At 37.7% G+C, this 71,896-nt stretch overlaps 2 protein-coding genes across 7 annotated transcripts; both read right to left on the bottom strand.

The window, feature by feature from the left end:
- Positions 1 to 1,797: 1,797 nt before the first annotated feature.
- On the bottom strand, positions 1,798 to 11,315 carry si:ch211-207e14.4 (interleukin-17 receptor D). 3 transcript variants are annotated; one of them, XM_034311723.2, is made up of 12 exons: positions 11,038 to 11,315; positions 10,535 to 10,619; positions 9,570 to 9,728; positions 9,258 to 9,376; positions 8,975 to 9,098; positions 8,729 to 8,767; positions 8,397 to 8,542; positions 8,128 to 8,202; positions 7,785 to 7,851; positions 6,883 to 7,026; positions 6,561 to 6,730; positions 1,798 to 6,325 (listed from the first exon to the last, which is right to left on the bottom strand). In XM_034311723.2, exons 1-12 carry the CDS (start codon positions 11,146 to 11,148, stop codon positions 5,948 to 5,950), a joined length of 1,617 nt encoding a protein of 538 aa, XP_034167614.1. In that variant the 5' UTR covers positions 11,149 to 11,315; the 3' UTR covers positions 1,798 to 5,947. The 3 variants fall into 3 exon arrangements, with proteins under 3 accessions (XP_034167614.1, XP_026776235.1, XP_026776237.1); XM_026920434.3 differs by having other exon boundaries at positions 1,798 to 6,433; XM_026920436.3 differs by lacking the exon at positions 10,535 to 10,619 and having other exon boundaries at positions 1,798 to 6,433; positions 11,038 to 11,175.
- A 148-nt stretch (positions 11,316 to 11,463) lies between these two features.
- Positions 11,464 to 59,616, bottom strand: fam50a (family with sequence similarity 50 member A). 4 transcript variants are annotated; one of them, XM_053240473.1, is made up of 14 exons: positions 59,302 to 59,614; positions 50,948 to 51,032; positions 49,695 to 49,794; positions 49,452 to 49,576; positions 41,557 to 41,613; positions 30,594 to 30,670; positions 29,861 to 29,927; positions 22,654 to 22,715; positions 20,608 to 20,684; positions 19,592 to 19,646; positions 15,268 to 15,316; positions 12,675 to 12,745; positions 12,423 to 12,533; positions 11,464 to 12,107 (listed from the first exon to the last, which is right to left on the bottom strand). In XM_053240473.1, exons 1-14 carry the CDS (start codon positions 59,410 to 59,412, stop codon positions 12,099 to 12,101), a joined length of 1,056 nt encoding a protein of 351 aa, XP_053096448.1. In that variant the 5' UTR covers positions 59,413 to 59,614; the 3' UTR covers positions 11,464 to 12,098. The 4 variants fall into 4 exon arrangements, 3 of the variants coding, with proteins under 3 accessions (XP_053096448.1, XP_026776238.1, XP_053096449.1); XR_008304097.1 differs by lacking the exon at positions 15,268 to 15,316 and having other exon boundaries at positions 59,302 to 59,616; XM_026920437.3 differs by lacking the exon at positions 41,557 to 41,613 and having other exon boundaries at positions 59,302 to 59,461.
- Between the last annotated feature and the right edge of the window lie 12,280 nt (positions 59,617 to 71,896).

The following is a 71,896-nucleotide window of genomic DNA, read 5'->3' on the forward strand; positions in this document are numbered from 1 at the left end:
TACAATAAGAGACAGAATGCACTGACTACAGGGGTTAGAGCAGCCAAAAATGCTTCTCCTAAAAGCTGAAGGAGAAATTCTCAGCCAGGGACCCTGTATCAGTGCATTCAGTAAATCAACAACTACAATAAGTCATACCCCTACCCTGCAGAAAACCTCCAACTGCACAATGACATACATCATCTTTTGCAGATTTGAAAAGAACCTCACACCCACACTAATTCACACTCTGCAGACTTAACAATGCCTACTCATCCCTGCACCCAGCCATCTGTGCACACCGTCTTTTCCACAGGTCACTAGAGATGTCTGGCTTCCTCCTGCTTTAAACTCAACACTAATCCTTGTGCTAAAAAACAAAGAAACAAACAAAAAAAAAACTGCACCCCAAGTTTCAATGATTAAAGGCCTGTCTCCTTGTACAATGACTCCTGTAGTTATAAAGACAGCGTTATATAAGGAGACGTTTGAAGAGCAGAAAAACTGTCCAGTTCAGATAAGTCAGTGCCTGATCATAATCTGAACAGATTCATGTTATTGGCCGACAGGAGTAGAACCAGTGGACCCCTATCTCAGAAGTTTCTGAAATACTCAAACCAACCTAACCAAACTAAGTGCCTTATACAATCATATTTTTCACCAATCTGATGTTTGATGTGAACATTAACTGAACCTCTTGACCTGTTTCTGAATGATTTAAGGCATTGCACTGCTAACACATGATTGGCTGATTGGATAGTAGTATAAATGAGCAGGTGTATGGGTGTTTCTAATAAAGTGAATAAAGTGAGTGTATTTCTAGTTAGCTGATTAGGATATTTTTTTAGGATGTTTAAACTGCCCATACTGTACATTTTCCTTAACATCAATTAAAATGCTATAATTAACTTTCACAATTATAACTGATTTTCACATGACCATTTTCCAGTTTCTCTTTATATCTTAGAAATCACAGGCTGTTATTTATGTATGTATGTATGTATGTATGTATGTATGTTTGTTTGTTTATTAATTAATTAATTGTTTTAAACTGTGTCTCTAAGACCGATATACAATATGTTAAATGACTTGTGTTCTGATTGGCATATTATTACATAAAAAATAGTCTAGGACGAAACATTCCTTATCAACATAAATGGGTGGGTCTTAACTGCTGTGGACTGATTAGCTGGGATATGTAAATGTGAGTCACAACTATGAAGGGATGTTTTTGCAGCTGAGCTTAGACTGTACGGATTGGGGATGAAAAAAACTTTGACAATGTTTACATGCTACATCAACCTTTAACTCAAAAAATGAAAATGTTATTGGTTTCCATGACATGGGCACCTTCTATCATCATAGATCATGCATTTATAATTATGTCTCAACATTGTACAGTTTTGTTTTAGCCATCAGAAAAGATAGTTTGTGCATCCACAAGTTACAGTGACAGGAAAAAATAGCTAAATTAACATTAGACGTTATTTATTCATTCATTCAAAATTTTTATGGAAATTTTAATGTTAATGGTTTTTTAAAAGTTTGTCTTTGATATTTAAGACTTGGTTTATTCTGTTTATGGAATTTACTGTGAACTGGCTTTTTTTAATCATGATTTTTTTTAATCAGGGTCTTCTTGTTATTTAGCGTGATAGATAGATACAACTTTATTGCACAGTGCAGGTTCTCAGCAACGAAATGCAACAAAATGTGATCATCCATTATGTGGTGTAACCAATAATGGCAATCACTGTATTAAAATTCAAAATAAGTTCTGTGACTGAAACAATCACTGATGCAATATGCTCAAGTGGATACTATTCTTGGACATTTTATTAATCACTTTTATGCATTTAAAAAAGTGGATGAACAGGGAGGTAGTGCAGTTAGAGGACATGCAGCACATACAAGTTCATGACTTAATAATAATGCTTTGTTTTTCTACAATTTTTTACTGTACCTGTACTTGTACATGTAGCATTTGTCACCATTTAAGCATAATAATGATGTATTATTTGAATAGTATTATTTGGAGGGAACACCATGGTCACACCACATGATCATTATTAAGCATTCGTCAATTTTTTTTGTTATTTAATATACTTAAAGTGCAGATATCCACTTCAAATTTACACACAATATACTTATACTTATTTATAAATATGACCAAAAATGTGTGTTTATAAGCATACACAAAGATATCTTTAAAAAAAAAAAAATTATTTAAAAAAATAAAAAAAATAACTCAATATGGGGGAAAGGCACCAAAAATTACCAACATTAGTACTTTGTTGTAAAGCTGTTGTTGATAAATATAGCTTTGAGATGTCTGTGGTAAGAATTAATTAGGTCTGTGTAGCGATGTGGTTTAAGGGTTGCTTTGATTGGACCATGCTTCCACGATAGAGGGCAGAAAACCTTGGCAGTGTGCAGGTTGTAAATACAGGCAAAAAAATTTTCATTTGTATCAAAAAGCTGCTTTTGGGCTGCTCTGCCCACATAAATATGAGGTAATTTGCAAACTAGTCTAAGGTTTTCATCATTGTTGTATCAACACAAATATGGTGTAAAATAGAATTTAAACCACAAGAAATATACATCGTGCACACAACATTACAAGGTGCAGGTTGGGTAACATAAAAAGCTGTGCAGCACCTGCCTCTGAGGAGGAACATACATTTTTTAAGAATTATTGTGAATTAAATTTTCTTTAAAATTTAAATGCAACCAAATGTAACCATGATTAGATTTAAATTATTATTTTATGGAACCACTTCTTCAATCAGTTGATATTTTGTATTCTGCATCTTTTTACTACTCTCCAAGGAGATTTCTGAAGACCACCTGATTACTTGAAAAACTTTTTTTTTTTTTTTTTACATTAAATAATAGTATGTTGTGTGATTTTTATGTGAAGGTATATATTCATACCAAGTGATTTACATTTTCATAATTAATTTAATAAAAACTTAAAACAGGACACTGAAAGGTATGTTGCGTTGCATTCTATCACCTCAGAAACATAGCCAAGGTCTTGGATGTTCTGCTAATAATGAGAATCTTATACATGCCTTTGTTTCAGCTTGTCTGGATTACTATAACACACTCTTATCTGGTTTACCAAAGAGCTCTATCACTACTTTACAGAAAGGACAAAATGCTGCTGCACCAATCTTGACATGCACTACACTGAGAGATCACCTGTTCTTAAACAGCTGCACTGGCTACCAGTGTTTTTTAGAATTGATTTTAAGATACATTTAGTGATTTACTTTTAGTAATGCATTCATGGCCTTGCTCCAATATAAATTCATTGTTGGGTATGTCCCAGCAAGAGCTCTCAGATTAACAAACAGAAATATGTTAGTCATACCTGCTAAATCACATTGCAATATCAGTTTCAATTGTAAACGTGGAACTCTCATTGGAAATTAAGATAGTATAATGTTTATCAATATAGAAAAATCATTTAAACCTCAATCTTAACTGTCAGATATAACCAAGGACTCAAATTTGTAAGACTGCAGTTCCATAATAGTGATATTTTCAAGCAATTCCTCCTTGATAAAGACAAGGAACCAGATCAAGAAAATGAAATTTACTGGTTGCTGAGTGGTGCAACAGAAAAAGTGTTCACCTTATTGTCTGGAGATCACAAATTCAAATCCTGACCATGCCATCCATGGCTGGGAGCAAAGATAGAAAATTGGCCATGCATTCAGGGTGGGAGGAATGCCACTCATTCTCACAGCAACACTAGGCATCTGAGAGATCATGCTCTGAATGCATGTTAGTGACAGATGGTACTATCTTAACGGGAACATAGATTTAACTATAGCAGAGAGTAAACAAAGTGTGTGGCATGCCAAACAATGTGTGTATACTCACTGAGCACTTTATTAGGAACACCTGTACACCTACTCATTCATGCAATTATCTAATTAGACAATCATGTGGCAGCAGTGCAATGAATAAAATCATGCAGCTATGGGCCAGCAGCTTTGAGTAATGTTCACATCAACCATCAGAATAGGGAAAAAACGTGATTTTGACCGCTGGCATGATTGTTGGTGCCAGATGGGCTGGTCTGAGTATTTCTATAACTGCTGATCTCCTGGGATTTTCATGCACAACAGTCTCTAGAGTTTCCTCTGAATAGTGCAATAAAGAAAAAACATCCAGTGAGCGGCAGTACTGCGGACAGAACCACCTTGTTGATGAGAAAGGTCAACGGAGAATGGCCAGAATGGTTCGAGCTGACAGAAAGGCTACTGTAACTCAGATAACCACTCTCTACAATTGTAGTGAGCAGAAAAGCATCTCAGAATGCACATGTTGAACAGTAGAAGACCACGTCAGATTTCAGTTCTGTCAGCCGAGAACAGAAAGCTGAGGCTGCAATGGGCACAAGCTCACCAAAACTGGACAGCTGAGACTGGAAAAACGAAGCCTGATCTGATCTGATGAATCTCGATTTCTGCTGAGGTACACAGATGTCCAGTCGAGGCTGGTGGAGGTGGTGTAATGGTGTGGGGAACGTTTTTTGCCACACCCAATGTGGCAAAAAAATCATCTCTTGAATCAATCATCTCTTGAATGCCACAGCCTATTTGAGTATTGTTTTTGACCATGTGCATCTCTTCATGACCACAATTTTACCCATCTTCCCACCCAATGGCTACTTCCAGCATGATAATGCACCACGTCACAAAGCAAAATTCGTTTAATACTGGTTTCATGAGCATGACATGATGAGTTCAGTGTTCCCAGTCACTCGATCTGAATTCAACAGAACTCCTTAGGGATGTGGTAGAACGGGAAATTCTCAGTATGAAAGTGCACCTGAGAAATTGGCAGGGATTGCGTTATGCAATCATTTCAACATGGACCAGAATCTCAAAGAAATGTTGGTGTGGAATGTGGAATCCATTCCACAAAGAATTGAGGCTGTTTTGAGAGCAAAGTGTGGCTCTATCCAGTATAGTGTTCCTTATAAAGTGCTCGGTGAGTGTATATATGCATTTGGCTGTATTGGTCGAATTATGCAAGGTTGCAACAGCTTTTGAACATGTATGTTAATATGAGCAGTGTGAATTTAAATCATATTCAGAACACACCAAGTCCTATGGAATGATTTACTGAAATACAATGTGAAATGTAAATTAACCATATAGATTTGAAACCCTACGAAAAGGAGAAAAAAAAGCAAGAAAAAGATCAAAGGAGCACCTGAACTTCTTGGTTTAATCAACTAATTGACTGAGTGAGTAAAGGCCATGACCATGGTAAAGTTCTCAGTCAAATGCTTTACTTACAGTTAGAATAAACTTGCAAGTGAAAAACATGTCCTGCATATAGTGGAATTTATCCTGCACTACACTGACGTTTCTGTGTGGCCTATCTTGAGATTAGATGAGACAATGAAAGGTCAGGGTTCCCTTTTTAAAGACCTGAATCAGATTACCGGATTAACAGTGTACTGTTCAGTGTCAGAATGGAGCCCCCAATCTGTGGATATCTGAGTTATTTACATGGGCCTCACATTTCGTTGTGTCCAACAAATTCACAAAATGACACAAACATGAAAATAACAATATGTTGTACATTTACATGTGAGATGTAGCAGCAGCCCTTGTGCTTGTGTGAAAACAGCACCCCCTAGATTGTCTGTGACAAGACAATCAATATTACTTTGATACAATGATGGGAGCAGCAGCTAACTTAAGAGAAGCCTCAGGTATTAATCTCTATAACCGTCTATAACCATCATCTGTCTGGCATACCCACAGTTTGTCAAACATGAAGTGTCTCTCTCAGCAGTACTGTCTTGGCAATATTTATTCCTTTTCTGGTTGATTTGAATGGAAAAACCTACAAGCTGAGCAGGGTAGATTTGGGTCTTGCTTCCCCTTATATCAAGTTATTTTGTTCTGCCCAGATCTTCTTTAACTCTCATGCCAGATGGTTACAAACCACCAATCAGTATCCTTGCATCTTGAATAGCTAGTAGTAATGCTGCACCAGCTGGGAGCTTAGAGTAGCCATTCTCTGAGATGTTTTCTATCAGTAGGTAAGCTCCAGGCTTCTGCAAAGCCACTCCATGGAGATGGGAGAAGAGCAGTGGCAAGTCCTTTGGAAGAGTATAATGAGAGGCCAAACTTAACATGGTGGGGATGTCTGACTTCCTTGAATACTCAAAAATGGCAGTCATGTATTTGGAGAGGTCCTGACCCAGAGATTTGGCACGGAATATCTCTTCTCCAATCATGGCTATAATGGCTAGTGAGGTATTTGCCCTTTGGTCCACTTCTTCTCTCTGGTTATGCAGTCTCTGGTTGAGACCCTTGGAGCAGATGACAAGCACAAAGTCGCTCTCCTTTATCTTTCTGCAATACCACCCCAAATCTCCCTCCTCTGTCATACTTAAGGCATCCCACAGATCCAAATGTACCTGATGGGTAATTTATCATCATCACACTATCATGAAAACATATACATAAACACTGATCACATATTCTGCTACTTATTAATGTTTCAAATGTTATAAGATACTTTAACTGCTTTAACACTGTTTTTACCTCAGTAGCCATATGCTTTTGCACAAACGTTGCCAATTGTAAGACAACCCTCACATGGGCAGAACCATCACTGCTTGAGTAGCAAATCAGGAGTCGAGGGGGATTGGTCCTGTTGGCTACTGGTACAAACTGATACTCTGTATATTCATCATAATATTCCTCAGTTATGTCTGAGAAAAAAAATAAATGCGTTAGAGAAAGACTGAAGGGGCATTAGGGAAAATAACCACCAGTAATTTTATAGACATAGTACTTCTATGTACCATATGTGTAACTATGTATTACTTGAAAATGTAATTTAAAAAAGACATTATTTGGTCACCTGATGGTATCTCAGTCTTTGCTGTTTTTTTCTTCTGTTTTTTCTGCCAGTGAATAGCAAAGATGACTGCTAAGGCTGCTAGTAGAATACCCACAGAGAAGAGTACTGCTAGAGAGACACCCTCCTTGTGTAAAGCTAAAGGCTCTGGGGAGTAAAAGACAGGAAACAATGGAATTCAGAATCTTTCTGCACTACAGTCTATATTTTCATTTACAGTGTGCTGGAGCAAAGGCAAATTGTAATGTTAACTGATGGATGGCAATTATAAAACAATGTTGAACCAATATAACAATTTCAGCAACAAAATACTCACCAGATACTTTATTAGGAACACTGGTACATATGCTCATTTATGCAATTACCCAAACAGCCAATCATGTGGCAGTAGCACAATGCATAAAATCATGCAGATTGTCAAGGCAAGAGCTTCAATTAATAGTCATATCAAATATCAAGCAGTTTCTGATGTCCTGGGATTTTTTTTTTTCCCAAAACATGGTGCAAATAACAAAAACATCCAGGGAGGTGGAAACACCTTTTTGATGAGAGAGGTCAGAGGAGAATGGCCAGGCTAGTTTGAGCTGACAAGAAGGCCATGCTAACACAAATAACTAGTGAGCTTTTGTGAGCTTCTGTGAGCTTTTGGAAAAGCATCTCGGGCACAAGGCACAATACCTTAAACCTTGATGCGGACTGGCTACAACAGCAGAAAACCACATCAGGGTCCACTCCTGTCAGCCAAAAACAGGAATCTGAGGCTATAGTGGGCACAGACTCACCGAAACCGGACAGGTGAAGATTGGAAAAAGACCAGGTGACATCTTTTCCCCCAACTGTCTGGTTTCGGTACAGGTGTACCTATTAAAGTGGCCAGTATGTGTATGAACAGAGAAAAAGTTTACCTTTCACATTGTGCTGTACTTGTACAAAGAAAGTTTTCCTAACAGCATCCTCAATATCTGCTGCAATCTAAACAAAAATGAATTTTAATGTATATCTACATTAAAGGCACAACACAGAACTATTATACAATTAGGGTAAAGAAGAAAAAGATTAGGCAAAGTTGGGCATGAAATATTCCTCTAGCAAAGCATTCCAAGAATTTTTCTTTCTGCATATTGTAATGCATACTACGATTACAGCAAGACCTGTATGTGACTAGTGAGAAAAACATGTAACAGTTCTTTAGGAGAGAAATATTCCAAGTCAGGTGTGTGACTTTTATTGACTTTGCTTATGACTCACCTCACAGGTATAGTTGGTTTCTATGTGGAGATTGAGCAAACGGAATGTATGATGAGTGCTGTTTACACGCAAGTCCTAAGAGGTGAAACACGACAAATAGTTCCAGACATTTTAAAGAGCCTACTAACAGTATGTTCATTTGAATATAGTAAAACAATTTTGTATTGTATTTTTTTGCATTTAATTACAAAATTAATAGGATAACATTTGTTTACATTTTTGCAGTCTGTTCAAGAATGAATGACAAGATATGGCATTAAAATAATTACTGGCTGAATAATTTCAAAGCTGCGTGAGCCCCCTCCATAGCATGATGAAAAATAGCGATTGATCCCCAACTTCTTAGGTGCCAAGTTAAAAGTCACAACAATATCCTTGTTTTCCTGGTGGACTTCAATATATCTCGGATACCAGTCTTTAAAGACAGACAGGAAATACAAAAAAATACATAATGCTCAATAAACTCTACATTCAGTAAGCACTAGACTTTTGTAAAACTTGAAAAAAGAATGTTCAACAAAGCAAAAATATAAACAAGAAGCATGAACTTATCTAAAATGTAAAATATTTAGAAGCAGTAACAAATGATGTACTCAATTACCTGTTTTGCAGTGCTCCAAGCCATTTTTCTCAGGACATGCTGTAAAGAGGTGGACCAAAGTTGAGTAATTTATTTATTCTAGCCAGTACTAGATTTTTTTTTATATAAGTAGCAAGAAAATTATGTAATGTATTAGTTTTCTTTAATCCTGATTGACTTGAATGTTGAAGATATCATGTTTAAACAGACAGTATAATATAATAAGTATACAGTAACAGTATAATAACTAGGTTCAAGAATCCGTACAGCGTGTGAAGAACATTTTGCTATGATAAAATTTGTCCCAGATCTCAGGAACTGGAAGGGCCATCACAGTCACGGCATACTGGGTTCCCAGAGAGAGATCTGTGAAAGGATCTGAGTAATACACCTGCACAAACAGGGGCAAAATGAATAAAGTAGTTATCAAAAATGTTTTATTTTTACCATTTTGAAGATCAAGGCATACATGGTTTATCATTGTACACAATTATTAGACAAATCCATTTCATCAGTTTATTTGGTTCAAGATAGGCAGGTATTGCTGTACCCTTTGAGCATGCACAGCGGAGAGTGACATATTGTTTTGAAGGAGGAAGAGCTGACATGTGATCTGAGTGCCACCTAAAGTCTGGAGGGAAACTAGGAAACCACGCAAAAAAGCAATACCTGCAGCACATTGACAAAAAAGCTATCTTAGGAAGAGACAAATACTTTGAATAATTATAGAATTTTACTGAACTATTAATAGCATGAACAGATAAACATTTCAAGAAGACATACAATTAAACAGAATATTTAAGCATTTACGAATATTTAAAGTAAGTGCCAATTTAAGGATAGGCTGCCTTTTACTTATTACCGTATTGGCTAGGCCTCCAAGACACAACAACAGTCTCATATTTAGGGTTCTGAGTTTCTGAAAATTCGATGGTGACATTCTGCGGAGCATGTACATAGTGCTGGCAGACCTCAGGACTCTGCAGACCTAAAAAAGAATGACACAGCCATGGCATACAACCTGGCCCAAAGCAAAGTGTCAGCACTGCAGGAAAATATGCAAGCATAAGGTGCACTTAGAAAGTACAACCTGTACACTTAATCATGTAAAGGAACAGGATGCAGATATCATGTTGAAGATATGCGGTCTACACGTTGCATGTTACATGTACAGAAACAGGCTGCACCTATAGCCAGCCATATTTTTTCAATATTCTTGCATTTACCTTGTTTAAAAAAAAAAAAAAAAAAAAAAAAAAAAAAGACTTGTTTGCATGTTCACACTGCCTGCTATTTCTAAAAGGTCATTAACTGCATCATGAAAAAGAAAATCAAAATGTGATATACCATATGCAAAACAAGAATAAAATATCTGGAGACAGTAGATATCCTTAGTGTCTTCAGGTCTATATTACACTGATAAATGAATCTACACTATTGTCCGAACTTCCATCCACATTCTTCCAAAACACTTTCTAAATTTTTGTACATATGCAGACCTTTAAATTTTAGACATATGCAGACTTTCCTTGCCTCTAAAAGAAACGCACCCCCTGTATTGTTTTCATTCCTGGCCTGTCCATAACCCCAGCCAGACTTAGTAAATTAAAGTTATCTGTCTTATTTCTTGTAGTACTCTAGCAGTTTATAAAGGTGGCCGTACTGTAGCTTTTAGCCTTCTACTACAGGGAAAATTATGCTCCTATGTTCATGATATCCTTCTGCCTGAGCTGCATGACAGAATTGTTACACATCTCACTGCTCCTTACAGAATAGTGTTGGCCTGGAAACATTTCATTAAGTGTGTTTCAGGTGTGTCCAAGCTACCTGCAAAGAGACCAGCAGAGGTGAGGCCAAGTGTAGTTTCAACATCATCTTTACTGATCCTGCAATATTCACATCCTGGGGATCCCTGATCAAAGTAATAAAACCATGACAAACATCTTATTAAAATGCAAAAGTCTGCTAACAGTAGGCTGTTAAGTTACAGCTGCAACTGGTCTCACAGAGCAAAAATAAATTTGAATATTTATACAAGATAAATATTATTTACGTAAACCTACAAAAACATAAATCACTAATTAAGCATGACACCTTCATGTTCTAGAATTCTCCACCAATTCTCTGTATATAAGAAACACGAGATGCATTTGCTGCTTGCCAGCTACCACTTGACAGATTATTGTGAGGATTATAGATACACAAAATATGGAGAAAAATATCTAAATTTAAATAGGTAACAAAATTTGATTTTGAAAGATGTTGTTCGGTGCTAAGAACTGCACAGATTAAGACACAACCTACCAAATTATTTCAGACAGGCAGCTTACCTCACAAACACACTGCAGTGTACAGTTCTGAGGTCTGAACGATGTCTGGAACCCCTGGCCTATCACAAACACAATAATCGACAAGAACAGAGACAGTCTGTCTCGCCACATTCTATCCTATGTTCCCGTTGATTTCCTTGGCCTTTTAGGACAGAGAATTTGTTTCAGAATAAAAACAGTAAAGACGCTGAGTAAGTACAAAGTGGCAGCACAAAAAAGAAAGAGAAAGAATGTCAGTTAGAAAGTTCTTCAGAACACAACAACAGGGGTTGGAGGAGTGGTAGCCTCAGGCAATAGGCGTTTACCCACAAATTGCAGTCCAGGTATTTCTTGCTATACAAGCAGTTCTTGTTGAACATTTGCTGTGCAGAGTGGCTAAATATACACTTGTTCTGACCTGGAACACAAATCTACAAACATAGCAAATGGTGTTTCTGAACTCTAAGACAACTTTATTTAATGGCTGACACAGTGATACAGTTGCTGGCTGGTACAGTGTTATATGTGAAAATACATTATATCGTTAAGCAACACAAATAATATTACACACAATAAACTGCCTGGCACATTAATAAAACTTACAACAGAGCAATACTATATTTATATTCTGTGTCCAAGAAAACAGAATTCACAGGAGGTGGAACTACCAGAATATATGTAATTACTAAAAGACATTAACTTGAAAAATATAAGTTGAAAAATGATCCAAATACCAAAAAAAAAAAAGCAAATAACTTTTATTTATTAATGACATTGCACTAATGCAAAAGGTTGGAAAGTAATGGATATATTTACATCCTAAAGGATATTTCTAAACTTTACTCCCTTAATAAGATCTATTTAAGTATCATAAAATTTACATTTATTCCACTGTGTATAAGCTGTTTGAGACAAATTTGCCTGTATAGAGGTACATTTCATTTTAGAGATACACACAAATTTTAAAAAGAGCAAAAGAAATCTTTAAAATATTGCATGTTGTTCAAATGCCATCCTCTGGGGAAAAAAAAAATGCAATATATTCATAAAATCTGAACACCACATGGATGCAAAGAGCCACCTCATCGGATCTAAAAAAGGAGGAAAAATATATATGTCTTAATATAGAATACAGTACTATTCATTTATAAATAACATACAGTGAAGAACACAATTACATTTAATTATACACTGACTACACATTAGTGACTAGTTAAAAGACAGTGTACAAGGTGTGTATTTATATTTCTATTAGTCATTTAAGAGCCAAAGTTATAAAAATGTTATGGATGTATCCTCTGTGTTGGAAAGAGAAATATGTATCTGCCATAAAAAAGGGCAAGCAAATGCATTTTAAATCAAAATGTACTTTCAATACCTTCAAGAAGCATAAAACTTATATTTACCGTGTATTTGTCCCATTTTTTTTCAGGATCATAAGGCTCCCAGCGGCTGGCAGGAAATATGTGTTTGTTTTTTTCATACCAGCTTCTCAGAACCACTTTTCCTGCATGAGACTTCAAACATTCACACACACGCGCACAAACACAAATTAAAATCTATGGACGTGACTCCAAGTGAAATAGATTCATGTCAACTGTTCTTTCCAAATGAGGAATGTTTTTGGTCTTAATTTATAGATCACGCCATGACTTTACCTCGTCTTTCTCAACCGTAGCATCATTTACCAATCGGATATCATCATGAACATCAAAACTGAAAAGAGGTCCTGGATTAAGACACACAAATTTGTTCTCAGCATTAGATGAAAGTGCTAAAGTTTGAGGCATGAGTAATATACACTCACTTCCCACTTTATTAGGAACACCTGTACAACTGGACATTCATGCAGTTATCTAATCAGGCAATCATGTGGTAGCAGCGCAATGCAAAAAATCATGAAGATACAGGTTAAGAGCTTCAGTTAATATTCAAATCAAACATCAGAATGGGGGAAAAATGTGATCTCAGTGACTTTAACCATGGTATGTTTGTTGGTACCAGAAAGGCTTGTTTGAGTATTTCAGAAACTGATGATCTCTGAGATTTTCACACACAACAGCCCCTGGAGTTTACAAAGAATGGTGTGAAAAACAAAAACATGGGTACATGTTGATAAGAGAGATCACAGGAGAATGACCAGACTGGTTATCATGGGCACAGACTCAACGAAACTGGATAGCTGAACATTCTTCAGCTATCCAGTTTCGTTGAATCTGTGCCCATGATAACCAGTCTGGTCATTCTCCTGTGATCTCTCTTATCAACAAGGTGTTTCAGCCTGGAGATCCTCTGCACACAGGATGTTTTTGTTTTTCCACACCATTCTTTGACCAGGTGATGTTCACCTGTCTTCAACTGTCCAGTTTGGGTGAGCCCTGTGCCCATGATAGCCTCAGATTCCTGTTCTTGGCTGACAGGAGTGGAATCCAATGGTGACTTCTGCTTCTGCAGCCCATCCACCTAAAAGCTCGATGTTATGTGTATGATGAAATGTTTTCTGCTCACCACGGTTGTAAAGAGTGATTATTTGAGCTACTATATCCTTCTTGGCAGCTCAAACCAATTTGGCCATTGACCTCTCTTATAAACAAGGCCTTTCCACCCACAGAATTGTCACTCACTCAATGTTTTTTGTTTTTCACAACATTCTGTGTAAACTCTAGACACTGTTGTGTCTGAAATTCCCAGATGATCAGCAGTTTATGAAATACTCAAACCAGCTCTTCTTGTACCAACATTCATGCCACGATCAAAGTCACAGAAATGACACTTTTTCTTCATTCTGATGTTTTATGTAAACATTAACTGAACTAATGATTTTTTGCATTGCACTGCTGCCACATAACTGCATGAATGTGCAGTTGTACAGGTATTCCTAATAAAGTGGATGGCGAGTGTGTATGTATACACTGATCAGCCATAACATTAAAACTACTTAAAGGTAAAGTGAATAAAATTGATTAAAACTTCTCATTACAATGACAGGCATCAAGGACTGGGATATATTAGGCAGCAAGTGAACAGTCAGTTCTCAATTTGATGTGCTGGAAGCAGGAAAACCAGGCAAGCGTAAGGATCTGAGCGACTTTGACAAAGGCCAAATTATGAGGGACAAATGACTGAGACATCTCAAAAACCCAGGTCTTGTGGGGTGTTCCCAGTATGCAGTGGTTAGGACCTACCAAAAGTTGTCCAAAGAAGGAAAACTGGTGAACCGGCAACAGGGTCATGGGCGCCCAAGGCTCACTGATGCACGTGGGAAGCGAAGGCTATCCCACCTGGTCCAATACCAGATAAGAGCTATAATAGCACAAATTGCTGAAAAGGTTAATGTTGGCTATGATAGAAATGTAGCCACAGACTGGCCAGAGTGCCCATGCTGACCCCTGTCCACCACCGAAATCGCCTACAATGAGCATTAGACCTTTACCCATGGAGCAATGGAAGAAGGTGGCCTGGTCTGATGAATCACATTTTCTTTTACATCATGTGGATGGCCGGGTGCATGTGCATCATTTACCTGGGGAAGAGATGGCACCAGGATGCACTATGGGAAGAAGGCAAGTCGGCGGAGTCAATGTGATGCTCTGGGCAATGTTCTGCGGGGAAACATTGGGTCCTGGCATTCATGTGGATGTTACTGCGACACTTACCACCTACCCAAACATTGTTGCAGACCAAGTACACACCTTCATGGCAAAAGTATTCCCACTGTCCTCTTTCAGCAGGATAATGCACCCTGCCACACTCCAAAATTGTTCAGGAATGGTTTGAGGAACATGACAAAGAGTTCAAGGTGTTGACTTGGTCTCCAAATTCCCCAGATCTCAATCCAATCAAGCATCTGTGGGATGTGCTGGACAAACACGTCCGATCCATGGAGGGCCCAACTCGCAACTTACAGGACTTCAAGGATCTTCTGCTAATGTCTTGGTGCCAGATACCACAGCACACCTACAGAGCTCTTGAGTCCATGCCTCAACGAGTCAGTGCTGGCAGCAAAACAGGGACCTATGCAATATTAGGCAAGTAGTTTTAATATTATGGCTGATCAGTGTATGTAATTTTATGTATGTATGTGTATATTATATTATATATATATATATATATATATATATATATATACACACACACACACACATATACACACATATACACACACACACACACACACACATTAAAACTCTGGTCAGAATGATTCAAATAGTCTGAAATACTTAGGTATTAAAATATCAGAAGCTTGCTTACCACTTTTGCCTCTAGCTTTTGTCACAATGAAGTCATAGAAGCTGTGGTGCTGGGGTGGGAAAAAAAAAAGCTTTCTATTTCAGGGCTAAACTGAAGGCTGATAATGTATGTGATTTGAGAACTTATCAGTACAGCATCTTGTCTAGATGAATTATATGTAATATGTCGCCTGTGTAACATGTACCAATAGAAGTAAATATTTTAGTTGCACCCAGCTGTATTCAGAAACAATGGAGTAGTGAACAATAGTAAAGCAAAAATTCAAGAGTATCTGAAAGTCCACATAATTTTTTGCAAGTAAAAAAATATATAAACATGTGGTCCCTGGTTCAATCTCTGGTTTACTCCCACCTCTCAGAAAATATGCTGGTAGCTGGATTGGCTACTCTAAACTGACACTAAGTGTGAATGAGTGTGTATGGTGGCCTGCAATTGACTGGCGTCCTATTCAATGTATATCCTGGCCTGATGGCCAGTGGTTCAGGGATAGGGAAATGAATATATGTACATACACACACACATGTACAGTGGGTTTGAAAAGTATTCAGAACCCTTCGATTTTTGCACACTTTGGGTTAAACATTTAATTTAAAATGAATAACATTTATTTTTTCCATCAATGTACACATAATAACCTGGAATGACAAAGCAAAAATGTTCTCAGAAATTTTTGAAAGTTTATTAAAAATGGAAATCTCTCATTTAGATAATTAGTCAGACCCTTTATTCTGTATTTTGTAGAAAAACCTTTGCCAGCTAATACAGCTATGAGTCTTCTTGGGTCTCAATATGCTTTACACACATGAATTTGGGCAGCTTCTCCCATTTTTCCTGGCAGATCCCCTCAGGCTCAGTCATGGGGAGTATCTGTGAACTGCCATCTTCAGGGCTCTCCACAGATGTTCTATGAGGTTCAAGTCTGGGCTTCGGCTGAACCACCAAGGGCATTCAGAGACTGGTCCCAAAGCCACTCCAGCGTTGTCTTGGCTGTATGCTTTGAGTCATTATTGTGCTGAAAGCTGAAATTTCACCCCAGTCTGAGGTCATGTGCACCTAGGAGCAGGTTTTTTTTTTTTCCTTCAAAGAGCCCTCTGTACTTGGCTGCAGTTATCCTTCCCTCTATTCTCACCAGTCACCCTGTCCCTGCCTCTGACAAGCACAACCACAGCATGATGCAACACCTGGAGTGCAAAGAGTTAAATTTTTGAAGAAAAAAAAACTGGATCATCCTGCAGGATTTTAGTAGAAGCAGAAGTTCAGCCACTGTTTTATTTCTGAGAATGTTGGTGAGCACCAACAGAATTCTCTTTGTCCTAGTGGTGGACTGTGCAGATGTCAGTGCATCCTTTGTCTCAAAAGTGGTAATATAGGTTATGGGACGATTTACAGTTTTCATAGGGAATCCACAGTTACAAAAAATCATCACACATTTCCTTACTTTTTTGAGAAAGTCTTCATTCTCCCTGCAGATGCATTTAAGTTCCATTAGGTGAGAATACTGGATGGGAAGAGTTGTATGGGATGATGGCTTTCAAGGAATAAACTTATGATTTCACGGACATGTCCAAAAAGTATATTCCAGGGCTGGGTGAAATGTGGAGAAAGAAGAAATGAACATCTGAAATTCTCCACGTGCACAGATAGCAATTTAAAAAAATGTTACCAAAGTACCTAAGGAACAGTGTGGGTACACGTCCAGTAAATTGTTAAAAGATTTTGCTTGACAGATCCAACAAAGAGGTTTAAGTGGACGGGTTTTAGTGCCCATAATAACGGCTCTTATCTGAGAGCAAAGATTAGAGTTAAACCTGAAGCAGTTAAGTGTTAATGCAAGTTCTTATAAACTTAAAAGAATGTCAGTAGTTGGGTCCTTTCTCAGTGCATTTCAGAAAATGTTTTAGGGCTCTCAGTCCATCTTCACCTGGGACGAATATATATAGACTTTTGATGTCCATAGAAAAAAGTAGAGGACTGTCTTGCAGGGACTATACTTTGAAGGGTTCAAGGATTTGGAGGAAGTGTGAAGCAGCTTTGACAAATGTAGGTCTGGACAATGTAAGGAGTGAACAATGGGCTGGAAAGTATCATCCACTGTGTGATATTATTTCTGTGGGCCATGAATTTGTGTATTTTGGGGAGAAATGGTTGCCTCATGGATTATCTGCTATTAGGTTCTGTGCAGAAGCAGGGAAATGTCTTGCTGAAATGAAGCTGGGGAGTGATATTATTGTCAACTGGTCTACAGAAGTTGGTATCAGAGAGTTATACCTCTGCTTTCCTGATGTAAATGTCCATTCTCCAGACAACTGCTCCACCTTTATCAGCTGGCTGTTCATTTGCTAAGATCTTCCAGTGCTACATATTCCTCCTTTGGCAGACTACAGCTTTTAGGTTTTTTTTCCAACTTTATTTAGCCAATTTCTCTTTTGCAGGTGTTGATACAGAAATCCAGTGGCTGAAATTGTCCTACTGAAGACAGTAGGAGTGGGACAGTAGGATGGGCTACAATAGCAGAAGACCATATCAGGTTCCACTCCTGTCCATCAAGAACAAGAATCTGAGGCTATCATGGGCACAGACTCACTGTGTTGAAAACTGGAAAAAGACCACGGTTGTAAAGAGGGCATATTTGAGTTACTATAGATTTCCTGACAGCTCAGACCAATCTGGTCATTCTCCTTTGATCTCGCTCATCAAGGTGTTTCTGCCTGCAGACCCAAGATGATTTTTGTTTTTTTTTTGTACCATTCTCTGTAAACTCTAGAGACTGTTGTGTGTGAAAATCACAGGAGGTCAGCAGTTTCTGAAATACTCAAACCAGCCCATCTGGTACCAACAACCATGCCATGGCCAAAGTCACTGAGATCACATTTTTCCCCATTCTGGTGTTTGATGTGAACATCAACTGAAGCGCCTGACCTGTATCTGAATGATACACTCTTAGAAGATGACGGAAGCTATTGAAGAAAAATATTTCTATATAAATCCTATAAACATTCAACCACTTGTTTATATCACGGTAACTGAGAATCTTAGAACAGATGGACCGATGGACACATGGACAGCCCTTAAAACATAATGCCTCTACCAGTCAATGGTGAAGGCATAAGAGGAACTCAGCTACATTCTTAGAACTTTTGAACCAATGGAACTAATGTCAAAAGCACATTACTTGCACAACTGATGAAGGATGTTTCTCAGTAAAATTTGCATATTATGCTGTTGTGTAAAGACTTTTTTGTGATATTTTGCATAGGTAGGGTACTGACAGAAGCTTTCTATATGATATCTGGAAAAGAAAAAAGAGTTCATGCAAGGTGTATAATGCACACTGTAACACAATGGGTTACTGGCTAGCTATCGCAATTAGATTTGCTATTAGTTCAATTCAATTCAACTCTGTATAGTGCTCTGAACAAAGGACATCTGTCACAAAGCAGCTTTACAGAAACATTAATATAAAATTTAAATTTATAAGTGCATCCCTAATGAGCAAGCCAGAGGTGACGGTGGCAAGGAAAAACTCCCTGAGACGACATGAGGAAGAAACCTTGAGAGGAACCAGACTCAAAAGGGAACCCATCCTTATCTGGGTGATACTGGATAGTGCAATAATAAATAATTTCTCTTCTATAACTGTATAATGTATAGTCAAAAAGTGCAATTGTGTAAACAGAAACTTATGGGTATGAGCATCAGAGTCATTTCTGAATTCATTATAGTTTTAACTTAAAGTCTACTTAATCGACCTGAAGTTATTAACTATTCAATGATGGAGACTTGACTGCAAAACTGTTCTTAGCAATTGCAGTCCTAAGGCTATCCAAGGAAGAACATCCACAGCCATCTTATTGATTTCTATTAGTAATAATAATATTTTCTAAATAAAATAAAATAATAAAAATTGTATTTATTTCACAATATATAGGTGAAGTGGCAAGGACATGCCATAGCTTTGGCAGCAGAACATTTTTATACTACTGTTTTCCCTTCACCCTGAGCTGCAGCCTGATTGTTGGAAAATTAAAAACAAAAAGCACTTGACGTCAAAAGGTTATTTAAAAGTGTTTTTAGAAACCAGATATTTGTGGTTAAAGAAAAAAAAATTTATAGCACTGAAGCATTATACTGTAAACATCAAACAATTACCAGCCTTTTCTATTCTCTAATAAAAACACAACTTTAAAAATCTTTAAGAACCCTGCTCAAAGCCTCACTAGTAATGCTAAAATAATGATTTCATCATCACTGTTTTATTAGGGCCTTATTTTAGGGATTCAATCAGATGGGTGTACACTATTTGACTGTGTTTGACTGTGCTTACATGAGGGATGATCAAATCCTCCTTAATGTACATGAGCTGCTCCACTCCAGCAGACCTGTGGGGCACAAAGATATTATTTAACAGTAGTAAAATCAGTTAAAAGATTCTAAAAAAAAATTCAATCAGAATGTATATAGTAGTGCTAAACAAATTTACACTTCTTTTTAACTTTGTACATATACATATGAACAAAAATGTATCTATTCATAAGCATAAACAAAGATATGCATAAAAAATCTACACTGATAATGAAAGCTTATTCAGACACTATTAATTTCCAACATTAGTACTATGTTGCAAAGCTGCTGCAGGCAATTACAGCTTTGAAATGTATGTGGTAAGAGGTTATTACTACTATTATTTAATATTGTGTCCAAAACGTTTTTCCCTATCAGTTCTGTTTTTAAAAACATCTTTTTATGCTTATGAATACATACTTTTTTTGTTCATATTTACTGTATAAGTGCAATGTCAAAAGAGACTATGTGTAAATTTGAAGTGGATATATGCGCTGGAATGATAGTATATTAAACAACAAAAACAAAAGTGTCCAAATACTTATTTCCCCTCACTGTATCATATGTAAAGTGTTACTGTTTATTTATTAATTATTTTTCTCAATACTTTCATTGGCCTGTAGTGAAGAAAGAAATTAAATAAACAACAAAAGAGATGGGGAAGAGCAGGTACACCAGAAGTCACGGGAGAAAACAGGAACCTAACACAAATAACTAATGATTAATTCCTACACTAGCAATCTTAGACTAATGTAACCATATAACCTAAAATTGAATGAATGACAGTCCACTTTTGGTTATTCCCCAATACAGCCTCAAAAGCTTAAACTAAAACCTTTTTTTGTTCTGCATTCAGAATCAGAAATAAAAAAAGTAGACATTTTAAAGGCAGAAAAACACTGAAAAACCTGTCCGTCCTGGGCTAATCATGCTTAGAAGTTGATAGAAACTTTTAAATTGTTTAACTTCTTTTTCAGTTAGTGAACACTCAGTTCTTGCCTCAACTCGCTGAAGTCTTTTCTCAGAACCTCCAGGGCTCTTTGGAGAAACTGCTGAATAGTATTGCCCTTCTTCATCTAGAGTGAGAGGTATGAAGACACACAAACACAGAAGTATGTTCCATTAAAAAAAACATCAGCATAAGACAGTATTGTTAACTTACTAATTTACCAATGCGTGTAAATTTTTTTTTTATTGTACTTTAATATGTTTTACTTACTTAAAAATTTTATACGCAATTACCACATACCATCCCCTCCAGAAGAACTGGAATAGCAAGGCCAATTCTTTTGTTTGTTTGTTTTTTTTCTATACACTGAAGACAATTTGTTTTAACATCAATAGATGAATAGGCATTTGTTGTTAAAAAAGATAAACCAACATGAAGAACAGAGAGCTGTCTATAGGAAAAAAGAAAGCCATTTTGAAACTGAGAAAAGATGGAAAATCAGTTAGAGCCATTGCACTAGCCATTTGAGCCATTGGACATAGCCAAAACAACTTGGGCCAAAACAAATTTGGAATGGCTAGAAAAAGAAAGAAACCACTGGTATACTAACAGCCAGACATTGAACAGGTAGGCCAAGAAAAACAACAGCAGTTGATGACAAACATTGTGAGAGCTGTGAAGAAAAAAACCAGAAAACAACAGCGACACCACCAACAACCTCCACTGGGCAGGGGTGAAGGTATCACAATCCACTATTCGAAAAAGACTTTGAGGGCAGAAATGTAGCCCAAGATGCAAACCACTCATCAGCAGTAAGAGCTGGAAGGCCACACACACACAAAAAACCACTTCGCTGGGTCACTCTTGTGCTTTCATATGGCTCTGTGCTTAATTTGTGCTTAATTGCATTGGAATCTGCAATTAAATACAGATTTGCCACATATCTTCTGTAACCAAGATTAACCCCTCCCAAAATAATGGAAAGGCCAAAGTGTGGAGAAAGAAAGGATCTGTTCATCATCCAAAACATACAAGTTTATCGGTCAAGCATGGTGGAGGAAGTGTCATGGCTTGGGCTTGCATGGCTACTTCTGGAATGGGCTCACTAAACTTTATTAAAGCTTTATTAAAGGAAATAAAAGCTCAAATTCTGATCTTTCATCTGATCTGTCATCTTTTGATCTCAACCCCAAATGTCTTCAGTGTATAGTAAAAACAAAAGAAAAAGCCTTCCATTCCAAACTTTAATTGTTTGCAGATGGAAGCAGGTTCTCTTGTAATATCCTCCTATATTTTGCTCTATTCATTCTCTCTTCAATTTTGACAAGATTCCCAGGTTCTGAGGATAAAAAGCATCCCCAGAGCATGTTGCTGCCACCACCATTTCACTGTAGAGTTGGTGATAATTGAGGTATGGCCTGCATTAGGTTTGCTCCACACACAGTGCTTTGAAACTTGTCTTAAACAAATATCTTGATCTTGGTCTCATCACACACACACACAAAAAACCACTTCGCTGGGTCACTCTTGTGCTTTCATATGGCTCTGTGCTTAATTTGTGCTTAATTGCATTGGAATCTGCAATTAAATACAGATTTGCCACATATCTTCTGTAACCAAGATTAACCCCTCCCAAAATAATGGAAAGGCCAAAGTGTGGAGAAAGAAAGGATCTGTTCATCATCCAAAACATACAAGTTTATCGGTCAAGCATGGTGGAGGAAGTGTCATGGCTTGGGCTTGCATGGCTACTTCTGGAATGGGCTCACTAAACTTTATTAAAGCTTTATTAAAGGAAATAAAAGCTCAAATTCTGATCTTTCATCTGATCTGTCATCTTTTGATCTCAACCCCAAATGTCTTCAGTGTATAGTAAAAACAAAAGAAAAAGCCTTCCATTCCAATACTTTCGGAAGAGACTGTATGTATCACAAAATATCCAGAATGTTTCACATATATAGAAGAAAACCTTGGGAAAAGGAAATTCCTAAACTAGTTGTTCTAATATTGGTGCAGTAAAGAAAAAAAAAAGGTTTAATGGGAAAAATGATTTAGAGAATAATATTTTGCTGTTATTATGCTGTCATTGTGGGTACCTTGACTGTTTTCCGGTGTCCAGATCCATCCCAGTAACTGAAAGTGATTTCGATTTCTTCACCTGAATAGGGAAAAAAAAAAGTCAACTTTAAATACATTTTGATACATTTATTTCAGTCTGTTAGCATCCCCTTTTTATTTTACTTATTCAGCAGAGTCAAGTTCTGGCTCTTTTTTGGGCCTCAGAGTTAAGGGTCCAATGTAGATTATTATTCAGGTGTATGCTCAGCACCTATTTGAGTCAAAAATACCAGTTACTGATGAAGTCAGGAGAAGAAGGGATCCTGTTCCTTCTAGAGTGAACTAGTGCTTCTTCTCTCTTACCATTTACTTGCTGTTGGATCTCTTCAAGAGAACCAAGGGATCCACTCACTGAAACTGTCTTAAGGTTATCAGAGCTTGTGCTCACCCTGGCTCAAGCATAACATATTTAGACATATCTTTAAAGTCAACAGATTCTGCTTTGAAAACCACCATCCATTACAAACCGACAAACTCTCATTCCTACTTGGACTCTTCACATCTCAAGCACTGCAAAATTTCCATTCCTTACTCACAGCTAATAAGACTTAAACGCATCTGCAGTGAGAATGAAGACTTTCGCCAGAAAAGTAGGGAACTGTGCACTTATTTTTTACAACTGATTATTCTCTAAGAACATCCTAGATCTTGCCATGGCCCATGTTAGCACTATTGAGAGAACAGATGCTCTGACCTCTACACATTCCACTACTAGGACAGAGAGAATTCCTTTGGTGCTCAGTAATCCCATTAATAAAACAGTGATGGACGTTATACTTTAAAACTTCAAAATCCTACAGGACGATCCTGAGACAACTTCCCTTTTTAAGGAACCTCCACTCATTTGCTTCAGACGGAAAAAAACATCAAAGTCCTGCTTTTTAACACAGCCACTAAAATTACAGGCCATAAAGAATATAGTTTATTACCCATCACTCCTTGTGCATCACCACAGGAGTTGTTTATCATCTTTCCTGTAAGTGTTTGGGAGTGATTTTTGCCTATTCATCCTGACAGATTTGCTCCGGGTTGTTCAGGTTGGTTGGGTGTTGTTTGTTTGCAATTTTCAAAGAGTGCTACAGATTCTCAATGGGATTCAGATCTAGACTTTTTTTTGTGGCCACTGTAGAAAATTTAACTTTTTGTTTTTAATACTCCTGCATTACTTTGGCCTTGTGTATGGGAATACTGCTCAGCTGAAAGGTGAAGTTTTCCCAAACTTTAATTGTTTGCAGATGGAAGCAGGTTCTCTTGTAATATCCTCCTATATTTTGCTCTATTCATTCTCTCTTCAATTTTGACAAGATTCCCAGGTTCTGAGGATAAAAAGCATCCCCATTATTTTGATCTTGGTCTCATCACACACACACACAAAAAACCACTTCGCTGGGTCACTCTTGTGCTTTCATATGGCTCTGCTTAAACAGTGATTTCTTTCTAGCCACCCTCCCATACAGTCCTCTATTATGCAGAGCTCTTAAACGTTTGGATTTGGATTTAAATATGCTTAAATTGAAGGTGGTTCATCTCTGACTCTCTTGGAACACATCAAGTTTTCTCTTATCTCACCCCCTCCCTTCTCTCCTCTATACATAATCTGAGCTCTCAATTGTGAGAGCGTGGTGGTGAAGACTTTCTGAAGTTATACTTTTTTTTTTTTTGTTAAAAAAAAAAAAAAAAAAAAAAAAACTGATCCGAAGATATTCCATCATTTTAGTCTACTTAAGTTTTGGATAATACCAAGTCCTTCATCTGTGACTTCAATCACTTGGAACTTGAGGTCCATTGTTCACAACAGGCAAGTGATGTAGTAGCCAATCAACACTGTAATGTCTACGCATCTAAAATGTTAGCCATTAGTGAAAAAACGTCCCAGTTCCCAAGTCCAAGCATGCCTCCAGCTTGTTAAGTAGACAATGACTTTAATACTCAAATTATCTGGCACTGAAAATGTTCAGTGTGTCTGAATCTAGAAACTTAACAGCCTGACTACTTTCAGCCGCCCTGTCAGCTTCAACATGAGTTTTGGAGTTTTATTATACACACTGAATTGTAACCAGTGTCCTGGTCCACAATAAGCTAAGGAAAGTTACTGTAAAACATTGTATTTTCCCATGTGAATCTGCAAACTCTGTCACTGATTTTATGCTTCACATCTTCGAAGCTGATGCTTTGCGCAAAGGTATATGAAATGCTCAAGGAATCGTTCAAACTGCAATTGTGATTTTCCAAAACTGGTTTGAGTGCAACTTAAAGAAGCTCAAGAGTAGTGTTTCCAACGTGCAATTTTGTTTACTCTAACTACACAATGGAGGTTATGTGGATGTGTTAATGACAAGACATATAAAGGCAAAAGAAGACTACTTTTCTGACATATTTTTGTGTTCCGCTGTTAAAATGTGAAGGTTCTATGTCTAGTTTTGACTCTGTAAGGAAAAACAATTTCAAACTTTTGTTCGCTGCCTTTATTTAGTCTGAGAACTGCTACTACATTAATGTGGGGTGTTTCCGGTATTCAGTGGCTGGCACCTACCAAAAGTGGTCCAAGGAAGGACAACCAGTGAACTGGCAACAGAGTCATGGGCACCCAAGGCTCACTGATGCGTGTGGGGAGTGAAGGCTAGCAGAACACACAGTGCATTGCAGCTTGCTGCGTACGAGGCTGCGTAGCTGCAGACCGGTCGGAGTGCACATGCTGACCCCTGTCCACCGCCAAAGTGCCTACAATGAGCACGTGAGCATCAGAACTGGACCATGGAGCAACGGAAGAAGGTGGCCTGGTCTGATGAATCATGTTTTCTTTTACATCATGTGGACGGCCGGGTGCAAAGTATTTTTTTATCAACTACTTTCCTCATATCATCTCAGGGAGTTTTTCCTTGCCATGGATAAATTCAGATATTTACAATATATTTTTTTGTGAATCCATTTATTTCTGTAAAGCTGCTTTGTGACAATGTCCATTGTTAAAAGCGCTATACAAATAAAATTGAATTGAATTGAATTGAACTTTGCACTATTGTTTTGATCTGTTGTATTTTTCACTTTCCTTTCTGCCTTATTTTAATTTTTTCGAAGTATGCTTTTGCAATCTTCCAGTAAGGTACGTTAAATAACATGGCAAACACTCAGCTTGTTCACTGTCTCGAGAGTAGGATGCTTAAGTCATTCTTCCTCCATCATTAGTAATAGCTTTATTTGTGCTAAATGTATATTAGTTAGCTCTCTGATGGAGAAGACTGCAGCATTAGATGTGCGCATCCAGACTCTAGAGAGGGTAAGTGAGAGTGAGAGTTGCCTTAGGGGAAAGTCTGGATGCCTTAGGCGGAGTTAGCAATCCCCCAGTTCCGGCATTAAAGCCCCCACAGCAGGGTGAAAGGGTGACGACTCAGCGGCATAAACGCAAAACCAAAGCTAATGCTAAGGCTTGCCCACGGGAGCACCACTCCTCTCCGCTTCACGTGTTTAACAGGTTTGCTCTCCTCAGTGAAGCACCCGCTGAGAAACCAGATCAATGGTGCTGGCAGACTGAGTAGCTGCACCGAGTCGTCACTCGGGTTCCAACATATTGAGACTGTGTCTGTTCCACCAGCTAAAAAAAATGTACAAATAATCAGAAAGTTTGTTTTAGTAAAGAGCTCTGGTCATAGGAGACTCTATTTTAAGGCACGTGAAATTATCTAGGCCTTTAGGGGCACCAGCCGCTTTACTTAGGTGTATACCGCTAGCCAGGGTGCCAGACACAGCAGATAATCTTAGGGTCTTAGGCAAGCACGGGTTCTCAAAGATAGTTATTCTTGTATAAGCTAATGATATACACCTTCGTCAGTCAGAGGTTACTAAGAGTAACATTGTAGAGGTGTGTAAATAAGCGAAGGCGATGTCCAATGCTGTAGTACGCCCTGGCCCCATCCCAATGCGGCGTGCTGATGTAGCTTACAGCAGGTTATGGTCGTTGAACTGCTGGATGTGCAGGTGGTGCTCCAAAAACAAACATGGGCTTTAGAGATTATTAGAGTAGTTTTGAGGGCAAGGCTGGCCTGCTAGGGCGGGACGGTATCCATCCCACATAGTCTCAGAACAGGCCTAGTTAATCTGTGTCAATCCAGGGAGTAGACCGGGTAGCTACACTGAGTCGTCACTCGGGTTCCAACATACTGAGACTGTGTCTGTTCCGCCAGCTAAAAAAATGTACAAATAATCAGAAAGTTTGTTTTAATAACCTAATTAACATAAAATTAAATCATATCGAATGCACAGCCAGCACCATTAATCTGAAGCTGTTAAATATTGGCTCTCTTATTTCTAAAGTGCTTATTGTTAATGAAACTATTACTGATCAGGAGTTTAATGTACTGTGTTTAACAGAAACACGGATTAAACCAAATGAGTATGTAGCATTAAATGAAGCTAGTCCACCCGGATACAGTCATATACGTCAGCACCGGCTAACTGGCAGAGGAGGAGGTGTCGCAGTTATTTATAATGATAATCTATGTGTCGCACATAAACCTAGTCATAAATTCAATGAGTGTGAAGTTCTTTATACGAACATAAGTAGCCACAAAAAACAAGACGATTCCACTAATTATTATTTACAGACCCCAGGGCCATATTCTGAATTCCTTTGTGAATTTGCAGATTTCATCTCTAACTTAGTTGATTCTTCAGACAAAGCATTAATTGTTGGAGACTTTAATATTCATTTTGATGACCCAGAAGACCCTTTGAGAACAGCGGTTGTGTCCATTGTAGATTCAGTAGGGGTTAATCAGAACGTAACCGGACCCAGTCATAGTGGTGGTCACATTGTTGATTTAATACTAACATTCGGATTAAATATAGAAAATATAGTCACATTTCCGCATTACCTCACTTAAAATGCGTCTTAATCATAATATATGTACCTTGCTATGCCACCGCGTCAAACGTATGTTCACGTCAGCAACTGCACAGAGTTCTATCAGTAATCTCTCAGAGTTACCAACCCTGATTGGATCACCGTCTGATCCCGAAGAACTTGACGAGGCAACTGAATGCTTAGAATCAACGTTCCACTACACGGTAGATAAGGTAGCTCCTCTTAAAAGAAAAATAATTAGAGAGAAAAAGATGCACCATGGTATAACGATCACAAATGCACCGTATAACAGACCACTCAAAAATTCAAACGTAAATGACATCAAACTAAATTGGTAGTATTTCAAACAGCATGGAAATTCACATATTTATAATTGATTTTGATTTAATTTAATTTGAATGTATTTATTTCTGTAAAGCTGCTTTGTGACAGTTGTTAATGTTCATTGTTAAAAGCGCTATACAAATAAAAATGAATTGATTTTTAAAGGCACTAGGATGCACTATGGGAAGAAGGCAAGCCATCGGAGACAGTGTGACGCTCTGGGCAATGTTCTGCTGGGAAACCTTGGGTCCTGGCATTCATGTGGATGTTACTTTGACACATACAACCTACCTAAACATTGTTGTAGACCAAGTACACCCCTTCATGGCAACAGTATTCCCTAATGGCGGTGATTTCTTTCAATATTGGATAATATGGCCTGCCACACTGCAAAAATTGTTCAAGAATGGTTTGACGAACATAACGAAGAGTTCAAGGTGTTGACTTGGCCTCCAAATTCCCTAGATCTCAATCCGATTGAGCATCTGTGGGATGTGCTGGACAAACAAGTCCAATCCATAGAGACCCCACCTTGCAACTTACAGGACTTAAAGGATCTGATTGTAACATCTGGGTACCTGATACCACAGCACACCTTCAGAGGTCAGTGGAGTCCATGACTCAGTCAGAGCTGTTTTGGCGGCACAAGGGGACCTACACAATATTAGGCAGGTAGTTTTAATGTTATGGCTGATAGGTGTATATGTATATCAGGGGCGCTTCCTCCGAGGAGGCAAGGGAGGCAAGGGAGGCAGTGTCTCCTCAAAAAATTGGATGAGAAAATAATCGATATTGCAAAAATAAAACGACACAAATATTACTAAAAATGACATTAAAAGTATAAAAGTCACTCGTTTTTATAAAGTAACACTGTCAGGTAAAGTTACAGCGGAGGCTTGCCTCCCCTCAGCCCATTGACTTACAACAGAGACCCCATAACATGCCGTGTGGGTTTAGTGGGGGGTAATTGACAATGAATGGGGGAAAGTCACGTGAGAGGAGGCAATGCTCAGATATGATCGGTTATGATTGGATGTGATAGGTTTGTTCGATAAATCCCGCCTCGTTTTTGTGCGAGCTCTCGGCCTGAATGGACAAAATGATGGTGTTATTGACTAATTATAAAGTAAGTAAACAACTCACATCACTGCTTTGTGTCACGTCAAAAATGAAAATTTTAAATGGCCTGAAAACGTGATGACTTAGTTTTTAGTGAGCATTCAGCTTGATCAAATGAAAGATATATCTTCGTGTCTGTGTTTGTGTTTACAGAGCTTTTATGAGGATGACCCGAAAATAAGTTGACTATTAAAAAGAACAGCTGAACTTCAGTTCACAAATAAAAAAATATTAGTAACACTTTACAATAAGGTGTCATTTGTTAACATTAGTTAATGTGTTAACTAACATGAACAAACAATGAGTTAGTTAATAAAGACACAGTTGTTCATTGTTAGTGCATGTTAGTTCACAGTGCATTAACTAATGTTAACAAACACGTTTGATTTTAATAATGCATTAACTGGGGGGTAGTGAGCTCTGAAACATACTAGCATGACCTGTTGCATAATTTAGCTGCAGATTCTCCTTTGGTTAACATCATCCTATGCATTAATCCACAGGTTTGTTGTGCTGCCAATGTATTTTATTGCAATGCTGCAGTTTTTGCATACAACAGTGCTTTTGTTGAGATTTCCTGCTGAGCTTTAATGAATCCAAAGTATCACCAAAGTTTTGATTTAAGATTCTCACTCTCTCTTTAGCTCACACACATGTAATAATGGGCGTTATGGTATTCGACAGCTTAGCTTCAACACACTTAACCATCTTGGTTTATCAAAACACAGAGTACAGATTCCTGTGAAACAAAAAAGTAAATAATTAATAATACCAAATATTTAAGATTCCCATAGAAGAGTACAAATAAGTACAATAGATTACAACAGCTTCATTCCTATTCAGATACATACAATAATTGTTGTTATTTTCAGATAATTTACCCTTGATTTTCTCTTGCTTACACTCCCATTCCTGTCTAAGCTCTTCCCGCAGGCGATTTTCCTCCTCCTGGACACATGAAAACGCACAATGGCACACATGTAAATACACATGTAAACACAACCCAACTCGCTTAAACACAAAACAATATAGCCACATGTGGCAATCTGCAGGGCCCAAGCACCCTTGTCAAGTGACACAAACTATAACAGCACCATAAATTAACATACTTATCAGGTTTTGTGATTGTATCTCAATGCTGATGATAGCAATACGTAGCAAATACTATAAAATCAAAAACTATAAGTAAGTTCTATAAAAAGAAATAAAGTAATAAAAATGGGGAGATGATGTTGGACTGTCAAATCTCAGCGAGTTGCGGTACAGGAAAAGGTCTGTGGTGGCTTGCCACGTCAATCAAATTGCCTCAAAGTCCTGGCAAGGTTTATTTACATACCAGAATGCTAGTGAATGCTAAAATTCTGGTTTGCAGGACAGCTGACAAGGCTGCCACGTCACTGTGGTAGCTCGAACTGAACACAGCCCAACAAACATCATACAGGTTGTGCTTTGAAAAACACATTCTAACTTTCCTCTAAATAAATATATTTTGTCAAATGTTTTTTGTACAGTTCACTGGTACAAGTCCTGGTATGTTCATTGTTGTAGGTCTCTTCTCATTCATACAGTCTAACCTTCAGGTAGGGAAGTGTATCAAAAGTCAAAAACTTTTACCTCTCTTTCCCTGTCTGGAAGAAAGCTGGTGTCGACATCAGGGTTCTTCCCCAGCTTCTTTTTCTTAACTGGGGTGTCTAGCAAACAGCAACAAGTCAAATTAATAACGAAAGCTGAAATCTAATATTCACAGCAACAGACCTGAACATGCTGTCTATACAAAATTTCAACTACTAGAAATAAGTTCAAGGAAATTTTCAGGGTTATTGCTATGTGTGATGTGGTGATGGAAACTGGGAAATACACTAGAACACCCAATGAAGTCATATTTACAGGTAGGAAATTTGGGAGTCTGCATGATGGGTTTATGAGATGTTGTGCAAACTTTCACCCGAGTGAATTTTGTATTAGATATAATACCCTATAATTGGGAGGGATCATATATTTCATTTAAAATTAGACAATGAGCAAACATTTCTAACTTTTTAATCAATCAGCTCCAGCCCAGCCAACCTTTGAGTGCTAGGGCCTTGGGGCATTGGACCTACATTTTCAGAGTAAAAGTTATTTGAATATTATACCACCCCGTACAGCACTATGTGTCAAAATTAATAGGCATTCTCAAACCCATGCACTGTATGTGTATCACATTTGATGTCAACAGGCAAAAGGGCAAGAATTTATAAGAAGAAATAAATAATTAAATAAACAAACACCCCTTCTCAATACATACAAAGATGCATTAAGATAATTGGAATGTAATTGGAATACAATTAGGGAATTGGAATGTCAGGGGCTTGTACCACCTTCTGACTCCTTCATAAATTCCAAAAATATACCCCATATTTTACAGAAGACTCCTCGTTTACGTTTTATCGTAAACGACCATAAATTCATTCCATTACTAACTCTTTCAGCCAAGAGTTCAAAGATGGTCCACATATGTTCTTCCAGTATATGCTAAACAGGCATCTAGTATACAATATGCATAATTAGGGGTCCAAGCACAAAGTGCCTCTACCCCTATTGTAATTGTTAGGATTTTTAGTAGTCCAAGCACCAAAGGATTAGGTTAGGATTTTTCTTTTTCTGCTCATTATTATTTTTCTACTTTAAAATCAATTGTGCAGACCAAACCATAAATCCTAAAACTTAGTCAACAGGTAGAACTCCCTCCCGCTACTCAGGCAAGGTTAATGGGCCCAACTGGCTTAATGACCTGCAGCACAGAGTTTTACGTTTTGGTCCATATCTCATGAACCGTGAGCCCTACAAACAAATTAATTTATTTTTCCCTTGGTTTTCCCTTGGGCATATTCCCATAATATGCAAAATATACTTTTGTGAACTAGTCCTAGGGTTTTTGGCCATTCTTCACTAATTTGGTGTCAAAATACTCATGGCTCCAAACTAGACTATGGAGCAATGGAAGAAGGTGACCTGGTCACCTCCTGGTCACATATTTTCTTTTACATCATGTGGATGGCTGGGTGCATGTATGTCGCTTACCTGGGGAAGAGATGGCACCAGGATGCACTATGGGAAGAAGACAAGCTGGCAGAGGCAGTGTGATGTTCTGGGCAATGTTTTGCTGGGAAACTTTGGGTTATGACAATCATGTGGATGTTACTTTGACATGTACCACCTAACTAAACATTGTTGCAGACCAAGTACACATGGCAACAGTATTCCATAATGGCAGTGGCCTATTTCAGCAGGATAATGTGCCCTGCCACACTGCAAAAATTGTTCAGGAGTGGTTTGGGGTTTGGCGCTAGTGAGCCAACAATGGAGTATGATGTGTTGAGCCAAGCTCCTGTCTAACCTTTCAAAAATTGTTATTTTACTGTACATTTTCTACATTTTGATGTGAATATCATTTTCGAACTCATCTGAGATACCCCAGAGCAAGTTTGAACTGTGTACGCTACGGCAATGACGTCCAAGCTGCGTAAATACAAATACACCGGGTCCTCGAACGCTAGGCCCGACGCCCCCTCAACACAAGTTTTCACAGAACACTGTGACCAACCGCCCTCTCCACGGTCAGAGCTAGAAATCGACGTCGTGGACCTGAAGGCGGACATTCTGTCATCTCTGAGAGCATTTCATATAATGGAGACAACAAGGAATTCCTGGATCCAGAGAAGGCAAAAACTTATGTAAAGAACACTATCTTCGCAGCAGAGGCTGGAAAGTGATGTTGCATCCACACTTCTCCTGAACTGCTCTCTTCCCTTGAGCAGAGGCCACCATGTGGAACTTTTGACAGATAACTATGTTGAAGTGACTGCCCTTACTGGTTGTCTTTATTCATATAGTGTTTTAAGGGGTGGCATTAGGCAATTGCCTCCCTTTTCATCACTGGGTAAGTGCACACCTCTGTCAGTAATACTGGCTCCCATGGTTGTGTTTACATATCTGTATATGCCCTTTCATATTGAAACAATTGTTAATCCCATAATATTATCAATCAAGAGGTATTATGATTTCTTTACAAGTTGCGTGTAAGGCACTCTTACCCTAATTTATGTTGCTGTTTAACTATATTTATTTCATCTCCTCCATGAGGATGGATTTTATGACTCTGACTTATCAAAAGCAGCTGCCATAGATATATTTATTTTTAATTTTTTTTTATTTCTCTTTATGTATATATATGTTCATTTAGGTGACAGGGTTCAGGGACCCACCAGACCTGTAATATTTGTTTGTTTTGTTAACTGCCTTACATGTTTAATTTTTTACTGTTTTGAAATTTTGGGGCTTATTCACTGCATATTCTCCACTGCATTTTCTAATGGTTGATTCAAATAATCCAGGAAAGACTACAGGGTGTCTGGTCAACTTTGTAAGTTGGAATGTTGTCTTTAAATCATCTTGTGAAACGTAGAAAGGTACTTGCACATCTTAAAACTGATATCACGTTCCTCAAGGAGACATCTTCGCAGCACTGACCAGTTCAGACTCAGAAGTGGATGGATAGGGCAAGCATTTCATTCTAAATTTGGCTCCAAGGTGAGGGGGGTAGCTATCTTAATTAGTAGAAATATACCATTTGTGATGTCCAGCATAGAATCAGATCCTTCGGGAATCTATGTTATTGTAGTTGGTCAATTGTATGGATTCCCAGTTATTTTAGCTAATATTTACGCCCAAATTGGGATGATAGTGCTTTTTTCATCAATACTTTCTCCCAAATCCCTAATATGGATACACATCATCTCATCCTAGGTGGGGACACAAACTGTGTACTCTCTTCAAACTTTGACCGCAGCTCTTCCAAAATAATGCCTGAGTCAAAAGCAGCTCAAGCAATTCAACTTTTCCTCCAGGAATATGGCATTGCTGATGTTTGGCATTTCCGCACTCCTACATCTACACCTTTTACTCCTCTAAGACATTCTCACGAATAGATTATTTCTTTATTGATAAAAAACTTTTCCCAAAAGGTGGTTACTTGCGAATATCAGTACATAGTTATCTCCAACCATGGCCCCTTGACCATGGAGATGTACATACCTGGGGCTGAACCGGGTCATCGCCCATGGAGGCATAACCCATTGCTTCTCTCAGAAGAGGCCTTCGTAAATTTTATTAAATTTGAAATAAAATTCTCTCTTACCCACAATCAGACCCCGGAAGTGTCATCCTCAACCATATGGGAGTCACTGAAGGCATACTTAAGGGGGCAGGTTTCATATAGTGCTATGCAGAGAAAAGTTAACACTGAACAACTTAGGAAATTGACAGATGATATTTTAAAATTAGACATGAGATATAGTGATTCACCCTTGGACGACATCCTTAAACAATGCCTGATACTTGAAACTGAATTTGATCTTCTTTCAACACGTCAAGCAGAATATCTTATCCTAAAGTCCAGGCATGGCTACTACAAGTATGGGGAGAAGGCTGGGAAATTATTAGCACATCAGCTACATCAATCAATAAATACCTGAAATTATTGATGAACAAGGTCTAAAACATATTGAGCATTTGAAAAATTTCAAAAATTTGTGCTTTCATTAATACTACTAAAATTTATGATGAAATTTGTGCTTTCATCAATACTACTCTTCCCTATATACCTCAGAACCACCAGAAGACCAATCTGCTTTAGATATGTTTTTCATAACCTTGGTATCCCTAGAGAGGATCCTGAATGTGCTGCTCAGCTAGAGAATGATATCTCTTTTGAAGAGGTTAAAGAGGCCATTAGGAGTATGCCAAGTGGAAAATCTCCAGGACCTTATGGTTATCCATCCGAGTCCTTTAAAACATTTTCAGAATTATTTGCCCCTCTTCTTCACTCCTTTTTTAAAGAATAATTTTTCTCAAATTCTATTCCTCCTACTATGCTTGAAGCCATCACCTATCTAATCTTAAAAAAAGATAAGAATCCTCTTCAGTTTAACTCATACCACCCGATATCTCTTTTGTACACTGATATAAAGATACTCGCGAAGCTCCTGGCCCATCGTCTTGAGGTCTCCCTCCCTTCAATCATATCAGCAGACCAAACAGGTTTCATGAAAAACTGGCACTCAATCTTTAACATCAGGCACCTTTTAAATATTCTTTATGGTCCCAATCCACCAGACATTCCAGAGATTTTACTATCACTTGATGCTGAGAAAGGGTTCAATCATACCCTGGAAAAATTTGGTTTTGGTCCAAAGTTTGTAACCTGGGTCAAAATTCTTTATTCGTCCCAAATGGCTACAGTGCGTACCAATAATAACCTCTCTGTCTATTTTAAATTGCAAAGAGGTACAAGACAAGGTTGTCCGTTGTCACAGCTATTGTTCGCGAACCTTTAGCAATACGACGGGATATTAATATTAAAGGAATTTGTAGAGGTTATCAGGAGTGTATAGTATCACTTTATGCAGACGATTTATTATTGTTCCTGTCAGACCCTTTATCAAGTCTCCCTAGACTACTGGATATGTTAAAGATATTTGGTAAGATATCCGGCTACAAAGTAAATCTTCAAAAAAGTGAACTAATGCCAATCAATATGACTGGCAGAAATATTTAATTTCGTTCAACCCCTTTTATAATCAGCACAAAAAAGTTAGAATATCTGGGAATCTGGATTACACAATCATAAAGACCTTTACAAAGCTAGCTTCATTCCTCTGATAGCTGATCTGAAACAAGATATTAAACATTGGGATTTGCTGCCCCTTTCTTTATGTGTAAGGATTAATGTCATCAAAATGAATGTGCTACCAAAGCTCCTTTATTTGTTTCAAAATCTTCCTATATTTTTGACAAAATTCTTCTGTAACTCCATAGACAAGCTCATATCAGCCTTTATTTGGAACAAAAGAAACCCATGTATACGGAAATGCATACTGCAGAAGCCTCGATCCCAGGGTGGTTTGGTGTTCTCAAATATTTTGTTTTATTATTGGGCGGCCAACATTAGAGTGCTAACGTATTGGATGAGTGACATAAATAATTCCGGCGCTCCCAAATGGCTATTCTTGGAGAGTATATCCTGTGGGTCCACCTCCTAATCAGCTTTATTATGCTCCGAACTCCCATTAGCTAAGCCCATTTCTCATTACACTGTTAACCCCATTGTGATGCACTCTGTAAGAATTTGGAATCAGTTTAGAAGGTCCTTCGCTCTCCGTGGCCTCTCCCTTTTTGCTCCAATAGTTAAAAACCACATGTTCATCCCCTCAGTGTCGGATGGAGCCTTTGGTATTTGGTTTAAGAGTGGGATCACCTCATTACAGGACCTTTATATAGAAAATAATTTTGCATCGTTTGAGCAACTAGTAAATAAATTTCATATCCCTAGGTCCCACTTTTTTTTAGATATTTACAGCTGCAGAATTTTATAGCTTCACACTCTGATTGCTTCCCACAATATCCCTATATCTCTCTGCTAGATTCTATTTTCAAGTTGGGGAAAGATCTAAAGCAGATTATTGGTAAGATATATAGCCTTCTAAACGTATATAATTTGGCAACTCTGAATCATTTGAAAATTAAATGGGAAGAGGAGTTAAATGAACAAATCTCAGATACAATTTGGCAAAAAATGGTAGGATTCATTCATCATCCATTTGTCAACGATATGTTGTTGTGCAATTCAAAATAGTACATCGGCTTCATTGGTCAAAGGTTAGGCTGTCTAGAATTAGAGCAGAGCTAGATCCCACATGTGACAGATGTAAACAAGTTCCTGCAAATTTAATGCGTATGTTTTGGACATGTCCACGACTTCTACATTTCTGGCAGCCTATCTTTAATACTTTTTCTAAAATACTAAAGGAGTCAATCAATTCATCCCCTCTTATTGCCCTATTCAGTGTTATACCACAGGATATGCATCTAAGCAGTAAAAAGTGCAATATGCTGGCCTTTTGCACTTTGTTGGCCAGGCGACTCATCCTTTTTAGATGGAAAGACCCTCTTCCCCCTGTGTATTCTCACTGGATTGAAGAGGTTATGCAATATCTTAAACTAGAGAAGATAAGATATTCTCTTCAGGGGTCTGTTTTGAAATTTTATGATATTTGGCAGCCTTTCTTGACATTTGTAAAAAAAAAATTTAAGCAAATAATGTAATCCCATAATATGTTGTAAATCCCTGTATGTTTACTTATTTATTACTAATTTATTTAATTTACTTTAAATATTTTCCTGAAAAAAGATAAAGTGAATGGTTTAACTTAGGAGGGTTGATCTGGTGGGTGGGTGGGTGGGTTGATATGCAGGGTTGATGTTGGTTGTTCGTATTTTGTTTGTTCTTTATACACTCTGAAAACATTCAATAAACAGACCTTGATCAAAAAGGAGTGGTTTAAGGAACATGAGAGTTCAAGGTTGACTTGGCCTCCAAATCTGTGGGATGTGCTGGACAAACAAATCTGATCCATGGAGGCCCCACCTCAGGATCAGCTGCCAACATCTTGGTGCCAGATACCACAGCACACTTTCATTTACATTTACATTTAGATGAGGTTACTGGTAGTGCGGCCTCTGGCTTGTGCATGAAAGCTTCTGGGACTGTGAGAGGCAACAACAGAGATTGGTTTGAGGCACATGTCTGCAGCTTAGTCAGGAGTGGGGTTAGTGAAAATAAAAATTGGGAGGGAACGTGTATCACTTAACTAAACAAAAATATATACCATTAAAGTTGACACTTCCTAAATTAGTGTGTCTAACTGTTGCAAATTATGTTTCTCTAGCGGCCTGTAGCGGAATACCTTCAATATATCTTAGTAAGCCCTGCCCACAATTCACACCTTAAGGAAGACTGAAACTACTCTTGTTTAGTCACCTGAGAGAACTAATTAGCATAGACTAACAGACACTTCCAAACACCACAACAGAATCAACAATATACAATTCAACAATACAACAATTCAATAATACAACAATTCTAGTGGCAAGAATCTAGATCCAACTGAGCCAAGTAGATAGTACACAAAGTCAGAAACCTACCTTACCAGTAGAGAATAAATTCAAGATAGAACTTAAAGCACACTTTAGCACACCTTCAGAGGTCTTGTGGAGTCCATGCCTCGATGGGTCAGGCTGTTTTGGTGGCACAAGGGGGACATACACAATATTAGGTAGGTGGTTTTAATGTTATGGCTGATTGGTGTATGATGATGATAAAAAGTGAGTGGTAATTCGTCTAAAAAAATTCTTTCATGATTTGGAGCCAATTTGGCCCTCTGCATAGCCACACTACAGCACATCAGATCTTTCAATTTTTCATATCTATCACACATGTTCTAGTTCTTTTTTTTTTTTTTAGCAACTAGCAATTAGCATCTAAAAGAACTCAAACTTTCTGATTTATGAGATGTTAAAAATGAAAACATCATTTCACGCCTATATTTCTAATGTATATTGCCCATGTATGACAAAGTCTACCATAAATAGACGTCTCCAAAACGATCAGAGACTGACAAACTCCTACAGAAAATGTTTAAATGTTTACTTCAAGTTATTGTTGCTAAAGGTGGTTCTACATGTTAGTGAATTAAATGGTTTACTTATTTTTTTCCTCCTTGGTAATTATTTAGGCCTGGATAAATGAAAACATAGAATTTACAGAGGGCGTACTTTCTTTTTCCCCATAACAGTGCGTGTGTGTAATACACACACACATACACACACAGTCAGGTCCGGAATTATTTGGACAATGACGGAGTTTTTGTAATTTTGCCTTTATATACCACCACAATGGATTTGAAATAAAACAATCAAGATTTGATCAAAGTGTACACTTTCAGCTTTATTTTAAGAGGTTCTACAAAAATATGGCATTTACCATTTAGGAATTATAGCCATTTTAAACAAACCATTTTCAGGGGCTCAAAGATGTTTGCACAATTGACTGACAAGAAGTTATTTGACCAGGTGTGGTCCATTCCCTCGTTACTTCAAGACAAATGAAGCCGATAAAAGGTCTGGAGTTGATATCAGGTGTTGAGTTGGCATTTGGCAGCTGTTCGACTGGAGCTACCAATATGAAGTCCAAGGAGATCTCAATGCAAGTGAAGGAGGCCATCATTAGGCTGAAAAAAACAACGTAAATCTATAAGAGGGATAACAAAAAACCTTAGGTGTGGCCAAATCAACAGTTGGGTACATTCTTAAAAAGAAAGAAAGCACTGGTGAGCTCAACAACATCGAAAGGCCTGGAAGACCACGGAAGACAACTAAAGTGGATGATCGCAGAATCCTTTCCTTGGTGAAGAAAAACCCCTTCACAACATCAACAGAAGTCAAGAATACTCTGGAGAAGGTAGGCGTATCATTGTCAAAATCTACAATCAAGAGACGCCTTCATGAATGTAAATACAGAGGGTTTACAACAAGGTGCAAACCATTGGTAACATGTAGTCACCATGGGCATGTATGGCTGCCAATGGAATGGGCTCACTGGTGTTTATTGATGATGTGACTGCTGACAGAAGTAGCAATTCTGAGGTGTATAGGGCTATACTCTCTGCTCACATTCAGCCAAATGCTACAAAACTGATAGGACGCCGCTTCACAGTGCAGGTGGATAATGACTCTAAACATACTGGGAAAGCAACTCAAGACTTTTTGAAGGGAAAGAAATGGAATATTCTTCAATGACCAAGTCAGTCACCTGATCTCAACCCAATTGAGCATGCTTTTCACTCACTGATAGACAAGACTGAAGGCAGAAAGACCCACAAACAAGCAGCAACTGAAGGTGACTGCAGTGAAGGCCTGGCAAAGCATCTCCAGGGTGGAAACTCAGAATTTGAGTTTTGAGAACATGGGCTCCAGACTTCAGGCAGTCATTGACTGCAAAGGATTTTCATCCAAGTATTAAAATTATGGTTATATTTACAATTATGTCACTTTGTCTAAATACCTTTGAGCCCCTGAAAATGGAGGCACTTTGTTGAAAATGGCTGTAATTCCTAAATAGTAAATGCCATATTTTTGTGGAACAGCTTAAAATAAAGTTGAAAGTCTACACTTCGATCACATCTTGATTGTTTTATTTCAAATCCATTGTGGTGGGGTATAAAGGCAAAATCACAAAAACTCTGTCATTGTCCAAATACTTCCGGATCTGACTATGTATATATACACACCGATCAGCCATAACATTATGACCACCTGCCTAATATTGTGTTGGTTCCCCTTTTGCTGCCAAAACAGCCCTGACCCATCGAGGCATGGACTACACTAGATCCCTGTAGGTGTGCTGTGGTATCAGGCATAAAGACGTTAACAGCAGATCCTGTAAGTTGTGAGGTGGGGCCTCCATGGATCAAACTTGGTGGCCAGCGCACCCCACAGATGTTCAATTGGATTGAGATCTGGGGAATTTGGAGGCCAAGTCAACACCTTGAACTCTTTGTCATTCCTACATTCCTACAATTCCCTCGAACAATTCACAATTTTTAGTGTGCCAGGGCGCATTATCCTGCCGAAAGAGGTCACTTACATTAGGGAATACCGTTGCCATGAAGGGGTGTCCTTGCTCTGCAACAATGTTTGGGTAGGTGGTATGTGTCAAAATAGCATCCACATGAATGCCAGGACCCAAAGTTTCCCAGCAGAACACTGTCCAGAGCATCACACTGCCTCCGCCAGCTTGCGTTCTTCCCATAGTGCATACTGGTGCCATCTCTTCCCCAGGTAAACGATGCACACGCACCCGGCCTTCCACATGATGTAAAAGAAAATGTGATTTATCGGATCAGGCCACCTTTTTCCATTGCTCCATGGTCCAGTTCTGATGCTCACCTGTCCATTGTAGGCACTTTTGGCAGTGGCCAGAGGTCAGCATGGGCACTCTGACAGGTCTGTGGCTATGCACTGTGTGTTCTGACACCTTTCTATCATAGCCAGTATTAACTTTTTCAACAATCTATGCTACTGTAGCTCTTCTGTGAGATTGGACCAGATGGACTAGCCTTCGCTCCCCATGCGCATCAATGAGCCCTGGGCACCCACCAGTTCATCGGCTGTCCTTCCTTGGACCACTTTTGGTAGATACAAACCACTGCATACCGGGAACACCCCACGAGACCTGCCGTTTTGGAGATGCTCTGACCCAGTCATCTAGCCATCACAATTTGGCACTTGTCAAAGTCGCTCAGATCCTTACGCTTACCCATTTTTCCTGCTTCCAACATGTCAACTACAAAAAGTATACACACCCCTTTTAAAATGGCAGGTTTTTGTGATGTAAAAAAACATTAAACCAAAATAAATAATGTCAGAACTTGTCCACCCTCAGTGTGAAATTATAACGTATAAAAATTAAGTGAAAAACAATCAGAAATATTTTAGGAAAAAGTAGAAAAAAATTCAAAAGTTACCATAACCTGACGGCATAAGCGTGCACATCCTTTTATAATTGGGGATGTGGCTGTGATCAGAATGAACCAATCACATTCAATCTCATGTTCAAAAGTAATTATCATACAGTTGTCATCAATAAAATTATTCTGATTCTAACCCCAAAAAAGACTAGCTGTTTCTGTAGGTTTACCTTGGCATCTTGGTTTCTTGGTTTCATCTGACTGCTGAAGCCATGGTCCGCAAAGAGCTTTACAAAGCATATACAGGGTCTCACTGTCAAATGGTATCGATCAGGAAATTTGTATAAAACATTTGATATATCATGGAACACCATGAAGGCCATCTTAAACAAGTGTAGAAAATGGGGTGCCACAGTGACATTACGAAGAACAGGACATCCCTCCAAAATTTACAAAAGGACAAGACAAAAAATTAACAGGGAGGCTGCCAATAGATCTATGGCAACATTGAAGAGCTGCATATTTGTTTAGTCAAGCCTTTTGTGAATAGCTTTTTTCTTAGGTAAAGGAGCAGGTCTGGAGGGTTCACAGGCAAAGAGTGTTGTGGTGAACTGGGATGTTTGGATGCTGTAGTCCCCCCACAATCTCACGTATTCACTCAGGTTTGTTGACAGTGAAGTGGCTGACCACTTATGTCCCAGGGTGCCCTCATGTCTGTGTTACTTTCTGGTTCTCCCTTTAAGTTATGCTGTCATAGCTAGTCTTGCCAAAGTCCCTGCTTGCACTCTGCACACAACTTTCATTGTCTTTAACCACTACATGACAATAATCATACCTAATCATCTGTGTTTCTCTCCCTCTCTCTCGACCTACACGTGCTACACCTGAGATATTAGTGATCCTGAAAACACTCACTGCTGCTGAGGACATATGCCCCATATGCCCATATGGCCCATATGGCCCATATGGACAGTCTAAAGATACATGAAATTACTCTGGATGGTACCACTTAGAAACCATGAAGATGGCTTTGGATTGCAATTGATACAAACAGTTCTGCCATGATGGCTTAGGACTACAATTTGCTACGAACAGTTCTGCAGTATCTCCATCAGTGAACAGTTTGATAACTTCAACAAAATAGACTTCATATGAAAACTATAATGAATTTCCTGGTTACACAATTGCACTTTTTGACCATGTAGTTACACAATTATATAAGGGAATTATTTATAGTTGCATTATCTGTTGTCACCCAGATGAGGATGGGTTCCCTTTTGAGTCTGGATCCTCTCAAGGTTTCTTCCTCATGTTGTCTCAGGGAGTTTTTCCTTGCCACCGTCACCTCTGGCTTGCTCATTAGGGATGCAAATTTAAAATTTATATTCTGAATTTATATATTATACAATATTTGTACACTTTCACATTAAAGGTGGTAAAATATCTTACATGATTTATCTTGGTTTCATTCTTTAACTTCACAAAAACCTGCCATTTTAACAGGGGTGTGTAGCCTTTTTATATCCACTGTGTGCGTGAGATATATATATATATATATATATATATATATATATATATATATATATATATATATATATATATATATATATACATATATATATACATATATATATATACATATATACACACACACACACACACACACACAGTGGTGTGAAAAAGTGTTGGCCCCCTTCCTGATTTCCAATCTTTTTGCATGTTTGTCACACTTTAATGTTTCAGATCATCAAACAAATTTAAATATTAGTCAAAGATAACATGAGTAAACACAAAACACAGTTTTTAAATTAAGGTTTTTATTATTAAGGGAAAACAAAATCCAAAACTACATGGCCCTGTGTGAAAAAGTGTTTGCCCCCTTAACCTAATAACTGGTTGGGCCACTACTGCAATCAAGCGTTTGCGATAACTTGCAATGAGTCTGTTACAGCGCTGTGGAGGACTTTTGTGCCACTCATCTTTGCAGAACTGTTGTAATTCAGCCACATTGGAGGGTTTTCAAGCATGAACCGCCTTTTTAAGGTCATGCCACAGCATCTCAATAGGATTCAGGTCAGGACTTTGACTAGGCCACTCCAAAGTCTTCATTTTGTTTTTCTTCAGCCATTCAGAGGTGGACTTGCTGGTGTGTTTTGGATCATTGTCCTGCTGCAGAACCCAAGTTCACTTCAGCTTGAGGTCACGAACAGATGGCCGGACATTCTCCTTCAGGATTTTTTGGTAGACAGCAGAATTTATGGTTCCATTTATCACAGCAAGTCTTCCAGGTCCTGAAGCAGCAAAACAGCCCCAGTCCCTCACACTACCATCACCATATTTTACTGTTGGTATGATGTTCTTTTTCTGAAATGCGGTGTTACTTTTACGCCAGATGTAATGGGACACACACCTTCCAAAAAGTTCAACTTTTGTCTCTTCAGTCCACAGAGTATTTTCCCAAAAGTCTTGGGGATCATCAAGATGTTTTCTGGCAAAACTAAGACGAGCCTTTATGTTCTTTTTGCTCAGCAGCGATTTTCGTCTTGGAACTCTGCCATGCAGACCATTTTTGCCCAGTCTCTTTCTTATGGTGGAGTCATGAACATTGACCTTAACTGAGGCAAGTGAGGCCTGCAGCTCTTTGGATGTTGTTGTGGGGTCTTTTGTGACCTCTTGAATGAGTCGTCGCTGCGCTCTTGGGGTAATTTTGGTCGGCCGGCCACTCCTGGGAATGTTCTCCACTGTTCCATGTTTTTGCCATTTGTGGTTCGCTGGAGTCCCAAAGCTTTAGAAATGGCTTTATAACCTTTTCCAGACTGATAAATCTCAATTACTTTCTTTCTCATTTGTTTCTGAATTTCTTTGGATCTCGGCATGATGTCTAGCTTTTGAGGATCTTTTGGTCTACTTCACTTTGTCAGGCAGGTCCTATTTAAGTGATTTCTTGATTGCAAACAGGTGCGGCAGTAATCAGGCCTGAGTGTGGCTAGAGAAATTGAACTCAGGTGTGATAAACCACAGTTATGTTTTAACAGGGGGGGGCAAACACTTTTTCACACAGGGCCATGTAGTTTTGGATTTTGTTTTCCCTTAATAATAAAAACTTTCATTTAAAAACTGTGTTTTGTGTTTACTCATGTTATTTTTGACTAATATTTAAATTTGTTTGATGATCTGAAACATTAAAGTGTGACAAACATGCAAAAAGATTGGAAATCAGGAAGGGGCCAACACTTTTTCACACCACTGTGTGTGTGTGTGTGTGTGTATATATATATATATATATATATATATATATATATATATATATATATATATATATATACATACATATATACACATATATACACATATATACATATACACACATATATACAGTGCTGCTTGAAAGTTTGTGAACCCTCCAGGTTGATCAGATTTTGTGTAAAAAAAAAAAAAAAAAAAAAAAAGAGAAAAAAACCTAATCAAACGTACATCCAAAACCCAATTTGTGACACAAACAAAAAAGGATATATTGTCATTATTTATTGAACAAAAGGGGTTAATCTCACAAAAACTGGAAATTTGACTTGTGCAGAAGTATGCGAAGCCTTTTATTTAGTAGCTTGTGGCACCTCCTTTTGCAGCCATTACTTCAACCAAACGTCTTCTGTAACCACTGACGAGTCTCTCATATCTGTATTTGGGAATTTTTGCCCACTCCTCCTTGCAGAACTCAGCCAGCTGAGAGAGGTTGGAAGGACATCTGGCATGTACCGCCCGATTCAGGTCTAGCCACAACATTTCAATTGGATTGAGATCCGGACTTTGAGTAGGCCAATCAACAGTGTGAACCTTCTTTCTTTTAAGCCATTCCTTGGTGGATTTGCTTGAATGCTTAGGGTCGTTGTCTTGTTGCATCACCCATTTTCGGCCCAGCTTCAGCTCTCTGACTGATGGCAGGAGATTCTCTTCAAGAATTTGTTGATAGGTCTGAGAATTCAAGGTTCCCTGAATAATATGGAGTCGCCCTGGCCTGGAGGCAGAAAAGCAGCCCCAGATCTTCACATTTCCACCACCATGCTTCACTGTTGGGAGGAGGTTCTTTTCCTGGAATTCAGTGTTGGCTTTTCTCCAAACATGGCGGCTTTGATTATGACCAAATAAATCTATTTTGGACTCAAGTCCAAAGAATGGACTTCCAAAAGGCCTCTGGTTTGTCCAAATGCTCTCTGGCAAAGTTGAAACGGGCAGCTTTGTTCTTTTTTGAGAGGCTTCTTTCTACCTCATTTATTATTTTTCTGGTGCTTCTTGATGATAGTTTTGAAAGGGCGTCCACTTCTAGGCAGAGTTGTGGTCATGTTGAATGCCCTCCATTTGTAGATGATTTGTCTTACAGTGGATGGATGGAGTTGGAATCTCTTGGAGATGGTCTTATAGCCTTCCCCAGACTGATGGGCTGTCCCCACCTTCTTCCTGATGTCCTCGGCTATCTTCTTTCGTCGTGGCATTGTTTGACTCCTTGGCACTACAGTGGTTTGGTTGGTTTCCTCTCTCTTTTAATCAGTGTTGCCCAACCACTTTCCTAAGGATGCCTAATTTGATTTGTCTGCTTAACTGATTAATTAAGCACCCAAATGTGTTTCACCTGAATCTGTTACCCACTTGACTTTACCAATGCAGCTGGGGCTTCACTTACTTTTGCACATACAATAATTCAATCTTTCATGTAGTTTTTTGGCTACTCACAAAATTCCCTCTAAACAAACATATGCAATTGATCAACATACATCTAACATTTAATTTATAAAAAGCAGGTGATGATAAAATAAGAAAATCATGGTAAAACAACAGAAAACTCTGAACAGCTCAAGGGGTTCACAAACTTTCAAGCAGCACTGTGTGTATATACAGTCAGGTCCATAAATATTGGGACAGTGACATAGTTTTGGTAATTTTGCCTCTGTACACCACCACAGTGGATTTGAAATGAGGCAGTCAAGATGTGTCTGAAGCGTAGACTTTCAGCTTTAATTCAAGGGGTTTAACAAAAATATTGCATTAACCGTTTAGGAATTACAGCCATTTTTTACAGAGTTCCTCCATTTTCACAGGCTCAAAAGTAATGGGACAAACTAATATAATCATAAATATTAGGATTATTTTTATTACTTGGAGGTAAATCCTTTGCAGTCAATGACTACCTGAAGTCTGGACATCACCAAATGCTGGACATCACCAAATGCTGAGTTTCCTCCCTTGAGATGATTTGCCAGGTCTTTACTGCAGCCATCTTCAGTTGCTGCTTGTTTGTGGGTCATTCTGCCTTCAGATTTGTCTTCAGTAAGTGAAAAGCAGCTCAGTTGGGTTAAGGGCAGGTGACTGACTAGGCCATTTAAGAACATTTAATTTCCAAGCTCTTGGGCTGCTTTCACAGTATGTTTTGGGTTGTTATCCGTCTGTACTGTAAAGCGCTGTCCTATCAGTTTTGCAGCATTTGACTGAATCTGAGCAGAAAGTATAGCTCTGTACACTTCAGAATTCATCCTGCTACTTCTATCAACAGTCACATTATCAATAAACCCCAGTGACCCAGTTCCATTGGCAGCCAAACATGCCCATGCCATAACACTGCCTCCACATGTTTGACGGATGATGTGGTATGCTTTGGATCATGAGCCCTTCCTTTCCTTCTCCATACTTTTCTCTTCCCATCATTCTGGTACAAGTTAATCTTGCATCAGAACTGGTCAGGCTTTTTTTTAGAGGTTTTTTAGCAAAGTCTAATCTGGCGTTTGTGTTCTTGAGTGTTACCGGCGGTTTGCATCTTGAGGTAAACCGTCTGTATTTACATTCATGAAGGTGGCTCTTGATTGTAGACTTTGACAATGATAGGCCTACCTCCTCCAGAGTGTTCCTGACTTGGCTAGATGTTGTGAAGGGGTTGTTCTTCAATAAGAAAAGAATTCTGCAATCATCCACTTTAGTTGTTTTCTGTGGTCTCCCAGTCCTTTTGGTGTTGCTGAGCTCGCCAGTGCATTCCTTCTTTTTAAGAATGTACCAAATTGTTGATTTGGCCCTCCTAAAGTTTCTGCTATCTCTCTGATAGGTCTGTTTTGGTTTTTCAGCCTAACGATGGCCTCCTTCACTTGCATCAACACCTCTTTGGACGGCATATTGAGAGTTCCCATGAACAGCTACCAAATGCAAATTCAACACTTGGAATCAGCTCCAGACCTTTTATCTCCTTAATTTATCATGATATAAGGAGGAAACAGGCCACAGCTGGCCATGAAACTGCTTATCAGTCAATTGTCCCATTACTTTTGAGCCTGTGAAAATGGAGGAACTCTGTAAAAAATGGCTGTAATTCCTAAACGGTTAATGCAATATTTTTGTTAAACCCCTTGAATTAAAGCTGAAAGTCTACGCTTCAGTCACATCTTGACTGCTTCATTTCAAATCCACTGTGGTGGTGTACAGAGGCAAAATTACCAAAACTGTCACTGTCCCAATATTTATGGACCTGACTGTATATGTGTATGTATACATATATATATACACATACACACACACACACACACACACACACACACACACACACACACACATACATACACACACACAAAGTTTGGTTCACTTTTACATAAATATGTGCACACCCACAAATTTTATAAATACACCATCATGGTGTCATTTGGGATGTAGCCTCCACCTTGGTGGGGCACAAGTTAAGTGTGAGAGTCACTGCACTATGGTCAGAGGAAACAGATCACAGGAAATCAGAGAGTAGTCGATCCTCCAGTATGATTTTGTGGCAGGTGAGCAGCAGGAAGAAGCCTTTATACCTTGACACATCCTCCCCCAAGGGTCACATTGATTCAGATCTTTCATAAAGTCATGTAGCCTTTTCCTACCGTGTGCCTGTGTATTATCTATATCTGTCAATTTGTCTAATGAAGGATTGAGCATGCAGTTAAAGTCTCCGCCTATGAGTAGTTTGCCTATATGAGAAGGTGCAAATAAAAATAAACTGTCAAAAAATGCGGTCTGCACTCACTGATGAGATCTCTGTACTCATTAGTTAGCCTTGTACAATGATAAAGCTTTCTAGTTTACTTGGTGTGACCTTAGAGTGTCACTCTAATTAGAAGAGACTTACGTATTAATATAAGCACCTCATGGGCGCAGGAGGAGTACAAAGCTTCGAAAACCTATAACCATAATCATTTTACATTTAAGGAACAGCTCACCATCAAAAACACTTTGTCATATCACAAACCAAACTATTCAATCACATCTTTACTGCAATCAGATACAGTCATTTAGAACACCAGCATTTGGCCACCTGCTCTTGTTACGGAACAATCTCATTGCTTGCCTTTAGCTTGAGTCCATGTTCTCTATGAACGACCGAACCTCAGCAGGGGTGTTAAACACCTGTGGTTGACCTCTGTGAAAGGTGCAGAGCTTGGCTGGGTGCACAGCCCTGTAGTCAATCACCAGCTTGCACAGAAGCTTTTTCACTCGAACATAACATTTCCTTTATCATCTCACCTCCACCTCTCAAGTGACCAAATGGTAGCTTGGAGCTTGTCCACATTGTACTCTGTGACTCTTTTCATTGATATCTTTTCTCATGTCTTGAACAGCCACTAGGACTCTCAAATTTGGAGCTAAAAATTTCCTCATGTCCTTCATTACTTTGAGCCCCAATCCTTCATTTGCTGATTTTGCTTGAGATGCGCAAGCTTTGGCAAGGTTATCATCTTTCACCGGCATTTCTTCAGATCGGTCCTATTTCTTTTTTAATTACCTATCCATTATAATGCTGAACCTTGTTAAGAAGTGTTCAACTCAACATTACACTGTTTTAGGTGGTGAAAAACATGCCGGAGACATGGAATCTAACATCTCATTTCACTACCATCTTGCCCAAAACACATAATGCTGCACTACAGTGCCACCATGAGGTCAAGTGAGCCCATCTCACAGACGAAGTGAATAGCAGGAGAACTATATCCGTGATCAAGTTTTGTGTCTCTATTACCTACAGCTGATGAATAATAAAATAGAAATGAATAACAGAATAATATAAAAATCTCAACACTTTGTGCTCAGACCCCTAAAAATTGCAATAACTCACAGTCTTCATCCTCTCCATTCTTTTCCTCATCTTCCTCCTCTCCTTCATCTGGATTGAAAGACAAACTGGCAATTTTTCTCTTCTGTTCCTCTTTTCTCTTTTTCTCTTTCTGCTTCTCTAATTTTCTAAAACAGAACAATACATTAAAAGTCAAATTAGAATGACTTGAAAATTAAAGCAAATTCAGTAAATTGATCTGGGGTGTCTGCAAAGATTATAAATAAATAGCAGTGAATGGCTCACAGCTGTAGCTCTTTAGACTGCTCCTTCTTGGCCAGCTGCTTTTCTCGCTCCTTTACAAGGGCTTCTTGCTTTGCTTTCATGTCATTCAAAGTGACCAGCCCTGGAAAAAAAAAAAAAAAAACAATCAACAGCCTCAAAAGAATCTCAAGCAGGGAACTATTGTGGCATTTTCATGGACAGTTTCCTACTGTTCCTCCATTATTATACATTTAATGTCTTGCTTGGAAAGAATAAAAGAATGTTGTCTCATCTTACACTGATTATCTCTCTGTATCAGCTCTGTATCTCTCTCATATGTGTGTGTGTGTGTGTGTGTGTGTGTGTGTATATATACATACATATATATATATATATATATATATATATATATATATATATATATATATATATATATATATATATATATATATATATATACACACACACACATACATACACATATATATATATATATACATACACACACACACATAATATATATATTATATATATATATATATATATATATATATATATATATATATATATATATATATATATATATATGTAAAAACACAGTGCCACAGCAGAGCAGCTTTCATAAAATTTGCAGAACATTTAGCACTGTGCTTTCAAACACTATCTTACACGATTAGATGCCTGACACAAACATTAATTTTTGCAAGTGGTCCATGTACATATGACGTCTTTGCAATGTACATACAGATCTCTGAGACATCAAAAGGTATGTCTCTCAAAAAATTGCCAGACAAAGATTGCTTTCATATATACAGAGCCAGTAAGCCATTTGCAGCAACATAACCTGAAAGATTAAAATGTATATTAGGAACATAAAGAAAAATGTAGTTAGATTAAAAAATAGGTAGCTATTAGCTTCACTGGTAATACTAGTGGCCCTGACTCTATTCATATATATCTCTGTAAAATCAACATTTGTGCAACACTGACAGCTTTACATATAAGAAGTAAATCCTGCAAAAATCAAAATTTCAATTTTTATAAATTTTTTAATGTTTCATCTGATTTAAAATGTGGGGGATAACAAAGTATTTTTTATTCATTAAAAAATAAGAAGATAATACCCTTAAACTATTAATAAGTATTTAGACTCTTTCCTACAACAATTAAAATAATCTGAATTGCTGAGGGTCTAAATGCTTTTTGTAAATCTTTCTAATATTAATATAAAATAAAGAAAACACTACACAGTTATTATTTAAAATGGATGATTTAAATCTCTGAAGCTTGCTTACCCACAGTACTTGATTTAAGCTCTTGCTCAACAGCATCATAATGAGCAGAGAACTTTTTATCAATGTTGGATTTCACAATGTTGTCCTGAAAGACAAAAAAAGTTATTACTTATACACTGATATCAAGATGCGTGTATATTTAATAGGTTGTTTCATAGATTTAATCAGCTGCAGAAACATGAAACTTTTTTCTGATAGTATCGCCTCTGGGCCTGAGGGGGTGAAAGAGAAGGGGCAATGGCCTGGTATACGTAACACGTGTCGTGTACACATTATGTCATTACAGTGGAAAAATATTGCTGGTTACAAGATGGCTGTAATCGCCAGCTTTAACATTTAGTCCGTGTTTATTTTGTTTTTTGCTTAATCACTCGTTAACAAGGTAAGGAATACTGAAAAACTGAAGTCAGAATTGTATGTAAATGTAATGAGTTATTAGCTGTAACTAAGCTCGTTATAAAATTTAAATAAAATTATATAAACTACACCTGCATGTGGTCTGTGGTGAACAGCAGCAACGATACTTACTGAATTCTTGTATAGTGAAGTAAACATGCTGTTTCAGTTTCTTATTTTAAGACTCCGTTCATGTTTCTGTTTGGCAAACATGGACAAGAGGAGCTAAGAAGTGAAGATGTTTTGTTACTCTGCTCTGAAGTCAGACAGCAGGTTTAAGGTTTATATAGTATACAAAATAGACTAAAAGGAAACATCATGACTAACTCTGGATGGCCTTTCTGTTTCATCATGTGCAGCAGTAAAAGACCTTGGTGTGATTATCGACTCTAGTCTTTCATTTGAAGCTCATATAGCTAATATCACTAGGATCGCTTTCTTTCATCTCAGAAATATTGCTAAAATAAGAAATATATTGTCACTACATGATGCAGAAAAATTAGTTCATGCATTTGTTACCTCTAGGTTGGAATACTGTAATGCCTTACTGTCTGGATGTTCCAGTAGATGCATAAACAGGCTCTACTTAGTCCAGAATGCAGCAGCGAGAGTCCTTACTAGAACCAGAAGATATGACCACATCACCCCTATCTTATCCACACTGCGATGGCTCCCAATCAAATTTCGTGCTGATTATAAAATACTACTATTGACCTATAAAGCACTAAATGGTCTCGCGCCACAGTACCTGAGTGAACTTTTGGTCTTTTATGATCCGCCATGTCTACTTGGATCAAAAGGTGCAGGGGAATAGTGAACTCGAATAGTGAGGGCTACAGCTGGGGGTAGAGCTTTCTCTTACAAAGCCCCACAGCTATGGAACAGCCTTCCACTTAATGTTCTGGGCTCAGACACAGTGTTTAAGTCTAGGCTGAAAACATATTTGTTTAGTCAAGCCTTTTGTAAATAGTTTTTTCTTAGGTACAGGGGAAGGTCTGGAGGGTTCACGGGCATAGAGTGTTGTGGTGAACTGGGATGTTTGGATGCTGTCGCGTCGCGTCGCGCCTTCATGCTCCCCAGACCTGCCTTGACCCATCCTGATGTCCTACTTCTGGTTGGAGTTCTCAGCGGTTGAGTTTGCTTGCTGCTGCTGGGGGTGGCCCCGTATGGACGGCCTGAAGAACCTCTTGGATTGCTGGTGATGGTGCCACCTGGGGGCTGTGGAAATGGCTTGGGGATCACATATGGGGAGCTGTACTGTATTGGCTTGGGACTGCGATTGCTGTGGTGGCTTTGGGGCTGCAGTTGCCACGAGCACCTTCGTGCTCAGGACTCCATCAGTGGACAGACTTTAACCAACCGGACTTCTTGCGAAAACTGTGATGAATTTACTGGTTGCATATTTGCACTATTTGTCCATATAGTACACATATTTGCACTATTTGTCTGTCTGTGGGTGAAAAACAAGCCATTTTGAAGCTTAGAAAAGAAGGAAACTCGATCAGAGCCATTCCACAAGCATTGGGCATAGCCAATACAACAATTTGGAATGTCCTGAAAAAGAAAGAAACCACTGGTGTGCTAACAACCAGACATCAAACAGGTCTGCCAAAAATAAAAAAAAAAAACAACAGCAGTGGATGACAAACACTGAGAGCTGTGAAGAAAAATCCAATAACAACAGTCACTGACATCAAAAACCTCCACAGGGCAGAGGTGAAGGTATCACAATCCACCATTCGAAGAAGACTTATATAGAGGTCATACCACAAGATGAAAACCACTCATCAGCAGTAAGTCTTTTTTTTTTTTTTTTTTTTTTTTGGAAAGTGGAGTGCCCTGTAGCCTACCAGCCTGCCCACCTGCCCTTCTCCCTAGCCCACATTTCAATTCAATACAATTCAGTTTTATTTACAGTGGCTTGCAAAAGTATTCAACCCATCTGGATTTTTCTGAATAAGAAAATGATAAATACACATATTCTTCCTGTCAGTATTTTTATTGCAAACTTACGTTCTCTTACAATGAACTTTCAAAGTCAAAATTAATTATTGGTCAGCAAGTATTTCAAAGAAAATCATAAACTCAAAAATGCGGGTTGCATAAGTATTCAAACCCCCAGGTTCTGGAATCTCAAGATGAAACATTGTCTTTACAGGGACACAACTGACTTATAATTGGCCTTCACCTGAGAAATATTAAAACATTTCCAATCTTCTGAACAAAAACCACCGCACTGAACAGTTATTGAAGAGACTGTCAATCTGAAGGAAAAGAGTGAAAATGAAGACTAAGTAGCATTCTAAGGAAGTTAAAGAAGGAACTAAAGGCAATAGAATTTCATTACATTAATCAATAGTGAGGATCAGTAGTGAGGAAGTGGATGCCACATCACACTACCCAAGCATGACCTAGACAAGGCCCTCCCTCAAAACTTAAACAAGACAGAAACAGGTGAGGGAAGCCACAGTGAAGGCTCTAGGTTACTGATCAGAAGGTCGGGGGTTCAAGCCCCAGCACCACCAAGCAAGGCCCTTAAGCAAGGTACTTAACCATCAGTGCTCCAGGGGCGCTGTGTCATGGCTGACCCTGCGCTCTGACCCCAACTTCCTTACAAGCTGGGATATGCAAAGAAATTAATTTCACTATGCTATGATCCTAACATGCTCTAATGTATGTGTGACAAATAACAGCCTCTCCTTCTTCATGCTATGGGGATGCTTTTCATCCTCTGATTCTGGGCTTCTTGTGAAAATTGAAGGGAGAAAGGATGGAGCAAAATACATTACAAGAGAATCTGCTTTTAAAAAAAATAATAAAAAATTGGGTGAAACTTCATCTTTCAGCAGGACAGTGGCACAAACACAAGGCCAAAGCAATCCAGGAGTGAACAAAATCATGAATGTTCTACACAGGCCAAGTCAAAGTCCAGACCCAAATCCCACTGAGAATCTGTGGCACTCTTGGAAAATTGCAGTCAACAAAAACATCCAAGCAACCTGAAGAAAAATCAAGCTCTATCAAGTGCTAGTCTGAACGGCTTGAATACCTATGCAGGCACTATTTTACAGTTTTTAATTTGTGTTTAAAGATCTGAAGACAAATGAGTTTTGACTGAAAAATTTTCTTAAAGAGCATTAGTTTGCAGTAAAAATACTGGTTGGAACAATCTGTGTGTCATTTGTACTAAATGTGTTGAAAAAAACTACAGTACAAGCAACATATTTACAGTACGAGCAACATTACACTACGAATCATTTTTATTTGATTCGTATTTGTTTTCTTGCAAAGTTTTGTCAAAACGTTAGATAAATCTGTTTTGGGATCTAGGTTCATTGGTGTGAAAACCCTGTACAGCATAGATAGTTGGGTATCTAACTCATTGTTACTTCTAGGTTTTATGAAAAGGTGCTCAAGTCTCATTTTGCATATCCTCCTATTTTTCTTTTTGTAGACATTAACACTTGTAAATATATTGATTTTCTTCTTTGTATGTTCATGTCACAAAGAATAGGAAGTTAATAAAGAATAACATTAATAGGAATGCTCCAGGTAGTCAATTTTTATAAGGCGAACTAAATTCTCTGTATCAGGTTTTCTGTATTATTTAGAATAATACATTTACACTATGAGGAAATAAACCTCAGATTGATTTAAACAAGAAAAAAAAGAACCTTTTTCCTAGACCAGTGCATGTAAAACCTAAAGGTGCAAATAGTCAATTAATGCTTACTTTTACATATCTTCCAGGTTATTTGTACAACATGATAAACAATGGTTTAAGTCGAGGCCTAAGCAAAAATGTATAAAGTCTCTGAGAAAACTCATTTGGAAAAGGGGACTTCAGGCCCAGAATGCTTGTGTTTGGATGCACCTACTGCCAGTCATCTTATGTGTCAGACACAGATACTGTCAGACACTCTACGGACCTCTACGTAGATCCTGGGGGTGGAGCATCGTGAACATGGGAATCATTCAAATGTTGAACCCGTCTAACCGTTAGAGACTTCTTACGTTAACAGAAACATGCGTCTTATGTGGCAATATCTGGGATATTTCCCAGCCTCAGGTACTAGGGATTGACTTATACAGATTCCAAGAACAAGTATTTAGATCATGCTTTATATCTCATCTTTGGGCATGGTAAATTTCACATTCACAATACAAGGTCTTTGAAATTTAGATTTAACTCCATTTTACTGCACACTTCAAAAAATCTCTAGCAATAAGAAGGCCACAAGAGCACCACGAATTATAAAATTTGTAATAATATTATTAAATTCTTTTTTTGTTGTTTCTTCCTCCCAAATGACACAACAGAATTGTCGGGGGATCGTGAGGTGAAACTGGCTGTTCTTTCTGGGTAGGAGGCGCAAACTCTCTCGTCCCTGTCAATCACAGTAACTAGCAGTAATGAATGGGAAGTCATTTAATCTGAGAATGAAGGAGTAGAGGCATCACAGAGAAAGGAGACCTGCCTAGGTTAGCTATAAAGAGGGAAATGTTAGACCGTCTGCAGGTAGACTGTAAAAAACAAAAGTCGTCATTTGCTGAACATAAAGGTAAACCAAAATAATTAAAATAAAAAAATAAAAAATAAGAGTCCACACTGCAGAACTGTAGCAGCCAAATGGACAGATTTTCCTCCCTCCTCTTCATTATACTGTGTACACCGGTGCTCAGTGTGGTGGTGCTGGAGGTGCTGTTGCCAAACCTAATGAACTGTGGTCTCCCGGTCAAAAAGACCAGGATCCAGCCACGGAGAGAGGTGCTCAGATCCAGCAGACTCAGCTTTTCTATTTCTTGTGGTGGGATGATTATGTTGAATGCTGAACTGAAGTCTATAAACAGCATTCCTACAGAATTGTCCTTTTTGATCAGATGGATAAGAGTAAGGTGGATGCTAGCAGATATGGCCTCCTCTGTTGAACGGTTAGGATGGTAGGCATACTGGAATGGGTCAAGTGTGGTGGGAAAGCTGCTCCTTATATGTTTCATGACCAGCCGCTCGAAGCACTTCATGATGTTAGGTGCGAATACAACGGGCCACCAGCACACAGGGATGATGGCGGTCATCTTGAAGCACAAAGCACACATCTTGTGACGCAGCATAAAGTTGGCTTCACATGTCTTGGAAGCACATGTATTAGGATAGACATACTGCATTTGAGGCAAAGTTGCCTGATTGAGTTTGGTACAAGGTCATATCTTTTGCTCACTAATGTTTTTACTGTTGGACTGATTGGAGATGGACTGTCAGAATGATTGGACTGACTGGGGTGTAGGGGTCTGGTATTAGTTATGTATCAGTTATTCGTTCAGGTACACGCTGAAAGAATGATTTTTGATGTTTCAAACCTATTTTAAAATAGTATAAACAATAAAATATAATGTGGGCTTGTTTGTAACACCTATGGGCTTAAATGGTGCATTGTGTACCATTTAAGCCCATGTTAGACATATTTCACAGGATTTCTATATTTTAAATTTAAATGAATTAACAGTATATATCCCACAAAAATGAAACCAATATATGCTAAAAATATCTGAAAACAGATTTTGGTGGGTACACTTACCAAATAAACAAACAAACAAAAAAATTATGTATAAAAAGAGCTGACTGCCTTTAAATTAAATTTGTATTGAACCAGACTAGACTAATAAAATATACATATATAAATTATTTACATAAATAGAACATAAGTATAATAAATTATTGGTATCACAAATATTTGAGGGAAAATCAATATGTAAGTACATATAAAAGCAGTTAAACTGATATGTATAAACAGAAGATTATAGATTACATTTCTGTTAAAAACAAATTATAAATGTGTGTTTTTTAGATTAACTCTTCTGAAGAGACTGCATGAGGGGCTCTCTCAATCCACCAGTATGGTCTACTGCATTGCAGAGGTATAGCTGATCTTCTCATTACCTCTAAAAATTATAACATACTGTGAGAATGCAGTCAAGTAATAATTATATCTAAAGTTAATTAATAATTTAATATGTATAGAATAAAAATGACAGTGTCTGAATACAGATTATCTGAATCACATGGTGTAGGGATTGTTCCTTACATTTTACAGACTAACCTACTCTGGTCAAGTACTGCTAAGATCAAACAGTTTTATCTTATACTTGCATGTACTTCATCACCATCATTCATTTGCTATCTAGGATGGACTGGTGCAAAAAATAAAATTCAAATGGGCAGGAACATGCTACTTTAAGCAGCTTTGTACTTTAAATGTTTGATTGCTTTGTCATTTTATAATTGCCAGCGTGTGACACTGTAAGGGATGAGGGCGCTCATAACTGGTAATAGTAGTTTAGCACAGTGCTAACTCTCTACACTAACAACTCGCTATACTAACAACACCACAGTGACAGTTCTGAGTACAGCCAAATTAATATTAGAACAGTTTCAAACTACAAACATACAGAACATGGTACACCCCTGGAAACTTCAAGATATCCTTTTTGTTAACATATCTAATGAACAGAACCAGCTGCACCCAGGCACCATTATATCCCATCTTATTCAGACTTGGTGATTAGTTGAAAAACACTTTAAAATATCCTGTGAGTTTAACACACTATCACCTATATTCAACAATAGGGGAATACTAATTGGAAGGAGACCCATTACTACAATTCACTAGGGTAATACAGATGTTCACTACCCGAAGGACATCTATGACGACAAAGGTCTACACACTTTAACAAAATTGGGAATCTCTCTGATCTTCCGTGCTCCTCCTTTTTCTTTTATTTGCAGCTTAGGGCAACTCTCAGAGCATGTGGTGTACCACTGCAATACCCACTACCTGTTCATTCTATCTGTAAACTATTCACTGCACAGAACAAAAATAAGGGCACAGTATCAGTTTTTACTAAAAGCCTCTTATCTGGACCACATATGGTGGCAAGACTGTCCCAACTTAGACCCTGATTTAGATTGGGATTTAAATTTGTGTGTTCTGGCATTCAAGATGCATCTCGCAACCCTGATCACCTGCTGATTCATTATAATTATTTGCACAGAACATTCTTAACTCCCCTTAAATTCCAGCGCATGAATATTATAATGTCAACACTATAAATAGTGAACCTGTGTGCAGTTTATGACCACTGAAGGTCTCTGGAACTTTTATCAATATGTTCTGGGAGTGGCCACAAGTTACTGAGTTCTGGGGATGGTGCATGCAACCATATTGGCCTGATCCTAAATGATTTTCCACGTTTAACATTTCTAATCTCAAAAAAAAAAAAAAAAAAAAAAAGAAGAATTCTTGCCAGGCTCACCGCTGCCAAGAAAATGACTGCAGTCAGCTGGAAACAACCTCACTCTCAGATGTAATCTGCATGGAACTCTCAACAGCCCAAATGAATGGTGCTAATGTGGTTAACATTAATCACTGTTGTAAAGCAAACGATGTCCTGTTGCATTACCTAATGTGCAAGTTTAAAAAGTTTGGGTACCCCAGTTTAAAACATTGACAAAAGAATATAACATACTGGAAAACGTAAAGATCTGTCTGCTGTTTTGCATGAAAACGTAAAAGTTGCCGTATTAGAGAAACATTTGATAAGTGGTAATGTAGAAAGTAATCTTGTTATTCCCAATTTAATCTATTGAGCCACGTTTCTGGGAAAAAAAACGCTAAAATGGCATACAAATTAAATTCATAAACACACAACAATGTTCTATATTAAAGTACAATGAACTGCCATTTTACTGGGTAAACTTACTGATTGTAGCTCATTTATTGCTCTGTCCAATTTTTCAGCCATTTCTACCCCACTAAATAAAGTTTTCTGTCAAGTTTTACAATAGAATATTGCTTTAAAATGTTTTTAAAAAATAGAGTTGAACAGCTGCAGCTGTTTTGAGCTAACAGAGGATCAAAACTCGATAAATTAGAACCATATATTTAAAGCGTCTCACTTGCCTCTGCTATTTTTTGTTTTAACTGCTCCAGTTGCTCCCTCTCTCTTTCGCGTTTTTTCATCAACTGCATGGCTCTTCCCGCCTCGCTGGCCGCTCCTTTGTACTGCGCCATTGTCACTTTACACTGACTGATATGTTTTTTTTAACTGTAAATTGTGAACTGTCAAATTCCGTAAAAAAATAAATGTACACTTTCGATAAACAACCTCGGTGAAGCCGAAGAAACTATTCCTGCTTCTTCTTCTTCTTCTTCTTCTTGAATTTAATGGGTGCTGGCCAACACTGGTAAATTTCTGCCATCTGCTGGTACGGAGTCCGGGCTGAAGCCAGGACTTCTGGGTAATTGGCAGTTCAAGAGCGAAGCGCTGAAACTTTATTGTTTTTGTAGGGATTATTATTATTATTATTATTATTATTATTATTATTAGTGGTTCAAACGCGAAGTACTGATACCCTATTGTTTTTGTAGGGACTTTAACGAGTTCAAGCTTAGTGTTTTTATTAGGGGCCAGGCACCGCAGCGTGTAGGTACCTACTGTAAACGTTAGTGTTCTTCTTCTTCTTCTTCTTCCGCTATTGAGTCTATGGCAGCCAATAGAACCATGCATAGGAAAGTTATGAAATTTGGCACACAGATAGGAGACAGTCTGAAATGTTACCATAGCAAATTTGAAGTTGCTATCTCAAACCCTCTAGCGCCACCAACAGCTCAAAGTTGCACTCATGTTTAAGCTAATAACTTTTGAACCGTAAGGGTTAGAAACAAAATTCTTTTTCCTTGGCTTTCGTGTTGACAGACCAAACTGAACTGTCAGTCCAACTGACTTAAAAATTGGCATGCAGTGTCTATGTCCATGGCCATAATCCATGAGAACAATTGTGTATCTTAAAAACAATTTGTGCCTTAAATGTCCTCAAAGGAAGTATGCATGTAGTCATGATTGTGAAGCATCCTGATCTTGTGGTGTCCTCACAGTACTATACATTCCTACAACATAAGAAACAAAATATTTTTAAGGTAAGTATAACAACATTAATAAAAATAAACATACTCATGTCAAGTCTCTATATAGTAATATGATTTTTTCCAGTTTTTCTTTTTTTTCGGGACCAGAAAGTCAGTTGTTTTAAACCAGAATGTGATGGATGAGGTGTGGTGTCCTCATAGTGCTAACTAAAAAGTCCTACAACATATGAAAACAAAAAAGTTTTTATTGTAATGTTTTAACTTTGAGATTTTAAGAAGATTAATGAATAATGTGCAAATGAAAATGTATGCCAAACAGCATTTATAAATAATAAACATACTCACATGAAGTCTCTAATAAGATTTTTTTGCTCAGCAGTGAAGTCAACTCTTCTTTTTTTTTTGTCCTGTGTTGTTGTACACCAGATGGTAAAGAATGAAATGTTACTGAAATGTATTTTTTAACAGGGGATCAGAAGGTCAATTGTTTTTAACCAGAAGGTGAAAGATGAGATGTTATTGGTTTTGAACAGATGCTCAGAAGCTTAGCTGTCCAGAAACTTGAGATTGTTTGTGGCTTGAGAAAGGTTCCTCCTGGTAAACACGAAACTAACATTACAGGTTTTTTTTTTTTTTTAACATTTTTAAACAATATCGTTTGTTCCCTACTCAGTGAAAAATGAAACAGTTTTTTTTGAAACAGGTATATTTATTTATTTTGACATTTTATTCTAAAAGCCTTTAAAAAAATTTAACATATAAAAAATTACCATGTGCTAAGTAGAAAACTGCAAGATGTGGTTCAACTTACTGTGCAGTGGCAACTCCTATGGGTGTGGTTTTGCATAATAGCCAAAACTTGTTACTTCAAGATGAATACAACTGGGGTGAGCAAAGTAAATGCAAGTAAAGAAAACAAAAAGAAAGAAAAATTACCAATAAGCAGAGGAGACCTGTGTTGGCTGGCCCAACCCCTGCAGCACCACCTGCTCAAAATCCATTCCTGCAGCTATAGATTATGGGGTTGACTGACACAGTTTTAAAAACTGTTCTTAAAGTTGGAGGCAGTTTGTATGATAGAAGCAATTAACAGAAAACATATTTAAAAATACATTAGTAAAGAAACATCTTTCAAAACACATTTGTTTCATTTTGAACACATTTAAAGTAATTAATATTGTTAGTTTATGATATACGATTAATTTAAATGATATTTTTAATATTTTTATCATTTGGTTCAGTAATAACCATAATAAATAGTTAACATGTTTTTAACCACCTCTAACCCAAAAATGAACCCTGTGCCAGCCAACCCAGTCTCCCATACACCCCCAACCTCCCTCAGGGAGCCCCCTCGTATCTTGTGTCCTCCCTATCCCCCTTAATTCAATGGCAGGCGGAATCTTTGTATCCATTATTACAAATACTTCCTCATGAAAACTATAGTATGTTTGAAAAACTTCAAGAGTAATACCTTCTATATCTATAAACATGATATATTAATGTAACCTTTTTCAGTAGTTGGATCATGTACATGTTGACTGTATCCATGTTGTTTCATTAATTTCACAATCGTAGATGAAGTTCTGTACAAAGGTGCAGCAGTCAAACTGACATGTGGAACTACAATGTATAAACATTCTCATTTCCAGAGCTCAGGAATAAAGATATTACACTCAATTTTCTCAGAACAATACGTTCCAACTCCACCTCCTTTCTGGTGTTTTAACTGAGTAAAAATGCAGTCCTGTTGTCCTAACAGTTAGCTCTTGAGTTGTGCTTGAATACAAATCCTGGTATTTGTGGTTCTCGTTTTTTTGTCATCAACATTTAGCCATGTTTCTGTTAAACAAATACAATCAGCATTCATTAGAACTGTATGTGTCAGCAGATCCTGAAAGTGAGCTTTCAGACTTTACATTATGCAGTGCTATTATCAGTGTACCAGGAGTTTTAATGAGACTGTACTTTTCCAAAGTGAACTTTGGCATATCTTTCATAGCCAACTCAACTGTCATTATAAAATATGACTGAGTCTTTAAGGTCCTCAATTATTAATCCACTAATAGATGTTACATGGCTCAATGCAAGATATGCTTGCCATGCTGTAAAGATTTTCTTAATTGATACAACAGCTTTATCTATGGTAAGTCCTTGTACTTTGTGAACAGTGCATGCTCATGCCAATCTGAATAGAAACTGATGTCTTATACTACAGTCATTTGTGACTTCGGCCTCTTGTACTTCAATTATGGTTGGATTTTTGGAAAATCTCTAACGTGTTCTTGATCTCTGAATTTTACCAACATTTGGATTATCAATCTCCACTTGAAAAAGCTGATGGGAGATTATCATCATTTTTTTTACTTTCACAAATGTGGACAACTGTACCAAAAGCTCCACTGACACGACTGTCAGCAACATCAATATTTTTCTTTAACATGATCCTTGCTCCAATACCCTTGCTACAATAAATTTCTAAAGTACCCATTTTAGTATGTAAAGAATTTAGTTTGTCATAATCAAGAGGGTACTATGGCAATCTGACATTTGCACCAATTGAAAATGTATTATGAATAGTTGCAGCACCAATGTTATAGGCAGCCACTCCTGCTGAATCTTTTAAAAGGGACTTTGGCAGAGATTGAGTTTTGTAAAGCTGGTTTTACACTGTAAGATTTCAGCTGTCTTTTATATAATTAATACTTGCAAAACTGTATAAGATGGTACCAATAATCTCTTGGCTGAATTCTGCTTTGGCCTGCGACATAATGTGTCTCCATGTCAGATTATATGATAAGGCTCTCTCATTAAAACCTGAGATTACAGAAAATATTATGTTCTGCATATGTTGTCAGTCAGCCCATTAGTATGTTTTGTTTACGTTTTGCCAATGCCACTACCATATTTGCAGCTGTCCAGTAAGACTGGCGTCACCCTGTTGGTGGCTTTAATACCAGCATTGTAGCAGCAACTAAAACTTAAGAAAGATCACCTCAAAAAACACCAAATCCACTGGGGATGATACAGCAAGAAATGGTGCCCGACCAAGCGTCCTAAACAAAGCCCAGCCGGACAAAGACAATCATAGCTCCACTGGTATGCTTGCAGCTCTCCTTAAAGAAATTCAGGAAGGCCACATTCTCTCGCAAAAGATTGACTCAAAAACAGTGAACTTACAAACTTACAAAACAAATTTACTAAAATTCATTCATCATTAATCATAAATAAAACAATCAGTCTATGTTAATAAATAATCAGCACACAATATGTTTTTGTTGAGCCATTGTTTAATTGTTTTATAAAATAACAAGGCATCAATCTTGGGACATTCAAAACAGTAATTATCATTTAATACAAAAAAAGATGAAAACATTTTCATAGATAAAAATTTGCAACAATATTGTATCATTAAAAAATAAATTGTAACTGTAAAAATGGATGAACTTCTCCACTTGAAAAAAACAGGTTAACTTCTTCCACCACCATCATCTGCAAATTTAACAAAGAAATGAAAAAGGCAGCGTAAGTTAACAAGGACATTAGACAAAACAATTAGAATTAGATGAACAATTAAATAAATAAACTTCTACTATATAGGCCTTTTATTTTCATGATGTTTGCACACAACGGTGTCAGTGGTCTGAACAGCAAAATAAATCTACATCTTCTTAAAAATATAAATTGAAAAGCAAACATGCATTGGATATTAAGACTTGTTTTGTGTATTTTGTCATAAATGTTCTCAATGAAAAATAAAATACATTTCATTCTCTGCAGTTTGGTTCTCAGATTTATTCATTTTTAAAGATGTTTATATATTTAAACTGAAAAACAATACAAATACACCGATTATAGCTTACATAAGTGCATTATGTAAGTGCACTTATTACATAAGTGCAGCATCACAATATTAAGTGATTCTGATATTGACTTGAGCTGATGTTTTAGTTTAAAAATATATACAAAACAGGGTGAGATGTTTGGTTTGGTCAGAAACCACAGAATGTCTCTTTCATCCTTTCTCTTGGAAAGGAACTTTACTGTTAACACAAACATTATAGTTACATTATAGTTAACACAAAAATGCTAATTTTAAAAATTAGCTTCACTGATTAACATTAGTGCTATGCTGCGTTCAATTCAAGTCAGAACTCCGTGTGGAAGTCTCCATGCACTTCCCAGCTGTGACTTATTCCCAGCTGCATTTGTTTTATTTATGACAATTAATGACTGTGGCTGTGTGGCATGACCAAACATCATAGGTTTTATGTGTCAGCCGCTATATTTTACTTCCCTGAACTGTGCAACTATTAACTAATGTGTGAAACCTAACTAATTAGCCAGCTATCTAGCTACCATCCAACAATGCTTAGCCTAGGAAACTAGCTAATAAACTAACTAGTGTGTTGTTGTAGCTAACTAGCTTCCTAACGTTAGACAAAGAAGTTAAGTGACAGCAACACTAATGTCCTTTGAGACGTTAGTTAATGTGTTGAATAGGTATTGTCTAAGCAGTCGTTACGACATGCGGTAGAAAGAAAAGGTTATGCAGATTAAATTTCAAATGAACCTATTCAGCCAATGGAGTGCTCTGACGTAGTTCAGTGATTAGTGACAGGACAGGGGCACTTCAGGGGCCAGTCAGATTTCCCTGGATTCGCCAGTGCTTGAAGGAAATGTCAATTCTCTAAATGCATCATTTATGCATTTTAACCACAAATCGTATACACTGTAATGTGTTCCTTTAAAATGCTGCAATATCCAACTCTTTTTGTCTATAGTTAAAACCTAAAAATGACTATTAGAGAACGTTCTGTATAGGTTATCTTATTCTCCTAATGTTTGTTTTGGTTACAAAAAATGAACCAACAGAGAACGCTCCTAGAACATTACTTGGCTCCCAAAAAAATAACCAAACGGGAACCATATGCTAACATTAGGGGAACGTTCTCTGTTTGCTGGGTATCAAGAGCTCACACACCATTATGAGTGCTTTCTAGGAAGAGTGATGGAAGCCTAACAGCGTATTGGTGACACCGAAGACGGAATCTGTAGGATAGATCTGGTGAAACAGATACAAGAAAATAACGGACTTTTGAAAAACAGCATACGTATAGTAGGTCTGAAGGAAGGCAGCGACTCTGTTAAGTTCTTCGCCGAATGGTTACCCAGCATCTTAGGCACACAACACTTTCCTGAACTGTTGGATATTGAGCGGGCCCACCGAACCTCGAACCCGATGCCGAATCCTTATAAACCTCCTAGACCAACCTCACTTCCAATGCTCCGTTATCAAGAACGAAAAAAATCCTATGGCTTGCTAAACAGAAGGGGAAAAATACAGTGGATATAAAAAGTCTACACACCCCTGTTAAAATGGCAGGTTTTTGTGTTGTAAAAAAATGAAACCAAGCTAAATAATGCCAGAACCTTTTCTACCTTTATTGTGAAATTGCAAAGTGTACAAATAAACTGAAAAACAATCAGAAAAATTTTAGGGAAAAAAAGAAAAATAGAAAGTTTACTATAACCTGGTTGATAAGTGTGCACATCCCTAAACTAATAATTTGCTGAAGCACCTTTTGATTTTATTACACCACTCAGTCTTTTTGGATAAGAGTCCATCAGCATGGCACATCTTAACTTGGCAATATTTTCTCACTCTTTCTTACATTCTAGATCTGTCAAATCGTGAGGGCATCTCCTGTGCACAGCCCACTTCAGGTCACCCCACAGATTTTTAGTTGGATTTAGATCTGGAATCTGGCTAGGCCATTGAAAAACATTGGTCTTCTTTCGATTAAGCCATTCCCCTTTGTTGATTTGGATGTCTGCTTTGGGTCACTGTCATGCTGAAAGGTGAAATTCCTTTTCATCTTCATCTCACCAGCAGACATCTGAATGTTTTGCACTAAAATCGACTGGTATTTGTAGCTATTCATGATTCTCTGCACCTTGATAAAAGCTCCAGTTCTGGCTGAAGAAAAGCAGCCTTAAAGCACAATGCTGCCACCACCATGCTTCACCGTGAGTATGATGTTCTTTTGGTGATGTGCTTTTTTGTGCCAAACGTACCTTCAGGAATTATGGAATTATTATACCTTTTGGAATTGGTCTCATCAGACCATAATACATTTTGCCACTTAGTTTAAGTAATAAGGAATTCTTTGGCTACTTGCAATTATGAGACTTCCTAAGAGTCAAGACTCAGCTGAAGTTACCAAGTTTAACACAGCTGGAGCAACTCTGTTATTCGAGTCAACTACTATAAAAGACAATCTCTAGAATATACAATTCTCTTATGACAAATAAACCACTACCTGAGTTAGACAAATCCAGAAATAGATGGGAACAGGATCTAGGCATTAGCATAGATGGCGAAGTATGGAGTGAACTATGTAAGGACGGTGTCATGTCTTCTTTGAATTCCAGATTTAGATTAATTCAATTTAATTTTCTTCATCAGCTTTATTTCACACCATCTAGATTGCATAATTTCAACAAAAAAAACTTTCACCCATTTGCTTCAGATGGTGGTATAGATGAAGGAACCTTTTTACAATCCACTTTGTCCTGCCCTGTGGTTTATGTTTTCTGGCAAAAAGTATGCCGCATTATATCTGATATAATTGATTGATAAAATTGCCTTCCCAGTGGATCCTGAGATTTGTTTATTGGGAAATTGCAATAAATGCAATAAAACTTATAGAAACTTTGTTACTGACTGCCAAGAAGTGGAAATCTGACAGTGCCATCCCAATACGTTTGTAGCTATCAGAAGTCAACAACTGTATACCTCTAGAAAAGCTAACATACTGGTTAAGAAACAAAAGCAAAACATTCTATAGAATTTGGCAACCCTTCCTTGTTATAGAAAATACACCAAAGACCAGATGGATTTTTCCTTGACTAAGTTTTCACAATTCACTGAAATTGTACTGTGTTAGTACCGTTTTCTACCATACCATTTTACTGCCACCCTGTATCAGCCTAACATATTTTTTCCTGAAGTTTTGTCCTGTAATGTATTGTCTTATGTTGTATATGTTAGAGACCAAATCAAAAATAAAATCTTAAAAAAGAAAAAGATTGTGCTAGTTTTAAATACTGTGAAAATAAATGAGAATATAATGTGTCAGTGAAAACATGTACACACAGTGAGTTCAGAAATAATAATAATTCAGACCCTTCAGTTTTTGCACAATTTATTGTATTAAAGATTTAATTTAAAACTGATTAAACTTTTTTGGCCATGAACATACACACAATACTCCATAATGAAAAATCAAAAACATGTTTTTTGAAAATTTTGCACATTTTTCAAAATCAAAAACTGAAATCTCATTTAGCCATGTATTCAGACCCTTGGCTAAGGCACTACAAAATGAGCTCATGTCCATCCTGTTTGCTTTTTTACATCTTGATATGTCTCTAGAACTTGACTGCAGTCCACTGCAGACGTGACCTGATTTCAAAAGGCACACACCTGTGTGTACAAGGTCCCACAATTCACTGTGCACGTCAGACCAAAAACCAAGTCACTGAAGTCCAAGGAACTCTCCATAGACCTACATACTCTCCATAGACATACATTTCCCTCTGAATATGAGATGATGGATCAGAATTTCAGCTTTCATTTCCTGTTAGACAACTTAGAACATCACACCTACACCTGTTTTTTTAGGTGAGCAAAATTATATAGTTTTAAAGTAAATAACACTACTGTGGTTGCACATTGCAATATCTGCAACAAGCCTGCAACGCACTGAGATCACCAAACTGTTGCATTCTTCTTTTGTGATGCTTTTCCAGGCTTGTACCACAGCTTCTTTGAGCTCTTGCTTGCTTTTGCGGTTTCTCCCTTCTGTCCTCTTCAAGAGCTGAACTTGGTCTGGTGATCGACTTGGCCAGTCTAAAACCTTCCACATTTTTTCCACCGATGAAGTCCTTTGTTGTGTTTTGGCTGTGTGCTTTGGGTTATTGTGTTGCTGCATGCTAAAGATTTCATTAGATTGGATAAATTTCTCTGTAAATCCATCATGAGTTACATAATCAATAAAGATTAGTGAGCCTCTTCTAAAAGCAACCATACAAGCCTAAGCCATGACAACACCTCCATTATGCTTGACCTATCATGGAACACGAGCAGATCCTTTCATTCTCCACACTTTGGGCTTTCCATCACTTTGGTAGAGGTTAATCTTGGCTCCAGGTTATTTTTTTTGCTCTGCATTACTTTGTGACTTCAAATCTGGCCTCCCGATTCTTGCATCATGTGGAATTGCCCCTATATTTCTGCTCTTGAAGTCTTCTTTGAATGGTGTATTGTGATACCTTCACCCCTACCCTGTGGAGATTGTTGGTGATGTCAATGACTGTTGTTTTTGGGTTTTCTTCACAGCTCTCACAATGTTTCTGTGATCAACTGCTGCTGTTTTCCTTAGCTGACTGATCCTCAGCCTGTTCAATGTCTGGTTAATATACACCATGGGTTTCTTTGTTGTATTGGCTATGCCCAATGGTCTATGCTCTAACAGATTTTTCCCTCTTTTCTTTCAGCTTCAGAATGACTTGCTTTACTTCCACAGACAGCTCTCTGGTCTTCATGTTGGTTTATCCTTTTTTTGAATATTATATTTATTGAGGTATTTTTAGATTTTCAGACACACAAAAAACAGACACAAAACAAGACAAAACACAGCTACACAGGTATAAAATGAAAGGAAGAAAAAAAAAACATCTTCAGATTCAATTTAGCAGTTAGCCACAACACCGGGTAGAGGCAAGGGAGGTCAACACAGACTTATATAATACTAATAACAATAAAATAAAAATAATAATAAATAATCACCTAGGTATTTTAGCTTTAAAGCAAGGGTGATAGGGAAAGTTACACTAAAAATAGAGAACAGATAGATTTGCAAGAGTCAACATTGTCACTAGCTTTGACAAGTAATTGAGAAAAAAAAAAAAAAATAAAATAAATAAATAATAGAGATTCAGATATTCAAATGTGGTATTTAAAAAAAAAAAAAAACACACACACACACACGGGTGTATTACCATTGACACAGAAGTTAAACAAAACTACAAAGTTTCGAGCGGTGTCATGGTTATTGGAAATTTTTAGCAGGTGATTGAAAAGAGGCCTCCAAGAAGCTTCAAATAGATCTATATTTCCAGACATACTATATCTAAGCCTTTCTACATGAAGGGTGGAAGAAAGTTCAGACAACCAGATCTTGAATAGTGGCCTTGACTTTTTCTTCCAAATGCAAAGACTGCCAAGGACAGCAGTTGCAGGATCTAAAGGAAGCTCACATGCATAAGCTTCTGAAAGAAATTGAAAAACTTCAGACCAGAATTCACCAGGTTTAGGGCATGCCCAGAAAAGATGACCAAGAGAACCCTCCGCAGATTCACACTTATTGCAGAGAGAGGAAATAGTAGGATAGAAAGCGTTAAGTTTAACCCTTGAGTAATGCAATCTACGCAACACCTTGTACTGAATAAGTTGGTGCCTGGCGCTAACAGAACAGGTGTATATATTTTTAAGACATTTTGCCCAGTCTTCCTCAGAAACATGAATATCCAGTTCCTTTTCCCAATCGTTTTTCAGATGATTAGTAGAGATGTCTAACTGACTAGTGAAAAAATCTACAAATTTTGTGACTAACTTTGGGGTATTGGGATCGCAAGTAAGTAGTTTATGTAAGTCATTATCAGCTGACAGCGTTTCAAAGTTTGGCATAGTAGAACGAACATAATTTCTAATTTGTAGGTATCTAAAGAAGTGTGAAGCAGGAAGGCCATATTTCCCTTTTAGCTGAGAAAATGTTGCAAAATTGTTGTCTATGTATAAATCTCTCAAGGTGAGGATTCCTTTTCTAGCCCAACCTATGAACACTGGGTCTAGTAGTGAGGGCTTAAAGGCAAGGTTACGACAGACAGGAGCAAAAAAGGAGGTATTTGGCAGTTTGAATGTCTTACTGATCTGACGCCATAGGGAGCTATTAATCATAAAGTGGGATCTTACTGCAGCTTTAGGTGTTTCTGGGGCAGTAAATAGCAATGAGGAGAGAGATGAGTTTGAGGCACCCCGTTCACTCATAAGCCATGAAGGGAGGTCAGCTGAATGACTATCAGGGCATGGGTCCTGCCAAAAAGTTAAGGCTCTACAACTGGCAGCCCCAGATGAAGTACAGCAGTACAATAGAATCTAAAGTTTTGAAGAACTTTTTGGGCAAATAAATTGGTAAATTCTGAAAAAGATACAAAAATCTGGGTAATACAGTATCACCATCTTAATGGCATTCACACGCCCCATCATTGAAAGTGGTAGGGTCCTCCAGTTTTTTATATTGCTTTTCAGATTTTTTAATATAGGTAAAAAGTTAAGTTTATATATATTCTTATGGTCTCTAGGTATATTAACTCCAAGGTATTTCAAACTAATTGTGGCTATTTTAAAAGGAAGACTGCGCATAAGATTTGAGTCAATATTGTTAGTCACCGCCAAAAATTCACTTTTTTGCCAGTTTACTGAATAACCTGATAGTTTACCGAATGTTTCCAATAAATTTAGCAAGGGTGGTATAGACTGTTCTGGGTTGTGAAGATATAGAATAATGTTGTGTGCATACAGAGAAATATGATGATTGATTTGGCCTAAATTTGGGGGCAATATTAAAGGGTTCTTTTTAATGGCAAGTGCGAGCGGTTCAACTGCAATTGCAAAAAGCAAGGGCGAGAGAGGACAGCCCTGCCAGGTGCCTCTATGTAATAAAAATTGAGATGATCTATTGAAATTGGTTAAGACCAAAGCTCTAGGTTGGGCGTATAACATTTTCAGCCAAGAGGCAAATATATCCCCCACTTCAAATTCTCTAATCACAGCTAGAACATAGCCCCATTCAATTTGGTCAAACGCCTTTTCTGCATCCAAAGCAAGAACTGCTATACTAGTTTGGGACTCAAACCTGGTATATAAGATATTCATTAGTCGCCTAACATTAAAGAAAGAGAAACAGCCAGGAATGAAACCAGACTGGTCATGATGAACAATTTTCCCAATACAATTATTTAGTCTGTTAGCAAGGATCTTAGTGAAGATTTTAAGATCGGAGTTCAAAAGAGATATGGGTCGATATGACTATGGATTTGTTTCTTCTTTACCGTTTTTTAGAATTAGAGAGATATTTGTTGGTTTATCCTTTTTAACAACAGATGCAGTCTTCAAAGGCAAAACCCAGGAGTCAAACATTACAACTATTAATTGTTTAAACAGTCAATCTAACAGGGCACACTTGAGCAACAAGAAACACCTGTCAGTCACATGTTCCAATATTTCTGATTACTTGAAAAATGTGTGGGTTCAAACAAAAGGTGTCATGTTCCAAGTTGTTTAGATGTAAATATTAGAAAATTAAAGCTAAAATTCTGAAAATCACCTCATTAATCTTTTGACCTCAAACTCAAATGTCTTTAGTGTATAGCAAAAACAAAAGAACTGGCCTTGCTATTCCAATCCTTTTGGAGTAACGGCAGATCTGGACGAGGGTATAAAACCATTTAAAAAGCTTTAAATTTACCCATAAGCACAGTGGGGTCCATCATTGTGAAATAG

The sequence above is a fragment of the Pangasianodon hypophthalmus genome, chromosome 16 (genome assembly GCF_027358585.1).
Source record: "Pangasianodon hypophthalmus isolate fPanHyp1 chromosome 16, fPanHyp1.pri, whole genome shotgun sequence".
NCBI classification, from domain to species: Eukaryota; Metazoa; Chordata; class Actinopteri; order Siluriformes; family Pangasiidae; genus Pangasianodon; species Pangasianodon hypophthalmus.

What these genes read in the sequence shown, in the direction of transcription:
- si:ch211-207e14.4 (XM_026920434.3), bottom strand. Translation starts at nt 11,148, where the DNA reads ATGTGGCGAGACAGACTGTCTCTGTTCTTGTCGATTATTGTGTTTGTG. An exon ending in CACTGCAGTGTGTTTGTGAG is followed by an intron (nt 10,620 to 11,037) that starts GTAAGCTGCCTG and finishes TACTTTGATCAG; the next exon opens with GGATCCCCAGGATGTGAATA. An exon ending in CCGCTGTGCATGCTCAAAGG is followed by an intron (nt 9,099 to 9,257) that starts GTACAGCAATAC and finishes CTGTTTGTGCAG; the next exon opens with GTGTATTACTCAGATCCTTT.
- fam50a (XM_053240473.1), bottom strand. Translation starts at nt 59,412, where the DNA reads ATGGCGCAGTACAAAGGAGCGGCCAGCGAGGCGGGAAGAGCCATGCAG. An exon ending in CAGTCTAAAGAGCTACAGCT is followed by an intron (nt 49,577 to 49,694) that starts GTGAGCCATTCA and finishes GTTCTGTTTTAG; the next exon opens with AAAATTAGAGAAGCAGAAAG. An exon ending in TAAGCAAGAGAAAATCAAGG is followed by an intron (nt 22,716 to 29,860) that starts GTAAATTATCTG and finishes TTCCCTATTCAG; the next exon opens with GTGAAGAAATCGAAATCACT.